The following is a 61,942-nucleotide window of genomic DNA, read 5'->3' as shown; positions in this document are numbered from 1 at the left end:
CACGTAAATAGTAATAGAGCATTTAATCAACTAATTGTACAATAAAAATAAGCATTAATAAATGTGTTTACAAATTAATCCATCAAAAAATAGTTCAAATTAAAAGCATAAAACAGTCAATAAGTACATCATTTAAGAAAGAAGGTGGCGCCCTAGGAGACCGCCTATATGACCTCTGCCTTAAACCGGTCCTGCTGTGAAAATACTCCACTACAAGTAAAAGTCCTGCATTCGAAACCTGACTGAAGTAAAAGTGTGTATCATCTCGTAAGTATTGTTGTGTAATCTAAAGCATCTTATTGTATGAGATCATCATAGATAGTGGAGTAGAAGTATAATTAGCATAAAATGGAGTTAGCCTACTAAGTAAAGTACAAGTACCTTGAACTTGTGCTTTACAGCACAGTATTTGAGTAAATGTATACTCCACCAGTGCTTGTAGTTTTCCTGTTGATCGACTAATTGATTATCGTTTCAGCTCCTAACAGTTGTTTATTTTCAACAGTGGAGTGCTACATCGTCTCAAACATAGAACATCTTTGACACCTGCCTGGAGGTGTGGGGGCGGGGCCAACGGCTCAAACACACCTGGCCATTAACTGTAATAGTAGATAGTTATACTACAGTAATAGTAGATAGTTATACTACAGTAATAGTAGATAATAATACTACAGTAATAGTAGTTAGTAATACTACAGTAATAATAGTTAGTAATACTACAGTAATAGTAGATAGTAATACTACAGCAATAGTAGATAGTAATACTACAGTAATATTAGTTAGTAATACTACAGTAATATTAGATAGTAATACTACAGTAATAGTAGATAGTAATACTACAGTAATATTAGATAGTAATACTACAGTAATATTAGTTAGTAATACTACAGTAATAGTAGATAGTAATACTACAGTAATATTAGATAGTAATACTACAGTAATAGTAGATAGTTATACTACAGTAATATTAGATAGTAATACTACAGTAATAGTAGATAGTAATACTACAGTAATAGTAGATAGTTATACTACAGTAATAGTAGATAGTAATACTACAGTAATATTAGATAGTAATACTACAGTAATAGTAGATAGTAATACTACAGTAATAGTAGATAGTTATACTACAGTAATAGTAGATAGTAATACTACAGTAATAGTAGATAGTAATACTACAGTAATAGTAGATAGTTATACTACAGTAATAGTAGATAGTAATACTACAGTAATAGTAGATAGTAATACTACAGTAATATTAGATAGTAATACTACAGTAATAGTAGATAGTAATACTACAGTAATAATAGATAGTAATACTACAGTAATAGTAGTTAGTAATACTACAGTAATAATAGTTAGTAATACTACAGTAATAGTAGAGCATCTTTTAATAATCATCTTAGTAATATTGTTTAAAATATGCTTTTAATAACTTTAACTACGTGAAGCTGGTAATACTTGTGTACTTTAACTGTAATACTTATCTGTACATTATCCCGCTTATTACACGGCTACTTACTTAAGAAATCAATAATTTGACACAAAAACGGTCCACCAAAGTCCAACATCAGAACTGTGCCCATAGCAACGGTCTGTTAAACATAGCAACGGTCTGTTATACATACTAACGGTCTGTTATACATAGCTTTGGTCTGTTCTACATAGCAACTGTCTGTTCTACATAGCAACAGTCTGTTATACGTAGCAGCGGTCTGTGATACATAGCAACGGTCTGTTATACATAGCAACGGTCTGCTATACATAGCAACGGTCTGTTATACATACTAACGGTCTGTTATACATAGCTTTGGTCTGTTCTACATAGCAACTGTCTGTTCTACATAGCAACAGTCTGTTATACGTAGCAGCGGTCTGTGATACATAGCAACGGTCTGTTAAACATAGCAACGGTCTGTTATACATAGCAACGGTCTGCTATACATAGCAACGGTCTGTTATACATACTAACGGTCTGTTATACATAGCTTTGGTCTGTTCTACATAGCAACTGTCTGTTCTACATAGCAACAGTCTGTTATACGTAGCAGCGGTCTGTGATACATAGCAACGGTCTGTTATACATAGCAACGGTCTGTTATACGTAGCAACGGTCTGTTATACATAGCAAACAGTAAATACACCATTTAAAAACAGTCACCAGAGTCAGACAAGGTCCATGAACCATTTTTTATTTCAATGTTCAAGAATACTCTTAACCACCCGCAGGGATAGGCATTGGGGTCAGGTGCAATGTGAGCCAAGCGGCAGGCAAAGGCGGGGACTTCGGCGTGCTGACCCCCAGCATCGCAGACTGGCTCTTGGTACGTGGAACTTCTCCTCCACCACCATACAGATCAGTAACATTTAAAAAATAACTTGCAGTACGTTTATTTTAGATGTACAAATAATGGTAGGCTCATGTTAAATTTGTTTACTATATCAATATTTACAATGATGCACAAAGCTTGATGAAAATGAATTTAAATGTATTAAAAATATAGAAATTTAAAAAAAGCAAAATGTATAAAATGAACATTATTGTAATGTTGCAGTAAGGACATTTAGTGATGAAAACCATAAAGAATAAACATGTTACAGATTAAAATCCTGACGACTAGATGCAACTTTGTGTACCTGTTCATGTATTACATACAAAATTCATATTTTTTTGTAAAGTTGCAGAAACACCCAGATATAGTAATATTATCAATTTAAGTTGTTTGTGTGTGATAGTGCACATGATGAAACCGCAGCGAGCCAAAACGTCAAAGTAGAAAACGGCGGAGCGTCGGCGTGGATACGACCTGCACCCTCACATGTTAAATCCAAAGTGGTAAACACTACACATCCAGTAAAGTACGGAAACACTTTTGGTTTCACACATTGCAGGAAAAGCAGAGCTAGACATCACGGCTAAAGCTGCATGCTCACTCTGTCACGGACAGGAAACGTTATCGTATGAATCTGTTATTGTGTGGTGGCTGTTTTGGTCAAATCGTTGCTCTCCACACACTACAGGAACAAAACTGTTAAATTTAACAGAACATGTCGTTATGTGTGGGTTCTCTCACATTTTCAAAATCTGTTAAGATTTGAAAAATCTTTTAGTGTGGGCCAGTCTTAACAGAAGTATACTACTAGCACTCTTGAATAAACTTCTTTTTCATCAGGGCTCCTACAGAGAACACAGAGACACTGAAGAATGTGTTATGTATCCAGAAAAAAGAGCTACTGCAAACGCAGGATAAAGAGGTTTAGTGAACGTGGTGTTGAAGGTGTGGAGGTGGATCAGTGTGTCAGAGGAGACTCTGTAGAAGGACAGAGTGCCAGCAGGATAGTCCACATACACTGCTACTCTACCAGAGGAGAAAGAGGAAGAGGAGGAAGAGGAGGGGATGTCTGTTTCTATATCATTGTGCCAAACAGAGTAATCATCCTCAAAACAGTCCAGACTCCAGGACTGATCATTACTTCCATACGAGAGGTCATCATCTTCTCCGTAGTGGCCTCCTCTGTAAGTCACTGCTACATCAACCTTTCCTCTCCACTCCACCTCCCAGTAACAGCGACCAGTCAGACCATCTCTACACAGCATCTGAGCACCGTAGTGATATTCCTTAGAATCACTGGGCAGCATCTTTCTGTCCAGTGTCAACGTCTAGTTGTCGTCAGACAGTAAGAGCTTTGTGAGCTGGTCCACTTTGCCTTTACGTAAACCTGAAAGACAAAAAGACACAATAAGGCAGCAGTTTATCAGCTAATACAACTGTTGGGTTTTGTTTATTTATTAATATGTTAATAATTTCTATGAAGTTATAGATTGCTATTTAAACACTATAAAAATATTGGTAACACTTCATTTTACAGGTCCGCAAATTTCATAGTAATTAGGTGATAATTAGCAAGTAACCTGTTTGAAATTTCTTTGGAATTACTGCCAAATTACCCCAATATTTACCTCAACATGTATCTAAAATTACTTTATTATAAACATTATTTAATAATATATGCTATAATAGCATATAATGGTTAAAATAGGGCCTTTAGGCTTGAGAAGCGGCTGTGCGCTGCTCTTCATCGGAGGTGGAAAACTAATAGAAGACACTTCTGATCAGACACAAATCTCACCATTGTGACTTATTGTCTACACAGATGTAACCTGGTAGCTGATGTCATGATTCAGGGAGGTTTTTAAGACATTTCAATTAAGTTATTTGCTAATTATTATCTATTTATCAGCAGACATGGAAATAAAGCACATCAATTAACTTTGTATGCTTTTCATGGAAATGTATTAAATAAGTTACCAGCTATTGGGAATATAATAATTAAATAATGTTTATAATAAAGTAATTTTTTGATACATTTTGAGGTAAATATTGGGGTAATTTGGCAGTAATTCCAAAGAAATTTTAAATAGGTTACTTGCTAATTATCACCTAATTATCATGAATTTAGCGGACCTGTAAAATGAAGTGTTACCAAAATATTGTATAGCCTATGAAGATTATAAACATTTTGTTTTTAAAGTTTAAAGCACTTTGTGCTTACCAAGTGCAATATACGTAAATACAATTATATTAATATGCTCAAATCAAATCATAACACTAGCTCTAAAAGTGAGCCCGCTACAACCTCCTGCGTTAAAGAAATTAGTGGCATTAAAACAAATTTGGAACAAAATGTTGCAGAAAACTGATTTTATGAGTCTTGATGATTTCCAAGGAGTGTTCAAGCTGATTAGATCAGATGTTTTTAAAGGTCATTTTTAAAGAAAAAATTTAAAACCAAATAAAAGGAGCATGGTCACTTCAGGGTCAAACTTCACCCCCTTGACTTCGTGATAGAATGACAACCGGCATATAAAAAGTCTGCCACGGCCCTCAGGGGCCAAATTTGCAGCGCCCCGTTATCTATATCTTTTCATAACATATAAACCTACGTCTGTGACAAATTTGTTGCTTTTATCTCAAAACGCACAATTGTTATGCTTAACTGCCCCGCTACTTAGCCAAATGTACGTATACTTTTCTGTATACTTTTCAGTATAAGCCAAGTATACTTGGACTTTTCTGTATACTTGTCGGTATAAGCTGAGGATACTTAAGTATAATTTTGTTAAGTGTATCTCTGATAAGTACATAAAAAGTAAACTGAAAGCATAATTTCTTATTTTACGTTTAACAAGTATACTACTAGCACACTTGAATAAACTTCTTTTTTGTCAGGACTCCTACAGAGAACACAGAGACACTGAAGGATATGTTATGTCTCCAGGAAGAAGAGCTAAAGCAAACGCAGGATAAAGAGGTTCAGTGAACGTGGTGTTGAAGGTGTGGAGGTGAATCAGTGTGTGAGAGGAGACTATGTAGAAGGACAGAGTGCCAGCAGGATAGTCGACATACACTGCTACTCTATCAGAGGAAGAGGAGGAGCAGGAGGAAGAGGAGGAAGAGGAGGGGAAGTGTGTTTCTCTATCATTGTGACAAACAGAGTAATGAAGCTCTGAACAAATCAGACTCCAGGACTCATCATTCCTTCCATACCAGCTGTAAACACCTCCTCTGAAGTGGCCTCCTCTGTAAGTCACTGCTACATTAACCTTTCCTTTCCACTCCACCTCCCAGTAACAGCGACCAGTCAGACCATCTCTACACAGCATCTGAGGCCCAGTAGTCATATTTCTTACTATGACTGGGCGTCCTCCTTCTCTTCCGTATCATCGCCTTCCAGTTGTCAGACAGTGAGGAGTATCTCATTGTGTCGCGGTTCAGTGTGAGTTCAATGAAATCTAAAAGACAAAAAGACACAATAAGGCAGCAGTTTATCAGCTAATACAACTGTTGGGTTTTGTTTGTTTATTAATATGTTAATAATTTCTATGAAGTTATAGATTGTTATTTAAACACTTTAAAAATATTTGGTAACACTTCATTTTACAGGTCTGCAAATTTCATAGTAATTAGGTGATAATTAATAAAGTAACCTGTTTGAAATTACCCCAATATTTACCTCAAAGTTTATTGAAAATTACTTTATTATAAACATTATTTAATAATTAAATGCTAAAATAGCATATAATGGTTAAAATAGGGCCTTTAGGCTTGAGAAGCGGCTGTGCGCTGCTCTTCATCGGAGGTGGAAAACTAATAGAAGACCCTTCTGATCAGACACAAATCTCACCATTGTGACTTATTGTCTACACAGATGTAACCTGGTAGCTGATGTCATGATTCAGGGAGGTTTTTAAGACATTTCAATTAAGTTATTTGCTAATTATTATCTATTCATCAGCAGACATGGAAATAAAGCACATCAATTAACTTTGTATTCTTTTCCTGGAAATGTATTAAATAAATTACCAGCTATTGGGAATATAATAATTAAATAATGTTTATAATAAAGTAATTTTTTGATAACTTTTGAGGTAAATATTGGGGTAATTTGGCAGTAATTCCAAAGAAATTTGCGGACCTGTAAAATGAAGTGTTACCTAATATTGTATAGCCTATGAAGATTATAAACATTTTTTTTTTTTTAAAACTTGGTAAGCACTTTGTGCTTAAGCTTGAAGAGTGCAATATAAATACAATTATTATTATTATTATTGTTTAGGACTGTCAGTAGATCAATATAGTTAATCATGTACCTTAAAAAATGTCCCTTAAAGGGAGATTTGTCAAGTATTTAATACTCTTATCAACATGGGAGTGGACAAATATGCTGCTTTATGCAGATGTATGTATATATTTATTATTGGAAATCAATTAACACAAAACAATGATAGATATTGTCCAGAAACCCTCACAGGTACTGCATTTAGCATAAAACAATATGCTCACATCATAACATGGTAAACTGCAGCCCAACAGGCAACAACAGCTGTCAGTGTGTCAGTGTGCTGACTTGACTATGACTTGCCCCAAACTGCATGTGATTATCATAAAGTGGGCATGTCTGTAAAGGGGAGACTCGTGGGTACCCATAGAACCCATTTACATCCACATCTGGAGGTCAGAGGTCAAGGGACCCCTTTGAAAATGGCCATGACAGTTTTTCCTCGTCAAAATTTAGTGTAAGTTTGGAGGGTTATTTGATCTCCTTCACTACAAGCTAGTATGACATGGTTGGTACCGATGGATTCATCAGGTTTATTAGTTTCATATGATACCAGTATCTTCACTCTAGCTTTTAAGAAATTAGTGGCGTTAAAACAAATTTGCCTTAAGGCGTTATTATTGTGTTAACTTTGACAGCCCTATTATTATTATTGTTATTATTATTATTGACTATTGTCTGTAGGGTTTAAATGAAGAAATATCACAAAATGGTATTAACTGACTTACACTTCCTCACACCAGGTTTTAACCTCTGCTGTCCATCATGGTCCACCCTGGAAGAACAAACACAGTCAGACCTGCACATCCAGCCCAGTCACACAGCAGCTCGTGAAATACTCATGAAATTTAATGTATTGATTCGTGTACATAGACACGAATTTAATTTTTTTTTGTGATGGTCAGAATGAAATCAATTCGTATGTAATCCATGTAATTGTGAACCAGGAAGTATAAAGAGCGGCGAATGCCGCGTAGGTAAGAGGTCGGGATGGATGGGTGGGTCAAAAAACACCAGACTTTCACCAGGAGACCGCTGTTCATCATGTCCCGTGTGAAACCAGAAGTCAACGTTGATTTATTTGTCACGTAACTTCCTACTTGTACTTAAGTTACAGCACTTCCTAAAGCTAACGGAGTAGTTTTTGTCATGTAACTTCCGTACATAAGTTACGCCACTTCCGGAGTTATGGGAAATTTTTCTATAATGAATCAAATAGATTAAATTTCATGACTATTTGACGAACTGTCGTGAGACTGTATTGAAATAGTCCAACACGTTCTCATCCCAACTCGTCACATACGGACGCTTTGTCAGACCCCTCAGCATCACTTTCGCTCGCAGTAAACACGTAATTGTAAATAAACACACCCTGGGAATAAGAACAGGCTGCATATTCTCTTTGATATAAAAACAGGAACATTTCGCTCAAGTGATTTTCCATCTAACATGACACAGTTTGTCTAAAGCTGGGCATACACTGTACGATTTTAGCCTGTTTCTGGCCCAAATTTTGAGCCGCACAATTAATTTTATTGTCGGACCAAATTTCAGCTTTGTCGGATGTCGTTTGCCGTGCAGTGTACAGGGGGGACCGAGGACCGATTAACTCCTCCTGACTGGCTGTCGGACAGTCGGATGAATTTCTGACATGTCAGAAATTTTGGTCGGCCGTCCGCAGGCTCTCACACGGTTGAAGCAGAGCCAAGAGCCGATTCCCCAACGTCAGCGCCTTTTTTCTGCTTTTCTTACAGTAATCAGAGCGTAGCTATTAAGATAACAATGTACAATAGATATAGTGAAACGTAGCTTATCTCCAATTCTCTCTGGACAAGCCATACTGTCCACGTCTTCGCAGCTACCTGCGACTTCATATACGCCGGCGCCTTAATTTTTTAGACGTTTCAGCAGACAGGATGGCACAGATGATCAAGGAAGCACGTTTCTGCCTTGTTAGCATCGTGACCCGTACAGACCTCTGCTAGCAAACAAACTTTACCTGCCTCAGAGCTTTCAAACAAATCTTTATTAACTACTGTCAACTGCCAGAACGGCCGTCAGGGGGCGACGGGACAGTACAGTGTGAGCACTCAGGTTGTGGCTGACGATCGGACAGTACAGTGTGAGCACTCAGGTCGTGGCTGACGATCGAACCATACAGTGTGAGCACATAAATCATGAGCTTTGGCTTTACATCGCAAACAATCTACTCGTACAGTGGCAGTAGGAATAGCACAACAACATGTCTAAAATCTTACAGTGCATGCTCAGCTTAACAGAGAAGCAGTGTGTTATCTTTTGTTGTACTTGAGAGTCTCCAGTCTCCAGCGTGGATCCTCCACTCCAGCAGACAGCAGCTTCACTCCTGAGTCTCCTGGATGATTGTAGCTCAGGTCCAGCTCTCTCAGATGGGAGGGGTTGGAGCTCAGCGCTGAGGCCAGAGAAGCACAGCCGTCCTTTGTGATCAGACAGCCTGACAACCTGTCAAAATGGTCAAGCACTAGTCATCAACACAAACAGATTACCCACTTAATGATCTATTTGAAGTTTCCCATCAATCGTTTGCAATACTCGAAGAAGACCCTGGTGTTCAAGGACTGAAGAACAAAGTCAGCAATAAAAAAAACTACTGTACTGTGCATCACAACATTTTGGCATGTGGCCAGAAAGAACCAGGGATGAAACTACCAACCCTACAATTAACAGACAATCTGCTCTAAAGTCATAGCTGCTTTCACATCATCAGTAAAATACTGAAGAAATGGGATACTTCAGAAAACTTCAAACTAAAGCAGTATTGAAATGGTCAGCCTTTTAACCTGTTAAGGCCTAGCCCTATCCCTCAGAGAAAAGCGCCTAAAATAACCACCCATAATTAAGCAGGACTAGTTCCTCAACAATAAGGCTTAGATGAGGCTGACCAGGACTTCCTGCCAGCGCCAACTTGAGTGTTCAAACTGTAAGTTACTAAAATCTGCTGTTTTGGGCCAAAATAACCTATGTCCGTTGGGTTTTAAATTATTGAATCCTGACCTGAGAGTTTCCAGTGTACAGTGTGGATCCTGCAGTCCAACAAAAAGTTGTATCCTGACCTGAGAGTTTCCAGTGCACAGTGTGGACTCTTCAGTCCAACACACAGCGGCTTCACTCCTGAATCCTGCAGGTCATTGTTACTCAGGTCCAGCTCTCTCAGATGGGAGGATTCGGACCGCAGAGCTGAGGCCAGAGAAGCACAGCCTGCCTCTGTGACCCGACAGTCTGACAGCCTGGAGTTAGGAAAAGGTCATGACCACAATGTTGTAGAATATCACATTAACATGATAACTACAACAGATATTACATCATCATTTACCTGACTGTAAAGCAGCATTTAAATGCTTAACTTATAACAAACAGCTGTATCCTGACCTGAGAGTTACCAGTGTACAGTGTGGACTCTCCAGTCCAACGGAAAGCGGCTTCACTCCTGAATCCTGCAGGTCATTGTTACTCAGGTCCAGCTCTCTCAGATGGGAGGATTCGGACCACAGAGCTGAGGCCAGAGAAGCACAGCCTGCCTCTGTGACCCGACAGTCTGACAGCCTGGAGTTAGGAAAAGGTCATGACCACAATGTTGTAGAATATCACATTAACATGATAACTACAACAGATATTACATCATCATTTACCTGACTGTAAAGCAGCATTTAAATGCTTAACTTATAACAAACAGCTGTATCCCGACCTGAGAGTTACCAGTGTACAGTGTGGACTCTGCAGTCCAACAGAAAGCGGCTTCACTCCTGAATCCTGCAGGTCATTGTTACTCAGGTCCAGCTCTCTCAGATGGGAGGATTCGGACCACAGAGCTGAGGCCAGAGAAGCACAGCCTGCCTCTGTGACCCGACAGTCTGACAGCCTGGAGTTAGGAAAAGGTCATGACCACAATGTTGTAGAATATCACATTAACATGATAACTACAACAGATATTACATCATCATTAACCTGACTGTAGAGCAGCATTTAACTAACAATTAAATTAATAACAAACAGCTGTATCCTGACCTGAGAGTTTCCAGTGTACAATTTGGACTCTCCAGTCCAACAGAAAGCGGCTTCACTCCTGAATCCTGCAGGTCGTTGTTACTCAAATCCAGCTCTCTCAGACTCGAGGACTGGGAGTTGAGAACTGAAGACAGAGCTTTACAGCTTTTCTCTGAGAGGTTACAGCCACTCAGCCTGAAGAGGAATACAAAATAAACACAAGGAAATGTTTTACTTGACATCTTTTGCTTTTTACACCTATTTGATATTGATTCTTCCAGTTATTCATCCACCTACAGAGCTTTGTTGGAGGCCTTGACCACTGGCAGCAGCCTCAGAAGAGCATCCTCTGAAGCAGAGTATTTCTTCAGGTCGAATACATCCAGATCTTTATCTGATGACAGTAAGATGAAGACCAGAGCTGACCACTGAGCAGGAGACAGTTCATCCGTAGAGAGACGTCCTGATCTCAGGGACTGTTGAATCTCCTCCACTAGAGAATCATCATTCAGTTCATTCAGACAGTGGAACAGATTGATGCTTTTCTCTGGAGACAGATTCTCAGTGATTTTCTTCTTGATGTACTCTACAGCTTTCTGGTTGATCTGTGAGCTACTTCCTGTCTGTGTCAGCAGACCTTGTAGGAGAGTCTGATTGGTCTCTAGTGAAAGACCCAGGAGGAAGCGGAGGAACAAGTCCAGGTGTCCGTTGCGACTCTGTAAGGCCTTGTCCACAGCACTCTGGTAGAGATGTCTTAGTTTAGGTTGCCGTCTAAATACTTTAGACCACCATGTTGCTTCTGCCATCAGATTGACACCAGAGTTGATGAATGTCAGATGGACGTGAAGAGCAGCCAGGAACTCTTGAACACTCAGATGGACGAAGCAGAACATCTTGTCCTGGTACGGTCCTCCCTCCTCTTTAAAGATCTTTGTGAACACTCCTGAGTACACTGAGGCTGCTTTGATATCGATGCCACACTCTGTCAGGTCAGATTTATAGAAGATCAGTTTGCCTTTCTGCAGCTGCTCAAAAGCCAGTTTCCCCAGAGGCTTAATCATCTTAGTGCTCTCTGGACTCCAGTTTGAATCTTTCTCAGCACCTCCATCATACTTGTCATTCGTCTTTTTAGACTGAACCACCAGGAAGCGGATGTACATCTCAGTCAGGGTCTTGGGCAGCTCTCCTCTCTTTCTGGTCTTCAACATCTTCTCCAGAACTGTAGCAATGATCCAGCAGAAGACCGGGATGTGGCACATGATGTGGAGGCTTCGTGATGTCTTGATGTGGGAGATGATTGTACTGGTCTGCTCCTCATCTTTGAATCTCGTTCTGAAGTACTCCTCCTTCTGTGGGTCGGTGAACCGTCTGACCTCTGTCACCCTGTCAACACACTCAGGAGGGATCTGATTGGCTGCTGCGGGTCGTGTAGTTATCCAGAGGCGAGCAGAGGGAAGCAGTTTCCCCCTGATGAGGTTTGTCAGCAGCACATCCACTTAGTTGGACTCTGTAACATCAGTCAGGATCTCATTGTTGAGGAAGTCCAGAGGAGGTCGACACTCATCCAGACCGTCAAAGATGAACACGGCCGGGAACTCTTCAAACCTGCAGATTCCTGCTGCTTTGGTTTCAGTAAAGAAGAGATTAACAAGTTCCACCAAGCTGTACTTCTTCTCTTTCAGCACATTCAGCTCTCTGAAAGTGAATGGAAATGTGAACTGTATGTCCTGGTTGGCTTTGTCTTCAGCCCAGTCCAGAGTGAACTTCTGTGTTAAGACTGTTTTCCCGATGCCAGCCACTCCCATTGTCATCACTGTTCTGATTGGTTTATCACTTCCAGGTGAGGCTTTAAAGATGTCTTCACATCTGATTGTTGTTTCTGGTCTGTCTGGTTGCCTGGATGCTGTTTCAATCTGTCTGACTTCATGTTCCATGTTGACCTCTCTAGTCTCTCCCATTGAGATGTAGATCTCTGTGTAGATCTGATTCAGACGTTCAGATTTTCCTGCTTTTGCGATCCCCTCAAACACATACTTGAACCTCTTTTGTAAGTTATTTTTCAGTGTTCGCTGGCACTCAGCAAGAATCTCTGAATGAATAAAACAAAGATGAAATCAATGAGGGGTTGTTACGGTGAATGTAAGTCATGAACTCGTTTTCTAACAAGTATACACATTTCTGTATTTATGGCATCTATTCAGCTCATTTGATAACTAGGTCCCCTAAAATTAATTATTATCCTTAACAACAACTGATATCTTTTGCATTCAAGTCATGACCTCCCTGGTCTCCAAAGAAACCAGAGGGTGTATGACTAAATTACAGAGGGAATTAATATTGTTATCAGTGTGTGTACATTTGAACCAGTAGAGGCAGCAGAAACAGGATTGTCTGCCTTTGTTTCACTGCTTTTCGTTCTCTGAGACACTTTCAAATCTTCTTTTTCTCTGGTGGATGTTTGTTTGGTAGCTTGTTCTGTAACCCACGGTGCAACACAAGTCATGTGTCTAACCCTGAGGGAGATACTAGCTACAAAGCTAGTGTTTGTTGACGTCTTCGTAACATGCAAGTTTGATCTTTGTTACATCCTTTTTGTAAATTCATACCATAACTTACCTGCAGGTTCTGAGATGGTTTTTGATAATTTCTCCACAAGATCATTCTGGTTCATCTTCACTAAAACGATTCTTATCACGTTAATAGTGTTAATACTGTGGGTCAGGAACATCAGATCCACTGTGTCCATCCTGTCTGCATTCTCCAGTCGACTCTTTGGGATTGCTGGGAAAGCTTCTGACTGCTGCAGGTACCACTTGAATTTTTTAAAATCTTCGTCTCCTAAATCTTCTAAAGTTCTCAAGAGGGCCTCTTTAGGTGTCTCCATCTTTCCTCTCTGCCAAGACACAACAATTCATATTTTTTTATAACCATTTAATGAAAGCACAGAATAATCAGCATGAAAAACGTCTTCTGTTCGCTGCACATATTTACTGACAATCAGCCACTTGAAGGAAAGTTATAAATTAGACAATGTGCAAGTCCTGCTTGATTGTGTAATATCCATGTGAAGATTAATTACAGGCCTGTTTTCTGAGGGAACAGGAGATTCATACAATGGCTAACATGTTGTGACTCACTTATTTCCAGTCTATTACATTCATTTTAGAGGAAAGTATAGACTAATGACTAAATGGTCGACCAATCGACCCTTTTCTATGTCAACGTCATGATTACGTCACGGTGTTAGCTGGAGGCAAAACAAAGGAAAGACTGGAGGCTAACACTAGCAGTGGGCTAAAGTTACACATCTAAAATGTCATCTTGCTGTGATGTTGGGTGCCAGAATCCAGATATCACAGACATCTGAGATGACAAACTGTGATTCGAGGCTCTAGCGAGTAAATGTTGCTAATATTTAGCCTTCTGCTAACCGCAGCCGTGAGCCGTTGGCTGCGGTTAGCAGAAGGCTAAACTATTAGCAACCTTTTCTCTCCGTCTCTGAAACGCTTCGCCTCCAAAACACCTCACCATGTTTACTAACAGAAAAGGAGTCTATTCACTCTCATGTCTGTACGGTAAGTATGTAAGTACAGCCGGTTAGCTGAGCTTAGCACAAACACTAGAAACATGAAGCAGGCTGACCTCTAGGTTGGGAACCACTGGACTAAACTAACTGTATATTAAACGTGCTCCAGCAGCTACTGATGCATCAGTATGAACTATCTAATGTCACATAGAATCAGACAAACAGCTGCATGATATTATATTTTACATTATTAAAATATCTGTGCACATATCTGGATTAAATGTCTTTAGGTGCTGGTTGTTGTTTACCTCATTATTATGTGTGCATTAGTTAATCAATATATCTGAATGTATTTCTGCTTGTATGTTACAGTGACTCACCTTCCCACCGACCGCCTCACAGGCCAGATCATTAAACTGCAGGAAGCCGGGCTCTGCTGTTTCCTTCACCGCTGCTCTCCTCTCTGCCATGGTGAGATTCTACTGAGGTTTCTACTTGGAGAGATCATCAATATATAAATTAAAAAGTTCTGGGGACAAAATTCCCCCTTGTCTGACTCCATTGCTAACCCCAAATGGGGCTGAGACACTGTTGCCCCGTTTTACCTGCACAGTCTGGTGAGCATACCAGTAAGCCAGGATTCTCACAATGTATTTGGGCACCCCTCTTTGACTCAATTTGATAAACAACTTTCTATGATTAACACGATCAAAAGCTTTAGAAGCATCAATAAAACACATAAGAACTGATGAATTTTGACCTCTATATTTGTTTACACGTTCCTTTAATGCATATTATACACAGGTCAGTGCCGTGTTTAGCTTTAAATCCAAACTGGTTGTCTGTGGAGTTAATAAACTAATTTAATCTATCCAGCAGGATTCTTTCTAAGACTTTTGACAGTATGCTGGCTAAAGCAATGGGCCTGTAGTTATCTAGACTGCCTCCTTTACCAGCCTGGTCCTTAATTACTGGAACTAACAGGACAGACAACATGGAGTCTGGTAAGACACCATGGATCATAAAACCAGTAAAACACAAAGCAAGGAGAGGAGATATCCTCGGACTGGCATATTTAAGGTGCTCAGCCGTAATATGGTCTATGCCACCTGCTTTATTAACAGACAGCGTCTTTATAGCTTGGTATACCTCATGGGACTTAATCACCTTGAATCATCACTCTCACTATTATCTGTCTTAAATAAATCCCTTTTGACACAGATGAATAACAAACTATAATGCTGTCGCCATAACTCAGCAATGTTGTCTGTTCCAGAAGTTCCATTTACAGTTCATGGCAGAGATGTTTTACTGAATAAAAAAAACAGAGATTTCAAGAATAAAGTCATAACATTACGAGAAAAATAGTAATTTCCTCCTCCACAAAGAGTCAGTTTCCCCATCAGGTCTGTGTGATTCTTTCTTCAGAATAAACGCAGTTTCTTGCACAATCTTTTCCAGGTCCTGATACTGATGATAATGTGGTGCTGATGTGCCAAAAGAGGAAGTATTTTGTTATTTGTGAAACCTAAACTAAAGAATAATTTCACAAGATGCTCCACGTTCCTCATTTTCACACAGACGGCACGCTGCTCTATTTCTCCTCTAAAATAACACTTAAATTATTACTTTATAATATTATGACTTTTTTCTCGTAATCTCAGATTTATTTGTTTCCTCATTGTGGCCCTAATACTCCGTCGTACGCTTGAGTTTTAACAGTTAAAAATAAACCTCAGTCAAGTTGATCCAAGCTGTCAGACCAGATCAGACACTTACTGTGAACTCAGATTACAATCAAACTGCTGTTGATTCTACTCCAGAAACACAAACAACATCACATGTAAATCTCTCTAAAATCATTGTGCTTCAACTCAGAGAGAAATTCTACAGAATATTTCAAAGAGATATTTTGAAACAGCCAATCAGCATCGAGAAGCAGTTAAACGGTGATACAGCAGGATGTGATCAGAGTGATCCTGATGATCAAACATTTCCAGATTCCTCTGGTTGGATTCTCACCTGTTGAACTCACCTCAGGTCAGTTTACAGACACTTTCCATCTTCATGTGTCGAGGAAACACTAGAAGAAGAAGAAGCTGCTCATCTCTTCCTCGTTGGCTGTGGTCATGAAGTCAAAGAATGTAGAGAAGGAGAATTCATGAGGACTTAGGAAAAGCCAATCCGACTGCTCTTTAACTCCGCTTGTCTGGAGAGTAGATGAGATCAGGTGGCAGCAGGGCGGTGACTAAAAGCTGCGGTTTGCAGTTTGCAGCAGCCTTCACTGAATTTACAGGAAGTCACATGTTTTAAGAGAAATGAGAAGTTGTTTCGTCTGAAGCGTCACGTGAAGCGATGTCCATTTCTGATCAAATTATTAGGCTGAATGTTTCAGGGAAAATGTAAATGATATAACTCATATCAAACCCGACATTCAGGAATTATCAGCCTCACATGTGACTGAATGGAAATGACGATAAATAATGTAAAACGTGTTTGTTGCTGACAGACAGACTCTCCGTCTCTCTCTGACTTTAATAGTATCATTAATAAAAGTTAAAGGGACTGTTTGTAAAGTGTTACACGTATAAATCATTGCGGGTCGGTCTCTCATGCGCGCTCACGTGTGGCTACGCTGTTCAGACAAGACTTCAACACAAACTACACGGAAGCACCAAAACCACGAAGTTCTATCTAGTGAAGCCCGTCTGTTAAACAGTGTTGGCCACGGTCGGAGACCGTACCTTTGGTCTCCAGGGCCGGAGTCTCTGCTGTACTCTGCTCCTCTGCTCCTCTGCCTGCCTGCCTTCACTCACACACCGCGCTCGTTCTCACTCTTTCGCTCCACTCTCACGTGCATGCGCGCACACTCCACACTGCAGAAGAGTTAGTGTAGCTCTGAGAATATCTAGTGAATGTACATTGGACGTTTGTGCAGAAATAACTGCTGCAGCTCCTCCAGACCAACAGAGGTTTCCCGTGTCTTGTGAAGTGACGGGGCTCCGCAGAGAGAAACTGTATCGTCTCCGACCAAAACTCCGGTGTCTCCCCCGTTCCCTCCGGCCGTGGTCGGGAGGCTGAAGCAGGAAAAGCCAACACTAGGATCAGCATTGATTCATGGAGAGACCTTCGTCTGGTCAGCTAACATTACTGCCAAGCAGCTGAAATATAGAGTAATACTGTAGTTTTAGCTGACGTGTGTCGCCTCACTGTTTTGAGCGATGCTCGTTCATGTCTCTGTAGAGCGAGCACAAGCGTGAGAAACAGGACGCTGACTTTCGTTGACTTAACGGCCACAGGTGTTGCTGTTAACAAGCACTTTCTGATTCTTACAAACAGTCCCTTTAAATCTTAGAATTACACAGAAAGTTGTGACTTTCTACAACACGTGGTGTTTGCTGTCAAAACTAAGAGCCAATCAGCTCTTTGATCAGGAGACAGCCAGGTGTTTTCCATATAAGGCTCGTTGGAGATGAACTGGCCTCGCAGCAGCAGCAGGGGGGCGGTGACGTAAAGCTGCGGTCAAGTCGGACAGTTTGCAGCAGCCTTCACTGAATTTACAGGAAGTTAAACCAAATAATGCAGCAAAGTCAAAAATAGATTTCTGGTTAGTTTCTAACCTTTTTCGCTGACTGCTGTATATCAGCAGCTCCTCTCACAGATCACTCTGTTATTAAGTTGAGAATACAAAAATAAAATTAAATATAATTCAGTTTCCAGATCATGTGATGATTTATTTATATTTGTTTGTAAAGATATGTTGAAATGTGCGTGTATCTGGCATTGAGTTCTATCCTTTATTATTTTTATGCGCGCCTTGTAAAGCACAATATAATGAGCACTCGTTTTAATAAGTGGTATAAGCAGTTTTGTGCTTTTCAAAGCACAAACCCCCACAAGTCAGCCGGCCCAGACGCTGTCTCACCTGCAACCCTGAAACACTGTGCAGACCAGTTGTCTCCAGTGTTTACAGGGATCTTCAACTCATCACTGGAAACCTGCAGGGTGCCAGCCTGCTTCAAAGCCTCCAACATCATCCCGGTCCCCAAAAAGCCAAGGATCACAGGTCTTCAGGATTACAGACCCGTCGCTCTGACCTCTGTGATAATGAAGACTTATGAACGCCTTGTGCTCCACCACCTAAAGACAATCACCAACCCCCTGCTGGACCCACTGCAGTTCACCTACAGAGCCAACAGGTCTGTAGACGACGCAGTAAACATAGCCCCTTCACTACATTCTCCAGCACCTGGACTCCCCTGGCTCCTATGCCAGGATCCTGTTTGTGGACTTCAGCTCCGCATTCAACACCATCAGCCCAGCTCTGCTACAGGACAAGCTTTCCCTGCTGAGACCACAGTCTGTCCTTGTTTTGTGTCAATTGATTTACAATAATAGATATATACATATATTTGTATAAAGCAGCATATTTGTCCACTCCCATGTTGATAAGATTATTAAATACTTGACAAATCTCCCTTTAAGGTTCATTTTGAACAGAAAAAAAAGGTGTGATTAATCGTGATTAAATATTTTAACTGATTGACAGCCGTAATTATAATATAAATAGACAAGTGGTCCCTGATAATGTTGGCTTAAAAGTGTTTAGTCAGTTTCACTACAATTTGCACTTTCATGAAAAGTGTATTTCTTTCTTTCTTCCTTTCTTTCTTTCTTTCTTTCTTTCTTTCTTTCTTTCTTCATTAATTTGTTACCTCAATGCAGAAAATTAATTTTTAAAATTATATTATTACTATTATTATTTTATTTTTTTACCAGCGCCCCCCAGAAGGTGGCGCCCTAGGCGACCGCCTATATGTCCTTTGTCTTAAACCGGCCCTGCTGTAAAAATACTCCACTACAAGTAAAAGTCCTGCATTCAAAACCTCACTGAAGTAAAAGTATGTAAGTATTACCAGCTAAATGTAGTTAAAGTAAAAGTACTCATTCTGCAGTAAAATGGTCCCTGTTTGTGTTTTACTTGTTGGAAAGGCTATTGACTGTTGTAACAGCGCCCTCTTGTGGCAGAATGTGAAGCTGCGCTATTGAGCACATGGAGCTGCCCACTCAGTAATTAAGAGAGAGCGAGAGGCAGAGCCAGAAGCACGTTGAACAGAGAGAGTCAAAAGTGGACTTTACTGCATCTAAGTGGTGTGATTTGTGTGCATCTCTGATGAAAAGTGAGTAAACGCAGCTATTTCCCACTGAACAGGACTATGATTAAGACTTTGGGTTTATATGATTGGGGCTGTTTTACAGATGCTGAGCTAATCTGTCCATGCTGATGCCCTTAGCTGCTCTTTTCTGGTATACTGTTAGATGTAGATAATGTTTGCATTCTGCTATATATGTTTAAATGACTTGGAAGTATGTTTGTACTGCAACTTAAAGCAGCAGTCAGTATAATTTCTTCCTTTATATATCTGTATCTGATTTAATGTAGTAATAATAATAATAAGCCATTTAAGTTGAATATAACTGGTTAATTTAATAATTATAATGTGGCATTTTCTTATGTTCTTGTTATAGACCACACATTCAAGATCACACATTGTTCATCTGTAAACCTGTAAGCCTGTGTGAGGAATACTGTGCTGTTATGTTAAAGACTATTCAGTAAAAGGAGGAATCAACCCTATAAGAGCGTCCTGAGTGTTCTTACCGACACACCAAGGCTACATCGCTACCTGAAACCAACACCTATACAGTCCTGAATGGATACCTATTCAATAGTGGTGGAATGAGTACATCCAAGTACTGTACTGAAGTACAGATTTGAGATACTTTACTTGAGTATTTCCATGTTCTGCTACTTTCTACTTCTACTCCACTACATCTCAGAGGGAAATATTCTACTTTTTACTCCACTACGTTTATCTGACAGCTTTAGTTACTTTACAGATTACAATCTTTCATCCCCTTAATATATAATAGTAAAACACCAGTGGTGGAAAAAGTATTCAGATCATTTAGTGCAGTAAAAGTACTAATACCACGCTGTGAAAATACTTCACTACAAGTAAAAGTCCTGCATTCAAAACCTGACTGAAGTAAAAGTGTGTATCATCTCGTAAGTATTGTTGTGTAATCTACAGCATCTTATTGTATGAGATCATCATAGATAGTGGAGTAGAAGTATAAAGTAGCATAAAATGGAAAAAGCCTACTGAGTAAAGTACAAGTACCTTGAACTTGTACTTTACAGCACAGTACTTGAGTAAATGTATACTCCACCAGTGCTTATAGTTTTCCTGTTGATCGACTAATTGATTATCGTTTCAGCTCCTAACAGTTGTTTATTTTCAACAGTGGAGTGCTACATCGTCTCAAACATAGAACATCTTTGACACCTGCCTGGAGGTGTGGGGGCGGGGCCAACGGCTCAAACACACCTGGCCATTAACTGTAATAGTAGATAGTAATACTACAGTAATAGTAGATAGTAATACTACAGTAATAGTAGTTAGTAATACTACAGTAATAGTAGATAGTAATACTACAGTAATAGTAGATAGTAATACTACAGTAATAGTAGTTAGTAATACTACAGTAATAGTAGATAGTAATACTACAGTAATAGTAGTTAGTAATACTACAGTAATAGTAGTTAGTAATACTACAGTAATAATAGATAGTAATACTACAGTAATAGTAGAGCATCTTTTAATAATCATCTTAGTAATATTGTTTAAAATATGCTTTTAATAACTTTAACTACATGAAGCTGATAATACTTGTGTACTTTTATTGCTGATACTTTAACTACGTGAAGCTGGTAATACTTGTGTACTTTAACTGTAATACTTATCTGTATGTAACCCACGTGCTGGAGCCTCTCTGCACACCCTGGGACTCTGCGTTGTGTTTATAGTTGTGTTATGGGGTGTGGTGCAGATTAAGGGAAACACCGGCACAGTCTTTCTGATTGTGGTTGAGATCGGGAACACTTTATTTGTCCACAACATCGGCTGTCATCTCACTTGTTCGTCCACAACCTTACGAAGTAATAAAGAAAAGTATAAACTCCATAAAAAATATATTCTAGTACAAAAATACACACTAAACACGAACACTGAAAGTAAATTACAACACATAAAATGATATAAGGCACTCTTAACGTAAAATCTAACGTGAAAATAATTTAAATGAAACAACAAGACAGCTAGCAAACAATAAGTGAACAGGCTAATTCTCCCGCCTGTATTAGAGAGGCTGCTCTGCTCTACACGGTAACAAGTCAACATTATGGCCACTATTTACATATAAAACATATCTATAATACTAATAAGTGAAAGGCAACATCTTAATTATAAATTTAGTAGAAAAAGATGAACAGGAAGGGTGTTTTTAAATAATATATTGTACTACGATGACGACCTTACGAAGCAATAAAGACAAGTAAACAAGAAAAAAGATGGCGTCCCCACGTAACTTTTGTACTACGGTGACCTGTAAAGGACAAACATGTCTATTGCGCAATTCTGGATGGGAATCACAGCGCACCAGCGACACCTGGTGGCTGATTTAGGCTACTGCCTTACATGTACATTATCCTGCTTATTACACGGCTACTTACTTAAGAAATCAATAATTTGACACAAAAACGTTCCACCAAAGTCCAACATCAGAACTGTGCCCATAGCAACGGTCTGTTATACATAGCAACGGTCTGTTATACATAGCAACAGTCTGTTATACGTAGCAACATTCAGTTATACGTAGCAATGGTCTGTTATACTGTATTTAGCAACGGTCTGTTATACATAGCAACCGTAGGAACGGTCTGTTATACGTAGCAGCGGTCTGTTATACTGTATTTAGCAACGGTTTATTATACATAGCAACGGTCTGTTATACATAGCAACGGTCTGTTATACATAGCAACGGTCTGTTATAAATAGAAGACAGTAAATACACCATTTAAAAACAGTCACCAGAGTCAGACAAGGTCCATGAACCATTTTTTATTTCAATATTCAAGAATACTCTTAACCACCCGCAGGAATAGGCATTGGGGTCAGGTGCAATGTGAGCCAAGCGGCAGACAAAGGCGGGGACTTCGGCGTGCTGACCCCCGGCATCGCAGACTGGCTCTAGGTACGTGGAACGTCTCCTCCACCACAATACAGATCAGTAACATTTAAAAAATAACTTGCAGTACGTTTATTTTAGATGTACAAATAATGGTAGGCTCATGTTAACGTTTTTTTACTATATCAATATTTACAATGATGCACAAAGCTTGATGAAAATTAATTTAAATGTCTTAAAAATATAGAAATTTTAAAAAAGCAAAATGTATAAAATGAACATTATTGTAATGTTGCAGTAAGGACATTTAGTGACGAAAACCATAAAGAATAAACATGTTACAGATTAAAATCCTAACGACTACATGTAACTTTGTGTACCTGTTCATGTATTACATACAAAATTCATATTGTTTTGTAAAGTTGCAGAAACACCAAGATATAGTATTATCAATTTAAGTTGTTTGTGTGTGATAGTGCACATGAAGAACACAATGAGCAGTGATATCAGCAGTTGTCAACAGTCAATATTAGAGGTGGGGAAAAAATCTATTCATTCATGTATTGCAATTTTATTTTTACAATATTGAAATTGATGTTTTAATGCCAGAATCGATATATATTTGCTCCATTTGAGTCTGTGGAGGTAGAGGGAAGTTACCGCTTTTATTGTTGTAGTCTGAATAACGTGACGTCATATCCGTCCCGTATCCGTCAACCAAAACAAACCGCAGCGAGCCGAAACGACAAAGTAGAAACCGGCGGAGCGTCTGCGTGGATACGACCTGCACCCTCACATGTTAAATCCAAATTGGTAAACACTACACATCCAATAAAGATTGGAAACACTTTGGGTTTCACACATTGCAGGAGAAGCAGAGCTAGACATCACGGCTAAAGCTGCATGCTAACTCTGTCACGGACAGGAAACGTTATCGTATGAATCTGTTATTGTGTGGTGGCTGTTTTGGTCAAATCGTTGCTCTCCACACACTACAGGAACAAAACTGTTTAATTTAACAGAACATGTCGTTATGTGTGGGTTCTCTCACATTTTCAAAATCTGTTAAGATGTGAAAAATCTTTTAGTGTGGGCCAGTCTTAACAGAAGTATACTACTAGCACACTTGAATAAACTTCTTTTTCGTCAGGGCTCCTACAGAGAACACAGAGACACTGAAGAACGTGTTGGGCCTCCAGAAAGAAGATCTACTGCAAACGCAGGATAAAGAGGTTCAGTGAACGTGGTGTTGAAGGTGTGGAGGTGGATCAGTGTGTCAGAGGAGACACTGTAGAAGGACAGAGTGCCAGCAGGATAGTCGACATACACTGCTACTCTACCAGAGGAGGGAGAGGAAGAGGAAGAGGAAGAGGAAGAGTAGGGGATGGGTGTTTCACTATTATTGTGCCAAACAGAGTAACCATCCTCTGAACAGTCCAGACTCCAGGACTCATCATTCATTCCATACCAGCCGTCAGCATCTTCTCCGTAGTGGCCTCCTCTGTAAGTCACTGCTACATCAACCTCTCCTCTCCACTCCACCTCCCAGTAACAGCGACCAGTCAGACCATCTCTACACAGCAACTGAGCACAGTAGCCATATTCCTTAGAATCACTGGGCAGCATCTTTCTGTCCAGTGTCAACGTCTTGTTGTCGTCAGACAGTACGAGCTTTGTGACGCGGTCCAGTGTGAGTTCAGAGATATCTGAAAGACAAACAGACACAATAAGGCAGCAGTTTATCAGCTAATACAACTGTTGGGTTTTGTTTATTTATTAATATGTTAATAATTTGTCGGCTGGGATCGGCTCCTGGGATCGGCTCCAGCCCCCCCGCGACCCCTAACGGGATAAGCGGTTGCAGATGGATGGATGGTTAATAATTTCTATGAAGTTATAGATAGTTATTTAAACACTTTAAAAATATTGGTAACACTTCATTTTACAGGTCCGCAAATTTCATGGTAATTAGGTGATAATTAGCAAGTAACCTGTTTGAAATTTCTTTGGAATTACTGCCAAATTACCCCAATATTTACCTCAAAGTTTATCTAAAATGACTTTATTATAAACATTATTTCATAATTAAATGTTAAAATAGCATATAATGGTTAAAATAAGGCCTTCAGGTTTGAGAAGCGGCTGTGCGCTGCTCTTCATCGGAGGTGGAAAACTAATAGAAGACACTTCTGATCAGACACAAATCTCACCATTGTGACTTATTGTCTACACAGATGTAACCTGGTAGCTGATGTCATGATTCAGGGAGGTTTTTAAGAAATTTCAATTAAGTTATTTGCTAATTATTATCTATTTATCAGCAGACATGGAAATAAAGCACATCAATTAACTTTGTATTCTTTTCCTGGAAATGTATTAAATAAATTACCAGCTATTGGGAATATAATAATTAAATAATGTTTATAATAAAGTAATTTTTTGATACATTTTGAGGTAAATATTGGGGTAATTTGGCAGTAATTCCAAAGAAATTTTAAATAGGTTACTTGCTAATTATCACCTAATTATCATGAATTTAGCGGACCTGTAAAATGAAGTGTTACCAAAATATTGTATAGCCTATGAAGATTATAAACATTTTGTTTTTAAAGTTTAAAGCACTTTGTGCTTACCAAGTGCAATATACGTAAATAGAATTATATTAATATGCTCAAATCAAATCATAACGCTAGCTCTAAAAGTGAGTCCGCTACAACCTCCTGCGTTAAAGAAATTAGTGGCATTAAAACAAATTTGGAACAAAATGTTGCAGAAAACTGATTTTATGAGTCTTGATGATTTCCAAGGAGTGTTCAAGCTGATTAGATCAGATGTTTTTAAAGGTCATTTTTAAAGAAAAAATTTAAAACCAAATAAAAGGATCATGGTCACTTCAGGGTCAAACTTCACCCCCTTGACTTCGTGATAGAATGACAACCGGCAAATAAAAAGTCTGCCACGGCCCTCAGGGGCCAAATTTGCAGCGCCCCGTTATCTATATCTTTTCATAACATATAAACCTACGTCTGTGACAAATTTGTTGCTTTTATCTCAAAACGCACAGTTATTATGCTTAACTGCCCCGCTACTTAGCCAAATGTACGTATACTTTTCTGTATACTTTTCAGTATAAGCCAAGTATACTTGGACTTTTTTCAATACTTGTCGGTATAAGCTGAGGATACTTAAGTATAATTTTGTTAAGTGTATCTCTGATAAGTACATAAAAAGTAAACTGAAAGCATACTTTCTTATTTAACGTTTAACAGAAGTATACTACTAGCACACTTGAAGAAACTTCTTTTTTGTCAGGGCTCCTACAGAGAACACAGAGACACTGAAGGACATGTTATGTCTCCAGAAAGAAGAACTACTGCAGGATAGTCCATATACACTGCTACTCTACCAGAGGAGGAGGAGGAGGGGAAGTGTGTTCCTCTATCATTGTGCCAAACAGAAACGAAGCTCTGAACAGTCCAGACTCCAGGAATTATAATACCTTCCATACCAGCCGTAAACACCTCCTCTGAAGTGGCCTCCTCTGTAAGTCACTGCTACATTAACCGCTCCTCTCCACTCCACCTCCCAGTAACAGCGACCAGTCAGACCATCTCTACACAGCAGCTGAGCCCAGTAGTCTTATTCCTTACCATGAAAGAACGACCTCCTTCTGTCTCCTAGTGTCATCGTCTTCCAGTTGTAAGGCCGTGAGAAGTGTCTCTTTGTGTCGCAGTCCAGTGTGGGTTCAATGAAATCTAAAAGACAAAATGAGACGATAAGGCAGCAGTTTTGTTTATTTATTAATATGCTAATAATTTCTATGAAGTTATAGATTGCTATTTAAACACTATTAAAATATTGGTAACACTTCATTTTACAGGTCTGCAAATTTCATAGTAATTAGGTGATAATTAATAAAGTAACCTGTTTGAAATTACCCCAATATTTACCTCAAAGTTTATCAAAAATTACTTTATTATAAACATTATTTAATAATATATGCTATAATAGCATATGATGGTTAAAATAGGGCCTTTAGGACTTGAGAAGCGGCTGTGCGCTGCTCTTCATCGGAGGTGGAAAACTAATAGAAGACACTTCTGATCAGACACAAATCTCACCATTGTGACTTATTGTCTACACAGATGTAACCTGGTAGCTGATGTCATGATTCAGGGAGGTTTTTAAGACATTTCAATTAAGTTATTTGCTAATTATCATCTATTTATCAGCAGACATGGAAATAAAGCACATCAATTAACTTTGTATTCTTTTCCTGGAAATGTATTAAATAAATTACCAGCTATTGGGAATATAATTATTAAATAATGTTTATAATAAAGTAAAATTCGATACATGTTGAGGTAAATATTGGGGTAATTTGGCAGTAATTCCAAAGAAATTTCAAATAGGTTAACTTCTACTTATCACCTAATTACCATGAAATTTGCGGACCTGTAAAATGAAGTGTTACTTAATATTGTATAGCCTATGAAGATTATAAACATTTTTTTTTTTTTAAAACTTGGTAAGCACTTTGTGCTTAAGCTTGAAGAGTGCAATATAAATACAATTATTATTATTATTATTGTTTAGGACTGTCAGTAGATCAATATAGTTAATCATGTACCTTCAAAAATGTCCCTTAAAGGGAGATTTGTCAAGTATTTAATACTCTTATAAACATGGGAGTGGACAAATATGCTGCTTTATGCAGATGTATGTATATATTTATTATTGGAAATCAATTAACAACACAAAACAATGACAGATATTGATCCAGAAACCCTCAGGTACTGCATTTAGCATAAACAATATGCTCAAATCATAACATGGCAAACTGCAGCCCAACAGGCAACAACAGCTGTCAGTGTGTCAGTGTGCTGACTTGACTATGACTTGCCCCAAACTGCATGTGATTATCATAAAGTGGGCATGTCTGTAAAGGGGAGACTCGTGGGTACCCATAGAACCCATTTACATTCACTGATCTGGAGGTCAGAGGTCAAGGGACCCCTTTGAAAATGGCCATGACAGTTTTTCCTCGTCAAAATTTAGTGTAAGTTTGGAGGGTTATTTGACCTCCTTCACTACAAGCTAGTATGACATGTTTGGTACCGATGGATTCATCAGGTTTATTAGTTTCATATGATACCAGTATCTTCTCTCTAGCTTTTAAGAAATTAGTGGCGTTAAAACAAATTTGCCTTAAGGCGTTATTATTGCGTTAACTTTGACAGCCCTATTATTATTATTGTTATTATTATTATTGACTATTGTCTGTAGGGTTTAAATGAAGAAATATCACAAAATAGTATTAACTGACTTACACTTCCTCACACCAGGTTCTAAGCTCTGCTGTCCATCATGGTCCACCCTGGAAGAACAAACACAGTCAGACCTGCACATCCAGCCCAGTCACACAGCAGCTCGTGAAATACTCATGAAATTTAATGTATTGATTCGTGTACATAGACACGGATTTAAATTTTTTTTTGTGATGGTCAGAATGAAATCAATTCGTATGTAATCCACGTAATTGTGAACCAGGAAGCATAAAGAGTGGCGAATGCCAGTAAGAGGTCGGGATGGATGGGTGGGTCAAAAAACACCAGACTTTCACCAGGAGGCCGCTGTTCATCATGTCCCGTGTGAAACCAGAAGTCAATGTTGATTTATTTGTCACGTAACTTCCTACTTGTACTTAAGTTACAGCACTTCCTAACGCTAACGGAGTAGTTTTTGTCATGTAACTTCCGTACATAAGTTACGCCACTTCCGGAGTTATGGGAAATTTTTCTATAATGAATCAAATAGATTAAATTTCATGACTATTTGACGAACTGTCGTGAGACTGTATTGAAATAGTCCAACACGTTCTCATCCCAACTCGTCACATACTGATGCTTTGTCAGACCCCTCAGCATCACTTTTCGCTCGCAGTAAACACGTACTTGTAATTAAACACACCCTGGGAATAAGGACAGGCTGCATATTCTCTTTGATATAAAAACAGGAACATTTCACTCAAGTGATTTTCCATCTAACATGACACAGTTTGTCTAAAGCTGGGCATACACTGTACGATTTTAGCCTGTTTCTGGCCCAAATTTTGAGCCGCACAATTAATTTTATTGTCGGACCAAATTTCAGCTTTGTCGGATGTCGTTTGCCGTGCAGTGTACAGGGGGGGACCGAGGACCGATTAACTCCTCCTGACTGGCTGTCGGACAGTCGGATGAATTTCTGACATGTCAGAAATTTTGGTCGGCCGTCCACAGGCTCTCACACGGTTGAAGCAGAGTCAAGAGCCGATTCCCCAACGTCAGCGCCTTTTTTCCGCTTTTCTTACAGTAATCAGAGCGAAGCTATCAAGATAACAATGTACAATAGATATAGTGAAACTTAGCTTACCTCCAATTCTCTCTGGACAAACCATACTGTCCACGTCTTCGCAGCTACCTGCGACTCCATATACGCCGGCGCCTTAATTTTTTAGATGTTTCAGCAGACGGGATGGCACAGATGATCAAGGAAGCATATTTCTGCCTTGTTAGCATCGTGACCCGTGCAGACCTCTGCTAGCAAACAAACTTTACCTGCCTCGGAGCTTTCAAACAAATCTTTAATGACAACTGTCAACTGCCAGAACGGCCCTCAGGTGGCGACGGGACAGTACAGTGTGAGCACTCAGGTTGTGGCTGACGATCAGACCATACAGTGTGAGCACATAAATCATGAGTTTTGGCTTTACATCGCAAACAATCTACTCATACAGTAGCAGTAGGAATTATACAACAACATGTCTAAAATCGTAGTGTATGCTCAGCTTAACAGAGAAGCAGTGTGTTATCTTTTGTTGTACTTGAGAGTCTCCAGTCTCCAGCATGGATCCTCCACTCCAGCAGACAGCAGCTTCACTCCTGAGTCTCCTGGATGATTGTAGCTCAGGTCCAGCTCTCTCAGATGGGAGGGGTTGGAGCTCAGCGCTGTGGCCAGAGACGCACAACCGTCCTTTGTGATCAGACAGCCTGACAACCTGTCAAAATGGTCAAGCACTAGTCATCAACACAAACAGAATACCCACTTAATGATCTATTTGAAGTTTCCCATCAATCGTTTGCAATACTCAAAGAAGACCCTGGTGTTCAAGGACTGAAGAACAAAGTCAGCAATAAAAAAAAACTACTGTACTGTGCATCAGAACATTTTGGCATGTGGCCAGAAAGAACCAGGGATGAAACTACCAACCCTACAATTAATAGACAATCTTCTCTAAAGTCATAGCTGCTCTCACATCATCAGTAAAATCCTAAAGAAATGGGATACTTCAGAAAACTTCAAATTAAAGCAGAATTGAAATGGTCAGCATTTTAACCTGTTAAGGCCTAGCCCTATCCCTCAGAAAAAGCGCCTAAATAACTACCAACAATTAAGCAGGACTAGTTCCTCAATGATAAGGCTTAGATGAGGCTGACCAGGACTTCCTGGCAGCGCCAACTTCAGTGTTCAAACTGTAAGTAACTAAAATCTGCTATTTTGGGCCAAAATAACCTATGTCCGTTGGGTTTTAAATTATTGAATCCTGACCTGAGAGTTTCCAGTATACAGTGTGAATCCTGCAGTCCAACAAAAAGTTGTATCCTGACCTGAGAGTTTCCAGTGCACAGTGTGGACTCTTCAGTCCAACACACAGCGGCTTCACTCCTGAATCCTGCAGGTCGTTGTTACTCAGGTCCAGCTCTCTCAGATGGGAGGATTCGGACCACAGAGCTGAGGCCAGAGAAGCACAGCCTGCCTCTGTGACCTGACAGTCTGACAGCCTGGAGTTAGGAAAAGGTCATGACCACAATGTTGTAGAATATCACATTAACATGATAACTACTATAGATATTACATTATCATTAACCTGAATGTAAAGCAGCATTTAAATGCTTAACTTATAACAAACAGCTGTATCCTGACCTGAGAGTTTTCAGTGTACAGTGTGGATCCTGCAGTCCAGCAGAGAGCGGCGTCACTCCTGAATCCTGCAGGTCATTGTTACTCAGGTCCAGCTCTCTCAGATGGGAGGATTCGGACCGCAGAGCTGAGGCCAGAGAAGCACAGCCTGCCTCTGTGATCAGACAGTCTGACAGCCTGGAGTTAGGAAAAGGTCATGACCACAATGTTGTAGAATATCACATTAACATGATAACTACTATAGATATTACATCATCATTAACCTGACTGTAAAGCAGCATTTAAATGCTTAACTTATAACAAACAACTGTATCCTGACCTGAGAGTTACCAGTGTACAGTGTGGGCTCTGCAGTCCAACAGAAAGCAGCTTCACTCCTGAATCCTGCAGGTTGTTGTTACTCAGGTCCAGCTCTCTCAGATGGGAGGATTTGGACCCCAGAGCTGAGGCCAGAGAGGCACATCCTGCCTCTGTGACCCGACAGTCTGACAGCCTGGAATTAGGAAAAGGTCATGACCACAATGTTGTAGAATATCACATTAACATGATAACTACTACAGATATTACATCATCATTAACCTGACTGTAAAGCAGCATTTAACTAACAATTAAATTAATAACAAACAGCTGTATCCTGACCTGAGAGTTTCCAGTGTACAATTTGGACTCTCCAGTCCAACAGAAAGCAGCTTCACTCCTGAATCCTGCAGGTTGTTGTTACTCAGATCCAGCTCTCTCAGACTACAGGACTGGGAGCTGAGAACTGAAATAAGAACTTCACAGCTTCTCTCTGAGAGGTTACAGCCACTCAGCCTGAAGAGGAATAAAAAATAAACACAAGCAAATGTTTTACTTGACATCTTTTGCTTTTTACACCTATTTGATATTGATTCTTCCAGTTATTCATCCACCTACAGAGCTTTGTTGGAGGCCTTGACCACTGGCACCAGCCTCAGAAGAGCATCCTCTGAAGCAGAGTATTTCTTCAGGTCGAACACATCCAGATCTTTATCTGATGACAGTAAGATGAAGACCAGAGCTGACCACTGAGCAGGAGACAGTTCATCCGTAGAGAGACGTCCTGATCTCAGGGACTGTTGAATCTCCTCCACTAGAGAATCATCATTCAGTTCATTCAGACAGTGGAACAGATTGATGTTTTTCTCTGGTGACAGATTCCCATTGATTTTCTTCTTGATGTACTCTACAGCTTTCTGGTTGATCTGTGAGCTACTTCCTGTCTGTGTCAGCAGACCTTGTAGGAGGCTCTGATTGGTCTCTAGTGAAAGACCCAGGAGGAAGCGGAGGAACAAGTCCAGGTGTCCGTTGCGACTCTGTAGGGCCTTGTCCACAGCACTCTGGTAGAGATGTGTTAGTTTAGGTTGCCCTCTAAATACCTTTGACAACCAGGAGGTTGATTGTTCTTCTGCCATCAGATTGACACCAGAGTTGATGAATGTCAGATGGACGTGAAGAGCAGCCAGGAACTCCTGAACACTCAGATGGATGAAGCAGAACACCGTGTTCTGGTACAGTCCACTCTCCTCTTTAAAGATCTGTGTGAACACTCCTGAGTAGACTGATGCTTCTGTGATATCGATGCCACACTCTTTCAGGTCAGATTCATAGAAGATCAGCTTGCCTTTCTGCAGCTGCTCAAAAGCCAGTTTCCCCAGAGACTCGATCATCTTCCTGCTCTCTGGACTCCAGTGTGGATCTCTCTCACATTTTCCATGATACTTGACGTTCTTCTGTTTGGACTGAACCACCAGGAAGTGGATGTACATCTCGGTCAGGGTCTTGGGCAGCTCTCCTCCCTCTCTGGTCTTCAACACCATCTCCAGAACCGTAGCAGTGATCCAGCAGAAGACCGGGATGTGGCACATGATGTGGAGGCTTCGTGATGTCTTGATGTGGGAGATGATTGTTCTGGTCTGCTCCTCATCTTTGAATCTCTTTCTGAAGTACTCCTCCTTCTGTGGGTCGGTGAACCCTCTGACCTCTGTCACCATGTCAACCCACTCAGGAGGGATCTGATTGGCTGCTGCGGGTCGTGTGGTTATCCAGAGGCGAGCCGAGCGTAGCAGATTCCCCTTGATGAGGTTTGTCAGCAGCACATCCACTGAGGTGGACTCTGTAACATCAGTCAGGATCTCATTGTTGTGGAAGTCCAGAGGAAGTCGACACTCATCCAGACCGTCAAAGATGAACACGATCGGGAACTCTTCAAACCTGCAGATTCCTGCTGCTTTGGTTTCAGTAAAGAAGTGATGAACAAGTTCCATCAAGCTGTACTTCTTCTCTTTCAGCACATTCAGCTCTCTGAAAGTGAATGGAAATGTGAACTGTATGTCCTGGTTGGCTTTGTCTTCAGCCCAGTCCAGAGTGAACTTCTGTGTTAAGACTGTTTTCCCGATGCCAGCCACTCCCTTTGTCATCACTGTTCTGATTGGTTCATCACTTCCAGGTGAGCGTTTAAAGATGTCTTCACATCTGATTGTTGTTTCTGGTCTGTCTGGTTTCCTGGATGCTGTTTCAATCTGTCTGACTTCATGTTCCATGTTGACCTCTCCAGTCTCTTCCATTGAGATGTAGATCTCTGTGTAGATCTGATTCAGAAGTTTAGAACTTCCTGCTTTTGTGATTTTCTCATACACATACTGGAACTTCTTTTGTAAGTTATTTTTCAGTGTTCGCTGGCACTCAGCAAGAATCCCTGAATGAATAAAACAAAGATGAAATCAATGAGGGGTTGTTACAGTGAATGTAAGTCATGAACTCGTTTTCTAACAACTATACACATTTCTGTATTTATGGCATCTATTCAGCTCATTTGATAACTAGGTGCCCTAAAATTAATTATTATCCTTAACAACAACTGATGTGTTTTGCATTCAAGTCATGCATCCATGACCTCCCTGGTCTCCAAAGAAACCAGAGGGTGTATGACTAAATTACAGAGGGAATTAATATTGTTATCAGTGTGTGTACATTTGTACCAGTAGAGGCAGCAGAAACAGGATTGTCTGCCTTTGTTTCACTGCTTTTCGTTCCCTGAGACACTTTCAAATCTTCTTTTTCTCTGGTGGATGTTTGTTTGGTAGCTTGTTCTGTAACCCACGGTGCAACACAAGACATGTGTTTAACCCTGAGGGAGATACTAGCTACAAAGCTAGTGTTTGTTGAAGTCTTCGTAACATGCAAGTTTGATCTTTGTTACATCCTTTTTGTAAATTCATACCATAACTTACCTGCAGGTTCTGAGATGATTTTTGATAATTTCTCCACAAGATCATTCTGGTTCATCTTCACTAAAACGATTTTTGTCACGTTAATAGTGTTTATACTGTAGGTCAGGAACATCTGATCCACTGTGACCACTCTTTCAGCCGTCTCCAGTTCACTCTTTGGGATTGCTGGGAAGCCTTCTAGGACCTCTGGTTGCTGCAGGTACCACTTGAATTCTCTAAAATCTTCGCCTCCTAAATCTTTCAAAGTTCTCAAGAGGGCCTCTTTAGGTGTCTCCATCTTTCCTCTCTGCCAAGACACAACAATTAATATTTTTTTATAACCATTTAATGAAAGCACAGAATAATCAGTATGAAAAACGTCTTCTGTTCGCTGCACATATTTACTGACAATCAGCTACTTGAAGGAAAGTTATAAATTAGACAATGTGCAAGTCCTGCTTGATTGTGTAATATCCATGTGGAGATTAATTACAGGCCTGTTTTCTGAGGTAACAGGAGAATCATACAATGGCTAACATGTTGTGACTCACTTATTTCCAGTCTATTACATTCATTTTACAGGAAAGGATGCCTATAGACCCTTTTTATGTCAACGTCATGATGACGTCACGGTGTTAGCTGGAGGCAAAACAAAGGAAAGACTGGAGGCTAACACTAGCAGTGGGCTAAAGTTACACATCTAAAATGTCATGTTGTTGTGTTGTTGAGTGCCAGAATCCAGATATCACAGACATTAGAGATGACAAATTGTGATTTGAGGCTCTAGCGAGTAAATGTTGCTAATATCTAGCCTTCTGCTAACCGCAGCCGTGAGCCGTTGGCTGCGGTTAGCAGAAGGTTAAACTATTAGCAACCTTTTCTCTCCATCTCTGAAACGCTTCACCGATATTGTACGACTCTCTCTTTGACTGACTTTACTGAAGGATAGTTAACTATAGACATCCAAAGATTTATACGCCCTCAATTTATCTTTACAGCGCTGCCGTTGGCCACCAACCCGCTGGGCGGACGGCTAGCTACTCAGCTAGCTTAGCATTCGCCACGCTGTCATGCAACACAGAAAAGGAGCCGAACAAAGTTGTCCCTCATCTGGAGATAGCACTGTGCTTTCCTACGCTGTGACCAGAGTGTGAGGATGAAGCATTAAAATGTTAAATTTGACTCATTTAGTGACTGGCTAGTTAGCTAGCTACCATGCTAATTCCACCGTGCTACAGAAAATGAGCCCAACAGCGGACAGCGCCGGGTCACGGCCCTCTGCCTCACTCCTCGCCGCCATGAGACGACTTCACCGGGAGGAGAGCAGACGTTAGCTAACTAGCTTGTCAGTCCCTGGATAAGCAGGTTTCTACTTCTTTAGGTGCTGGTTGTTGTTTACCTCATTATTATGTGTGCATTAGTTAATCAATCTATCTGAATGTATTTCTGCTTGTATGTTACAGTGACTCACCTTCCCACCGACCGCCTCACAGGCCAGATCATTAAACTGCAGGAAGTCGGGCTCTGCTGTTTCCTTCACCGCTGCTCTCCTCTCTGCCATGGTGAGATTCTACTGAGGTTTCTACTTGGAGAGATCATCAATATATAAATTAAAAAGTTCTGTGGACAAAATCCCCCCTTGTCTGACTCCATTGCTAACCCCAAATGGTTTGATAAACTGTTGCCCCGTTTTACCTGCACAGTCTGGTGAGCATACCAGTAAGCCAGGATTCTCACAATGTATTTGGGCACCCCTCTTTGACTCAATTTGATAAACAACTTTCTATGATTAACACGATCAAAAGCTTTAGAAGCATCAATAAAACACATAAGAACTGATGAATTTTTACCTCTATATTTGTTTACAATTTCCTTTAATGCATATTATACACAGGTCAGTGCCGTGTTTAGCTTTAAATCCAAACTGGTTGTCTGTGGAGTTAATAAACTCATTTAATCTATCCAGCAGGATTCTTTCTAAGACTTTTGACAGTATGCTGGCTAAAGCAATGGGCCTGTAGTTATCTAGACTGCCTCCTTTACCAGCCTTGTCCTTCATTACTGGAACTAACAGGACAGACAACATGGAGTCTGGTAAGACACCATGGATCATAAAACCAGTAGAACACATAGCAAGGAGAGGAGCTATCCTCGGACTGGCATATTTAAGGTGCTCAGCCGTAATATGGTCTATGCCACCTGCTTTATTAACAGACAGTGTCTTTATAGCTTGGTATACCTCATGGGACTTAATCACCTTGAATCATCACTCTCACTATTATCTGTCTTAAATAAATCCCTTTTGACACAGATGAATAACAAACTATAATGCTGTCGCCATAACTCAGCAATGTTGTCTGTTCCAGAAGTTCCATTTACAGTGCATGGCAGAGATGTTTTACTGTAAAAAAAAAACCCAAAGAGTTCAAGAATAAAGTCATACTATTTCAAGAAAAAAAAGTTGTAATTGAATGAGATTAAAGTCATAACTTTATAAGAAAAAAAGTAATTTCCTCCTCCACAAAGAGTCAGTTTCCCCATCAGGTCTGTGTGATTCTTTCTTCAGAATAAACGCAGTGTCTTGCACAATCTTTTCCAGGTCCTGATACTGATGATAATGTGGTGCTGATGTGCCAAAAGAGGAAGTATTTTGTTATTTGTGAAACCTAAACTAAAGAATAATTTCACAAGATGCTTCACGTTCTAAAATAACACTTAAATTATTACTTTATAATATTACAACTTTTTTCTCGTAAATAGATGACTTTATTCTCATAATATTACGACTTTTTTCTCGTAAACGTATAACTTTATTCTCATTATATTACGACTTTTTTATCGTAAACTTGGGACTTTAATCTCGTAATATTACGACTTTTTTTCTCGTAAACCTATGACTTTAATCTCATAATATTACGACTTTTTATGGAAAACCTATGACTTTAATCTCGTATTACGACTTTTTATCTTAAATTTATGACTTTATTCTCAAAATATTACGACTTTTTTTCTCGTAAACGTATGACTTTATTCTTGTAATATAATGACTTTATTCTCATAATCTCAGATTTATTTGTTTCCTCATTGAGGCCCTAATACTCCGTCGTACTCTTGAGTCTTAACAGATAAAAATAAACCTCAGTCAAGTTGATCCAAGCTGTCAGACCAGATCAGACAATTCCTGCATGTTTCACTGATGTGAACTCAGATTACAATCAAACTGCTGTTGATTCTACTCCAGAAACACAAACAACATCACATGTTAATCTCTCTAAAATCATTGTGCTTCAACTCAGAGAGAAATTCTACAGAATATTTCAAAGAGATATTTTGAAACAGACAATCAGCATCGAGAAGCAGTTAAACGGTGATACAGCACGATGTGATCAAAGTGATCCTGATGATCAAACATTTCCAGATTCCTCTGGTTGGATTCTCACCTGTTGAACTCACTTCAGGTCAACTTACAGACACTTTCCACCTTCATGTGTCGAGGAAACACTGGAAGAAGAAGAAGTTGCTCATCTCTTCCTGGTCGGCTGCGGTCATGAAGTCAAAGAAAGATGAGAAGGAGAATTCATGAGTGTGATGGAATTTTCCATCAATTCCTCTCTTATTGGTAAAAAGGTCAGAGTTTTTGTCAGAGTGTCCCTCTGTTGACATTATTGGGTTGGAGTCCTGTCTAGAGGAGCCACCGTTATCTGTACAGCTGTGCCTGTAGTGGAGACCGTAGAGCCAGTCGCTAGGGCAACCAGGGTCAGAGATGCCAGAGGAACGGAGTAAGTCAAAACATGATAAGGGGTAAGACACTGAGCACCAGGGAGGAAGGACAGAGTTGTGAGGCCTTCACGCAGAGAGCATCTATTGTGGAGACCTGACAATTCTCCTTGATCAAGCTTCAATAAACCTTCTTTTGTAAGACATCATCAGCTCCGGACCTCTTCCTTCCAAAGTTAACTTGTGTATCAATTATTCCATCACAATTTGGCGTCACGAACAGGATCCCAACATAACAACAGAAGTGGTAAGTGCAAATTATCTGTTTTTGCCTTACCATGTCTGTGTTTGACGAGATCTAAAAGAATCTGAAATTTTAAAAATTTAGCTACAGAGTAACACTCCATCTCAAGGGAGTATAGTAATAATTCGGCTGAGTAATTTCTGAAATTTGAACTAGAAAATGTAATGGATAAACGTGGAAAGAAATTGAAGTTAACCAGTTCATGGTAAAGAGGTAATATTAAAAAGGGTAATATTACACTTCCAGAAGGGTGGGTGGTGTTCAAGATAAAGTCTGTGTGTTTTAGGTCAATTGAGACTACCGCAGCACCACCAACAGGGGTGGTTGGGTTTCCGGGTTAGCTTCGGGCTAGACTCGACCAGGGGGGACTCCCATGAGCTCTGGTCCAGGAGGGAAAGACGTTTCCGGGGTAGTTTGAAAAAGAACTACCTCGGCCAGACCAAGATTGGTGACTATCCCAACTCTGTGTCCAGTGGGAAACTTGAGGTTCTGGGGGAGACCCCAGGGGCCGAGGGATCCGTTTTATTGTTTGTGTACACGAGGCGTTTGAGCGACATAAGGCTCCGTCTTTAAAGAATTGAAGCCTCACCATGCTGGAAGGGGAAGGGAAAAAAAAAAAATGAGGAGAAGCTGTTGATGCAGAGAGGTGTTGTTGATGTGCATGTGCCCGTTTTGTGTGTCCGTTTTGTGTGTCTATGCTGTTGAACTGTGATTGCTGCTTGTTTACTGATGTGCTGGTGCTTTGCGCGCTTACGCTGCTGAATTTTTGCTGAATAACTGTGTGAAATTAAGTGCTGAATAAAATGGGTGCCCAAAATTCCAAAGCAGCAATTCGATGTTCCTTGTTGGAGTTTGTTAGACTGATGTGTTAGAAGTGGTCAGAAAGTTTAAGGATACAAAATGAACTGATGGTAACACCATTGATATGTCACTTATAAAAGAAGATGGCAGGGTTAATTGTGAAATAAAATTTAATCTAAATGCAGTTGAAATTGAAAGAGTATATCAAACAAAATTCCTGGGACTGATTATAGATCAGAAACTTTGTTGGAAGCCACATATAGAAAACATCGAGCAGAAATTATCCAAATCCATTGCTATTCTTTACAAAACAAAGGATCTGTTGAATAAGAAGTGTTTGTATATATTGTATTGCTCACTTATAATGCCATATATGTCATATGGTGTTGAGGTTTGGAGAAAGGTATATAAAACAAATATAGACCCGATAATTAAAATCCAGAAAAGAGCTTTTAGAATAATACATAAAGTTTCTTAGCATGAAACTACATATCTATTATTCATAAAGTCAGGTATCTTAAAATGTTGGGATATTGCGCGTGTAAAGACATTAGAAATACTATTTTGAGTTAGGAATAAAAGCCTTCTGGTTAGTATTCAAAAAACATTTAAATTAAGAGAAAGACATTTTTATTTAAGAGGGTTGTGTGTTGTTTTTTTAAAACAGGTTAAGTGAGAACCGATGTAAAATACAGATGTGTCTCAGTTTTGGGAGTCAAATTATGGAACGGGCTTAGTGACGAGTTGAAATTTTGTAGCTCTCTGTTGAGCTTCAAAAAAGCCTTAAAATGTGAAATAAGTAAGGATTACGATTAGAGTAAATTTTATTTTTTATTTCTTTTGTAATGCTGATATTCTGGGTTATTTTATGGATTGTATAGGATAGGGGGGGAAAATAAGCCTTGGGGCCATTGGTCATTGATTATATGAACGTTGTTGTGTGAAAGGGATACAGTGTTGGTTTATATTCACACAGATTGTAAAGTTTTGTTCTTTTTTGATGTATGACCGAATTAAAACTATTCATTCATTCATAGTGAATGACTGAGAAGTGATTAATAAAAACATATTGATATCTGTAAGAAACATGGTTTCTGAGCCACTTAAACACAAACATTACAATAAACGCCATATCTGTCCTAGTTCTCTCCTACATGGGTTGGCACATGTAGTACATGGGCCTGCACATGTAGGAAAAGGAGGGATGAATGAGGTAATTTGTTCACAATGGTTTGCGCGAGGCATCACACAGGTCTCACAAACACTTGTAGACGGATGCATGACATGTCAACAAACTAGGAGAAAGAACAGTTCGATAAAACATGACCATTTACCGCCACAATCGGGCCCTTTTGTAAATATACAGATTGATTTTGTACATATGCCAAATTCACAAAGTTTCAAATACTTGTTGGTGATCACCGATCAGTTCTCAAAGTGGACTGAGGCGTTCGCAACAAAGAAAGAGAACGAAAAAACAGTTATGAAGTGTCTTCTAAAAGATGTCATCCCAAGATTTGGGGGTGCCAAGGGGAATAAAGAGCAACCGGGGTCCATGTTTTGTGTCAAAGATAACACAGGGTCTCGCAGCAGTCTTAGGGTTCACATGGCAGTTACATGTTCCCTACCATGCACAGAGCTCAGGTCAAGTTGAGAGAATGAATTCCACTATCAAGGAGAGGTTGACCAAAACAAGGTCTGAAGTGGCCTGACGAATTGGGTTGTACTCCATTCGCAGCACACAAAGTGCTACGACAGGGCTAAGCCCACACGAGGTGCTCATAGGAAGAGCAAGGTCAAAGGGTCAAGTCCCCCGTTGACACCACATTAAACGTTGCTTCTTTGGACTGAGGAATCCCTGGTTGATTATGTTAAAGCACTAACCAAAGTTTTAAAAAGGTATCACTTACAGGTGGCAGAACGGCTCCCAAAACCCTCGGTGGAGCCAATTCACCCTTTTCAAAGTTGGTGATCAAAATACTAATTAAGTCCTTGGACAAGGTGTGCTCTCTGTTTGTCTCCCAGGTGAAAGACCCATAATAGGTGCTGTTGGTGACCAAAACAGCGTTGAAGGTCGAGGGCAAAGCAGAATGGGTTCATGCTACAAGGTGCAGAGCAGCATCTCGTGCTACGGGAGAGGGCACGCAGGGACGTGGCAAGTGTCAGGATGGTCACTCCTTCTCCTCGCACTGCTAAGTGGGTTCGGTCAGGGGACCGAACAACCTGATTCAAGGAAATCGGAGCATGAGGGCTCTCATGTTCCAGGTGCCGAGCTGAGCCTTGAGCTCGGTAGAACAACGAGCAACCCAGTGCTTGCAACCATGAAAAGAGCCAGAGTAACAGCTCAAGCTCCACCCAGTTTGTTACGACTGGGACGTGAGCTATCAAGATGTCAAAGGTCACGTAGAGGGCTGTGACAACACGGTCCGGATTGAAGAGATGCAAGAATTTAACTATCTCCTCCCACCAACAACATATTTTGAATCTATTTATACCATACGTGCAAAACTAAATGAAGGAAAAACGCCACTTAAAGACCAGAGACCACTCAAACACGGCCATTCTTCTTCTCCTTCTCCTCTTCACATGTTTAGGGGCAATAATCAGAGCTCTTGTCCAGAAAACTGCTAGCACCGGGTTACAGGCTCCCCAGGTCCGTGTAAGTGTGGGAGGCCTGGCACTCCATCAGGTAGAGACCGGGCCTTTTGGTAATGCAGAGTTTCAAGATTGGGTCCAGAGGTTAGGGTTAGAAGACCTTAGTCTGGAGGAGGAGGAGGAGGAAGAAGAGGAGGGAGAAGAGGAGAGGGAAACATGTGATATGTAATCCCACATTTCTCCAGATGTGATCATTTTTTATTTTTCATGTTTGTGTTTGATTGAGGTTTGATTTTGCCAGCAAGGAAAACATCCATATCACTGTGCATCGTATGTCTTCAGACCTCTTGCCAGTGATGGCTCTGTGGTGCGCAAAGCACCTGAGTTGAAGAAGAAGACTTAATCAGTTATAGATAATCATTTTGAAGATGTGTATTACTCTAATATAATCAACGTTATTCATTATTGATCCCTATGATTCTGTGGGTTAAAATCAAAGCAATATTACATGTAATCACACACACATACTTATATTTCATTACACACACATCACATTAAGCCACATACCTCAGTACACACACTCACATTTTCAATAAAGATACGGCATACACATTACACTCATCACATGGATGACAGAAAACACGGAGAATGAGTTGAATCGGTTACTCTCTCAAGGTTTAATTGTTTAAGGTTTTCAATTTTAGTTGGTGAATTTTATAAGAATCAATGTATCCCGATATTAAAGGCTGTAGGGATTAATAGTAAAAGTGTATTCTCTGTAAAATGAACTGATATTCTGCATGATTGATTTAGGAAAAATTGAGGAAAAGACTGAAGGATTTGGGGAGGAGGTGTCCGAGCTGCATTGATGGTGTCCGAAAGGAGGGTGAAATTGCATCCTGCTTCCGGGTACCTCTGTGGGTAAGGATACCTCTATCTCAAAAGAAAAAAAAAAAAGAGAAACAGTGATTTATGATTTGTGAATTACTTCTTTACTTAAATTTTGTGCCATGTATTTCTAATTCTATTATCTATCCTGTTTCCTTGTATAAGAAGGAAGATTGATTTTATATTAAGTTTAAAATGTAACGTGTGATGTCATTTAATCAAGTGTGTTTGGTTATATTTGAAACATAATCAGGTAAATCACCCTAGCTCACCCTGAAGATGATCGGTTTGTACGGATGTGACAATATGGATTTTCCCTCTTTTGTGATCTGAGGTTTTACCTTTGTCCTTTCCAGATAGAGTAGATAGCGCATCTGGTCTTTTTGCTCCATCTCCTGTGAAACCGAGGCGGAGTTTTTGGCCAGTTGTCAGTAGATGCATGTGACCTGCGACCTCTGTCAAAAGAGTGTAGTCTCTTTCCTGCGACAGTGCTGTTGAAGTGATGATGAAGGATGCTTCGCGGACACTGTTCTTTTTGGTATAATAGAGTTTATTACAAACAAGCAACAAATGTCATAACGAACGTCTAGAGCGTCCGGAGGTCTCAAGTCAAATCTGAGAGTCCCCCCTTCGGAGCTCTCTCGCCTCCTTATATCGGGTCCATGGCATGTAACAGCTGAGCTGAGCGTATAACCATGCATGGCTCCTTTGTCCTACATAACCATGCATGGCTCCTTTGTCCTACATATTTATCTTTCAGCCCCATGTCATATCTTGTGACCATATTCTCCACTTATGATTCTTACCCATGTGTTTACCCTTATGGCCTCTCGGTCATGTGCAAGACTTGAAAATATACCACATATTCCCCCCTTCGAGACTTACACAAAGTCTCGAAAAAATAAAAGAAGATACATACAGGTGTATTTAACATGACAAATTTAACAACCCGCCCTTTTTACCATTGAAACAACTGTATGGAGTCTAAAAGTGAGAGTGAAAAACCTGTCAGGCAGCTAATCTTTCTTGAAATATCCATTGAACAATGTAGACAGGAAAATTCTCTCACGGTCCCTCTGCCAAGGCGACCATACGTAGAACTTCATACCACTGAAATGAGGAAATTTAGCAATTTGTGTATGGAAATGATTTAAGCAAATACATATGGAACTCTCAGCAAATTAAAACAAGACAATGTCCAAAGTCAGGCTGGTCGACCCATCGCACCTTTCTATGGACCTTTTCCTGCCTACCCCACTGTCCCTAAACATCGAGAAAAAGAAAACATCTGAGGTCCCATTATATTTAGAAACCATCACTTGCCAAGCATGTAATACACAAAAAAGACAATTCATTTTTACGAATACTAATGTAACATCTAAGAGAAGACATAAGACTATATAACGCTGCAGTTTCTCAGCAGCCTTGACTCCGGTATAGTATCGATGACGTCTTGACTCTGGATGTTGTATCGCCAGTCCACGTTCAGAGTTCTTCAGGCCATTCGTATTTTCATGTTTGAAGTGTCTGAATCCATTCAGCCCATCGGAGTCCCTGACAATCTACCACCCTCACAGTGGTCTTCCCCCAATATGTTCTAGAATGAAAGAAAAGAAAACCAGTATCTTTTGCATACATAACAGATACAAATTAAAACATCAAACACAGAATAAGAACACTTCTATAAGTAAAAATGTGAAATTAGAAATCATATAAGTCAAAATGTGAAATTAGAAATCATATAAGTCAAAATGTGAAATTAGAAATCATATAAGTCAAAATGTGAAATTAGAAATCATATAAGTCAAAATGTGAAATTAGAAATCATATTGTTCCTTTGTTGCCATATCCCCCCTTCGAGACTAAACAAAGTCTCGAAAGAGCAAAACAAAATCAACACTACAAACTACGCAAGCAAAAACAGAGGTAAATAATAGGATTATAATCATATGAGATATTTAAAATGGATATTCCTCCACCAATTCGATCTTTATTGCGTCATCCTCATCCACGTCCGTGTCAGCTTCGTGTAATAATGGCATCAGCGTTTGCTCGCCAGGCAGCACAACTCCAACCCATCTAATTATCATAGCCTTTGCAAAGGTCAACAACAGCGTGCAAAAACAAAACATCACACACAACGCCAGAACGAGCGCTACCAAAACCTGAACTAACACTGCCCCTAGTGGCCCCAATTTATCCTGCAACCAAGCATTTGCAGACCATCCCGCGTCTTCTGATGGGCCAAACGCATCTCTTATGAGCTTCAATGCCCCTATGACACTAGTCATATTATCAGAACTATCAGGAATCAAAGTGTAGCAGGCATCTCCTGTTAAATTTAAAGCAACACATAAGCCCCCTTGTTTGGCCAAAATATAATCAAGAGCCATGTCATGTTTCAGCAACGTCAGTCTGTGACTTCTCTGGGTGTTTGACAACAATTCGAAACCTCTTATGGTTTCGTTCGCAAAGCCTTGCAAGGTGTAGGTAATGTTGTCGATGTGATCTGCCAAGAATGTCACACCATACCACGGAAAAAATCCTATACCCCACTTCTCTCCTAAACTTATTCTCCAATGGAAGGATTCCAACTTGTGAAACTGTGCCAACTCACGTTTTCTCCTACTACTTGAAGCGACATCAGATTGGACCCCCTCTGGCCCTACTCCCTTCTGGATAGTAAGAACCTCATATGGAAGTTTCAACAGTGACATATAACAGCATCCTGTCCACCCATATGGTAGAAATATGTATGCCTTATTACCACAGACCCACCAAATATCCTTGAAATTCCCTATAGTCACATTCCCCGGCAATATCTGATTATGTACCCTTAAAATTGTCTTCTCTTTGTGTTGTGGTACCTGAAAAGATGCTTCATACGAATCATTACTATTCCCACGTTCCATTTTACCCAAGTCCATCATATATTTATCACACTCTGATAACCCCATAAACGTTCCCGGCCCTTCATGAGTTGTATTTGAACAAAAACAGCTGGTAGCTCCTACTGCTGTCACCTCCATTATATCAGGGACCGCTGTTCTGATATCTTCATGCTGATCAAGTACATTTACATATGGTAATTCTGCCAACCAAGAACAAGTCAATCTAGGCTTAAAAAGGTTCATTGCTAAAGCCATCACTTTATCCACTGATGATTGCTGTTGATACAAGAGCCATGATAATGCATAACTTTGACACATAGTGGTTAGTGGTTCTGGTATAGTCTCTAAAATCGAAGGCCATGAGCTTGGCGATCGGATTTTCACCAGACACGGACCATCCGTTTTCACAACCGATCTTACGGAGTGGGTTACTTGCTGAAACCATAAGTTCCTACCTGCCCAAGGGTCTGCGATTTGTAACACTGAAGGATCAAACCCAAATGCCTTCCATTTAGTGTCTCTCTTTTGTATTGTATGGTAATGATCCATCATGTACTCTGGTGTCTGATCAGAGTCAACAAAGGTTTCATCTATGTTTAAACTAGTCCTCTGGGCTGTCATAGATGACTCTACATACTTCTCTTCTATCCTCTGTTCTCTAACTTCAACAATGTCATTACTGCTGTTCACGCTAGGCTCTATTTTTGACATTTGCTTCTGGAGTACATTAGTCACATCCTTAAAGGTCCAAGATGTCATATTAGATATCTGCGTTGTATTTACAAATGTCGTAGATGCCACGGATGTCGTCGCTGTTGTAGCATTCATCCCCTTTGAAGTCATAACTAGAGTAGTAGCCAGAGTAGGTGTATGAACATTCTTAGTTGTTTTTGGAACTAATGTAACAAGCTTTATCTGTGTACTAATCACCTTTGGAGTGGTTACTGTAGTAAATTGTTTCTGAACTTCTTTAGTACCCATAGCAACTTCAATAGGCCCCAAATCTTTTATCAGGAGTGACACTCTACGAGTCACACGACCTTTGATCCAATAATTTTGATATGGAACAAATTTAAACTCCGGTTCTTCATAAGAACACATGTATTCTCCTTCGTCTTCCCGAGTAACGTTACGCAGGACCAGGGAACAATCATCATTAATTTTCATCCACCTAACCTCATTAAACAAAATATACTTCCTCTGATCACGAGGCACAACGTCATCTTCAGGTCTTGTCAACAACAAATCTTCACCACGACTATTTTCCCATTTGGGAAACAAGTTCCCTCCATTATTCCATCTCCCACATTGACAAGGAAGGTAAACTGTTCCTCCTAACCTAGCTCTGATCACAGTACTCAAAGGAGGTGACGTTATAGATATCACCTGAGGCGCCTTTGTAGTTACATGTGATGCATTTATACTTCCAATAGCTTTTGCCATTGAAGGAGTAGATTTCTCTTCCATCTGTCCAGCTTTCATCTGGAGAGTTGATGTCATAGTTGTTAATTCTCTTGTTTCCCCAACTTCTTGGGGGTCTATGCTTTTATTCCCCCCTAGTATCACTAGATACACCACGCGAACTACAAATCCTAACTTGGACCGCTCACTTCCAATACGTCGATCGTAAAAAGAACACCTGTAATCACCTTGATCTTCCTGTTGAGGCTTATATACATAGAGACTACAGTCTCCCTCAACCTTCACTCTCCTTTTGTCATTAACTAATGTATATTTCCCTAATGGTGCTGTCTCTGACAGATCTAGGATCTTACCATGGCTATCTTCCCACTGAACTCTGAGTTTCCCTTTACCACTATTTTCTTCTGTACACTGACATGGAAGCCGAACTGACTTTCCCAAGGTTGCTTCAACCCTGGTTCTAATAACGGTCTGGTTTGACTCTTCTCCTAACTGGTCTCGGGCTCCTTGGTCTAACTGGATCCCTGGGTTGTCCTGCAGCGGAGTCACCGCCCTTTGATATCTCTGACGCTTTGCAGGCAACTGAAATAGGTCCTGCTGGGTCTGGGACATGTTGAAAGACAATGTCTCTAAATCTTCTGTCCTGTCCATCAACTGCCGAGTCATCTCTGGCATCATCAGGAATGTGTACAGAAACATCAACATTGTCCACAACCTGGGTGATCTCTCCTTCTGAGTTCTGACTCTGGGGATTTTCATGCATCCCCCTCTCTGGTGTGTGTTCTTCCACATTGTCTTCGGGCTCTCTTGAGCCTTCAACATCTTGAATCAGTGAATGTGGCGCCCCTTCACTTGGTGCTTTAACACAATGTGATAAATGATACCATGTAGGAGACCCCTTAACCTGGACCGCGGTTCCAGTACTGCGAACCACTTCAAACGGTCCCTCACGGCGTTCGTTATACCACTTCCGTCTAAACACCTTCACGAACACCTTGTCTCCAGGTTGCACTGTGATCCTTTTTTGCTCATCGAGCTTCTCCTGCACCTCCTCCTTAGTTTGCCTGTCAGACACATATGTGGATATTCTTTTATGTAGATTAACCATGTATGTAACATACGTTTGCATTTCATCTTCTAAAAGGGCCAAACTTGGACCTTTCCCACTTGTCCGCAGACAAGGCGTTGGCATCAGTCTTCCTGTAACCAACTCATGAGGTGTCATATGTAAATCGCGGAGCTCACTAGAGCGACATACCATTAACGCCAATGGAAGTGCTGCTATCCAATTTAACCCCGTGTGCTGGCATATTTTGACAATACGATTTTTCAGAACACCATTCATTCTCTCGCAGATTCCTTGACTACGTGGGCTATAGATTGCCCCAAGACGCTGTTTGATTCCTAATTTTTGCAAAATCAATTTCACCGTCTTATCCACAAACTCTTTCCCATTGTCTGAGGATATTCGATCTGGAAGTCCCCACCTGCTTATGACCTCTCTGCATAAGAACTTGGCAACCGATTGAGCATCCTTTCGTTTTGTTGGACAGGCCTCAGGCCATCGTGAAAATCTGTCCACCACGACTAGCATGTACCTTTTCCCTTCAATCGGTTTTATCATGTCAACATAGTCTATAACTAGTTCCCGCATCGGACCTCTTGGAGTTGGGATGTGGCCAGGAGGAACCGGCACTCCCCTCCGAACATTGTTTTTCAGACAAATAGTACACCTGCCTATGACATAATCAATCTGTTCAAGCAAACATGGTGCCCAAAACCCATACTCTTTCGTGATCTTTCTCTTCACTTCCCCCCTTGCAACGTGAGCTAAGCCATGCGCCTCCTGAATCATCAGACCCAACAGGTCTGGAGGTGATAGTACCAGCCCCTCATGATTTCTCCAAAGTCCAGTAGCATCTCGGGTGGCACCTCGGTCTAGCCACAACTGTTTGTCCATTTCAGGAGCAGCTTCCTGCATTAAAATCACATCTTTGAGCGTAATTTTGTCTTCCAAGTTCACTTCATGCGTGACGAGAAGAACTTTGCCCAATTTATCTGCTCCAGTGACTGCTTTTGCAGCTTCATCAGCCGCTCTGTTCCCTTGTGAAACCCTTGACGCATCCTTCTTATGTGCCGCACATTTAGCTATTGCTATTTCTTTAGGCTTCATCATAGCATGCAACAATTTCATGATCTGGGCATGATGCTGTATCGGCGAACCATCTGTTTTCTTAAACCCTCGGTTCTTCCACACTGCTCCAAACAAGTGGCACACATTATGTGCATATGCAGAGTCAGTATATATCGTCACTCGCTTCCCTTCTGCCAACAAACACGCTTCAGTTAACCCCACCAGCTCAGCAAGTTGTGCAGATGCAGGCTGTGGTATCTCTTCAGCCTTCTCCACTGTAAATCCAGTTCCTTGGGCTTTTACTATCGCATAGCCGGCCCTTAATTTATCGCCCACACGATAACAAGACCCATCAGTCCAATACTCCAAGTCCACCACATGCAATGGGAGGGCTTGTAAATCCGATCTAAGTCTAGAGTATTTCTCTGCTTCATGAACACAATCGTGTGGCTCACCGTCTTCTGGGGTTGGCAAATTCTCCGCTGGATTTACCGTAACACATCTTGCTAGGGTAACATCTTCCTGCTCTAAGAGCCTATGATAGTCTCTGAGCCTAGACATGGTCAAGTTGTTCTTACCATAATTCAAAAGATTTCTGAGACTATGATGTGTAAGAATTGTCACTGGATAACCCATTGTTACAGAGGATGCTTTATTGTACATTAGAGAAACTCCCACCATAGCTCTGTAACACAGTGGTAACCCTAGCTCTACATCTGATTACATCTGGGTTAAGAGTCCCCTCCATTGGCCATGGTTGGTCAATTTCAGGCCAGCGTTTGTGCCATTTTTCCGATATTTTTTTGCAATGTTTGCGATGCCCCTAATTAAAGGATTATTCTTCTGTACTATCTCAACAGGAGTGATTACTTTTGGATTTTTAGTGTTCTTTTTTCCCATTATAACGGCTTCCTTATGTTCCGTTATTGTACTTTAATGAGTAATTGCTAAAATTAAAACTACTCAAGGCTTTTTAGATTACTCCCCCCTTTTTTTTTTTTTTTTTTTAACCCAATTACCCAATTAATCAATTAACCAATTAATCAATTAACCAATTATCCAATCAACCAATCAATCAATCAACAATTATCCAATTAATCCAATTAATCAATTAACCAATCAATCAACTAACCAATCAATCAATTAACCAATTTATCCAATTATCCAATTAATCCAATTAATCAATTAACCAATCAATCAACTAACCAATCAATCAATTAACCAATTTATCCAATTAAATTAATCAACAAATCAACCAATCATAAATTATCCAATTAATCAATATTCAGCTCAAATCGTCAAACAGTCACCACATTGAATATCCACCACAGCACAGATCAGACAACCCACGCACAATAACATAAATGAACATCTGCAATTGTCAGCAGAGGTTAGACTAAACAATCATATGCCATTAATTAATCAAATGCATTAACTGATCAATCCGTTGCCAAGTTGTCTATTTATTCATTTATTTATTTCTCCAAACTGCCTAGAGCATGTACTCTTTCATGTGTATAGGAGCAGGTCAGTCTCCTCTTAGGTTTATAAATGCAAGCAGGTTTATATGTGTACCATCAATGTTGCTTACGACTGAGAACACATACAAATATGGAAATGCAGGTTTTGTTTTTGTTAAAGAGTCTGTGGATAAATTTGTACCGGCCTTTAGTAGATTGAAGCGGAAGCCTCCTCATGGACGTCAGCAAGCCACACTCCGTGGTGGGCCGTCTCGCTGCCTTGCCTCCCGTTTCAATTCTCATTCACCATAAATGACATAACAGACAAAAAACATGCAATGATTTAGTCTCTTGTGAACCCATTAGGTCCCTTTAACAGCATCATCAATTTTATTCCTCCCCTTTAAGAAGAGCTCATGTTTTATTTACTGACTCATTTAATTCATATATTTCTATTCTTTTCCAAGGGCCATACGGGTACTGCAGTTACACAACTCCACTTTATTTGTCCTGGCTTATAGTTATTTATCTTATGTGTATGCGTTTATCGTAACCAGGCTCATTTCAGTGGCTCATCGTTTTATTCTTTTTACTGTATCTCCCGGAAATCCCTCTTTTGCAGAGAAAACAAGCATCCACTCCTACCGGCCGTGCCATCACGCCCAACGGCGTGAGTGACAACAGTGATCCAGAGAGAGCGCGCTTCGATCTCTGATCCAGAGAAATTCCCACAATCAACAGCTTATGTTTTACATTATTTAATTCATTTAGTCTTCTGGAAACAGAAGCTCATGGTTTTATACAATACCTCGGGCCACGTATCTATTCTTACAAATTATTAAATGACACATATACTCTCTGGAGCCAAATGTCACACACACACACACATTTTCCCTCCTCCCAAAGTCCATACACACACATTCTCTTCACTCCAACTTTAGATATCTTCATTCGTACAGCATGCTTTCTGCCGCTATTTTCCTTACTTTTTCTCATAAAATTTGTGCTACCGTTGAGGTGTAAAAATCTTCGACGAGAGGCTGCTTCAGACACCGTTCGTCAACAAACGTCAGAGTGGTAACGGTCATTCGAATTGTGATTCTACACTCTCCAGTTATTAAACTGACCATAAGATGTCGTTTTCAGGTTTTAATTGCGGCCCATACTACATGCTCCTCCACTTGAGGGCTTTCTATTCTATCCGATTTGCGGCTTGTCATATGATCATTTCCTTTATTTCCTTTATTTCCTTTATTTCTCTGTCTCTTAACACTCTTTACATTTATTTATTCAAATTACCTGGATCCAGGTTTCCCACTTTTGTCTTTCTAACTTAATTCCGGACTATGTCAGAGCCATCGTTACGCAGTGGCTAATATGCATGTGTCTTACCGTTAATAAGTTGAGGGCCCCTCTTTATTAATCTCGCACGATACTATTTAACACACCTTACCGTTACCATGAAGCTATTCTAAACTATTCCTTGTATTTCTCATACTTCTTTTCTTCACTTTATATATATATATATATTTTTTTTTTTTTTTTTTTTCTCTATTCATTCCCCCTTTTTTTTCATTAAATTTAGCACGGAGCCTCACTTTAAACATCAAATCAACAGGACATGTCCATAACAAGAAGGTTCTTAATTTACGGTGTGGCCAAACAACTCCACATAACAGCCCCAATTTATGACCAGCATTCAATGAGTGCGCTCACCGTTTTGTGAAGTTGTAGCAGTACTGCTGTTGCGGCCACCTCCGATCCTTTTCGTGACGCCAAATTTGTAGTCTCTTTCCTGCGACAGTGCTGTTGAAGTGATGATGAAGGATGCTTCGCGGACACTGTTCTTTTTGGTATAATAGAGTTTATTACAAACAAGCAACAAATGTCATAACGAACGTCTAGAGCGTCCGGAGGTCTCAAGTCAAATCTGAGAGTCCCCCCTTCGGAGCTCTCTCGCCTCCTTATATCGGGTCCATGGCATGTAACAGCTGAGCTGAGCGTATAACCATGCATGGCTCCTTTGTCCTACATAACCATGCATGGCTCCTTTGTCCTACATATTTATCTTTCAGCCCCATGTCATATCTTGTGACCATATTCTCCACTTATGATTCTTACCCATGTGTTTACCCTTATGGCCTCTCGGTCATGTGCAAGACTTGAAAATATACCACAAGAGCTCTCTAGACCTTTATGGGGTTTGGGAGGTCTGCAGGTAATTTTCCTTAGGAGGTCTTAATTGGCTTGAAGACGGAACTCGTAGGTCATTGCTAGAGGTTAAGGGTGAGTTTTTAATAATCATGATATGTAACTGTTTTTGGATTTTGACTGTTTAAATTAGTCATTACTGCGTGAAGTGGATCAACCCTGACAGTGCTCTGGTGCTCAATTGTTAAATTGATATGTCACACTGGGAGGGGTAATTAGTGTTGATCTGTCGATCAAAAAGGAGGGGTTGTGATGGAATTTTCCATCAATTCCTCTCTTATTGGTAGAAAGGTCAGAGTGTTTGTCAGAGTGTCCCTCTGTTGACATTCTTGGGTTGGAGTCCTGTCTAGAGGAGCCACCGTTATCTGTACAGCTGTGCCTGTAGTGGAGACCGTAGAGCCAGTCGCTAGGGCAACCAGGGTCAGAGATGCCAGAGGAGCGAAGTAAGTAAAAACATGATAAGGGGTAAGACACTGAGCACCAGGGAGGAAGGACAGAGTTGTGAGGCCTTCACGCAGAGAGCATCTATTGTGGAGACCTGACAATTCTCCTTGATCAAGCTTCAATAAACCTTCTTTTGTAAGACATCATCAGCTCCGGACCTCTTCCTTCCAAAGTTAACTTGTGTATCAATTATTCCATCACAATGAGGACTTAGGAAAAGACAACCTCAGTGTTCAGAGAATCCGACTGCTCTTTAACTGCTCGTCTGGAGAGTAGATGAGATCAGGCAGCAGCAGCAGGGCGGTGACTAAAAGCTGTGGTTTGCAGTTTGCAGCAGCCTTCACTGAATTTACAGGAAGTCACAGAAAAAGTTACACTGTTAGATCTGATCTGCAGACTACTTGTAGTTTGCAGACCACATTCAGTTTTATTTATATTTGTTTGTAAATCTCTGTGGAAATGTGCGTGTATCTGTCATTGGATTCTATCCTTTATTATTTTTATGTCCTCCTTATAAAGCACATAATGAGCACTTATTTAGATAAGTGCTATATAAATAACCTTCATTATTATAATTATTATTATTATCAACCACACAAGATGTGTTTGTTAACAGATGAAACCTCCATTGATCAACATGAGACTAATATCTACAACCTAGTGTTAAATCTTAGAATTACACAGAAAGTTGTGACTTTCTACAACACGTGGTGTTTGCTGTCAAAACTAAGAGCCAATCAGCTCTTTGATCAGGCGACAGCCAGGTGTTTTCCATATAAGGCTCGTTGGAGATGAACTGGCCTCGCAGCAGCAGCAGGGGGGCGGTGACGTAAAGCTGCGGTCAAGTCAGACAGTTTGCGGGCGCCTGGGTTAGCTCATGTATTAAGGCTTGGTCCTGACCGCGGCGGCCCGGGTTCGAATCCGGCCTGTGGCCCTTTCCGCATCCACTCTCTCTCTCCCCCCTTTCAAGACTCTATCCACTGTCCTGTCAATAAAAATGGAAAATGCCCCCAAAAATATAAATTTAAAAAAAAAAACAGTCAGACAGTTTGCAGCAGCCTTCACTGAATTTACAGGAAGTTAAACCAAATAATGCAGCAAAGTCAAAAATAGATTTCTGGTTAGTTTCTAACCTTTTTCGCTGACTGCTGTATATCAGCAGCTCCTCCACGCTCCTTGTTTACAATTTCCTTCAATGCATATTAAACACAGGTCAGTGCCGTGTTTAGCTTTAAATCCAAACTGGTTGTCTGTGGAGTTAATAAACTCATTTAATCTATCCAGCAGGATTCTTTCTAAGACTTTTGACAGTATGCTGGCTAAAGCAATGGGCCTGTAGTTATCTAGACTGCCTCCTTTACCAGCCTGGTCCTTAATTACTGGAACTAACAGGACAGACAACATGGAGTCTGGTAAGACACCATGGATCATAAAACCAGTAAAACACATAGCAAGGAGAGGAGCTATCCTCGGACTGGCATATTTAAGGTGCTCAGCCGTAATATGGTCTATGCCACCTGCTTTATTAACAGACAGCGTCTTTATAGCTTGGTATACCTCATGTGACTTAATCACCTTGAATCATCACTCTCAGTAAAATCTGTTTTAAATAAATCCCTTTTGACACAGATGAATAACAAACTATAATGCTGTCGCCATAACTCAGCAATGTTGTCTGTTCCAGAAGTTCCATTTACAGTTCATGGCAGAGATGTTTTACTGTAAAAAACCCAGAGATTTCAAGAATAAAGTCATAATATTACGAGAAAAAAGTCGTAATTTAATGAGAATAAAGTCGTAACTTTATCAGAAAAATAGTAATTTCCTCTTCCACAAAAGAGTCAGTTTCTCCATCAGGTCTGTGTGATTCTTTCTTCAGAATAAACGCAGTTTCTTGCACAATCTTTTCCAGGTCCTGATACTGATGATAATGTGGTGCTGATGTGCCAAAAGACAAAGTATTTTGTTATTTGTGAAACCTAAACTAAAGTATTATTTCACAAGATGCTCCACGTTCCTTATTTTCACACAGACGGCACGCTGCTCTATTTCTCTTCTAAAATAACACTTAAATTATTACTTTATAATATTATGAGTTTATTCTCATTATATTACGACCTTTTTCTCGTAATATTATGATTTTAATCTCATAATATTACAACTTTTTTATCGTAAATTTATGACTTTAATCTCATAATATTACAACTTTAATCCCATAATATTCTGACTTTTTTCTCGTAAACGTATGACTTTATTCTTGTAATATAATGACTTTATTCTCGTAATCTCAGATTTATTTGTTTCCTCATTGTGGTCCTAATACTCCGTCGTACGCTTGAGTTTTAACAGTTAAAAATAAACTTCAGTCAAGTTAATCCAAGCTGTCAGACCAGATCAGACAATTCCTGCATGTTTCACTGATGTGAACTCAGATTACATCAAACTGCTGTTGATTCTACTCCAGAAACACAAACAACATCACATGTAAATCTCTCTAAAATCATTGTGCTTCAACTCAGAGAGAAATTCTACAGAATATTTCAAAGAGATATTTTGAAACAGCCAATCAGCATCGAGAAGCAGTTAAAGGGTGATACAGCAGGATGTGATCAAAGAGATCCTGATGATCAAACATTTCCAGATTCCTCTGGTTGGATTCTCACCTGTTGAATTCACTTCAGGTCAACTTACAGGCACTTTCCACCTTCATGTGTCGAGGAAACACTAGAAGAAGAAGAAGTTGCTCATCTCTTCCTCGTCGGCTGCAGTCATGAAGTCGAAGAAAGATGAGAAGGAGAATTCATGAGGACTTAGGAAAAGACAACCTCGGTGTTCAGAGGATCCGACTGCTCTTTAACTTCGCCTCGTCTGGAGAGTAGATGAGATCAGGCAGCAGCAGCAGGGCAGTGACTAAAAGCTGTGGTTTGCAGTTTGCAGCCACCTTCACTGAATTTACAGGAAGTCACAGAAAAGGTTACATCCTGTTAGATCTGATCTGCAGACCACATTCAGTTATATTTATATTTGTTTGTAAATCTTAGAATTACACAGAAAGTTGTGACTTTCTACAACACGTGGTGTTTGCTGTCAAAACTAAGAGCCAATCAGCTCTTTGATCAGGCGACAGCCAGGTGTTTTCCATATAAGGCTCGTTGGAGATGAACTGGCCTCGCAGCAGCAGCAGGGGGGCGGTGACGTAAAGCTGCGGTCAAGTCGGACAGTTTGCAGCAGCCTTCACTGAATTTACAGGAAGTTAAACCAAATAATGCAGCAAAGTCAAAAATAGATTTCTGGTTAGTTTCTAACCTTTTTCGCTGACTGCTGTATATCAGCAGCTCCTCTCACAGATCACTCTGTTATTAAGTTGAGAATAAAAAAATAAAATGAAATATAATTCAGTTTCCAGATCATGTGATGATTTATTTATATTTGTTTGTAAATCTATGTGGAAATGTGCGTGTATCTGGCATTGGATTCTATCCTTTATTATTTTTATGTCCTCCTTATAAAGCACATAATGAGCACTTATTTAGATAAGTGCTATATAAATAACCTTCATTATTATAATTATTATTATTATCAACCACACAAGATGTGTTTGTTAACAGATGAAACCTCCATTGATCAACATGAGACTAATATCTACAACCTAGTGTTAAATCTTAGAATTACACAGAAAGTTGTGACTTTCTACAACACGTGGTGTTTGCTGTCAAAACTAAGAGCCAATCAGCTCTTTGATCAGGCGACAGCCAGGTGTTTTCCATATAAGGCTCGCTGGAGATGAACTGGCCTCGCAGCAGCAGCAGGGGGGCGGTGACGTAAAGCTGCGGTCAAGTCAGACAGTTTGCGGGCGCCTGGGTTAGCTCATGTATTAAGGCTTGGTCCTGACCGCGGCGGCCCGGGTTCGAATCCGGCCTGTGGCCCTTTCCGCATCCACTCTCTCTCTCCCCCCTTTCAAAACTCTATCCACTGTCCTGTCAATAAAAATGGAAAATGCCCCCAAAAATATAAATTTAAAAAAAAAAACAGTCAGACAGTTTGCAGCAGCCTTCACTGAATTTACAGGAAGTTAAACCAAATAATGCAGCAAAGTCAAAAATAGATTTCTGGTTAGTTTCTAACCTTTTTCGCTGACTGCTGTATATCAGCAGCTCCTCCACGCTCCTTGTTTACAATTTCCTTCAATGCATATTAAACACAGGTCAGTGCCGTGTTTAGCTTTAAATCCAAACTGGTTGTCTGTGGAGTTAATAAACTAATTTAATCTATCCAGCAGGATTCTTTCTAAGACTTTTGACAGTATGCTGGCTAAAGCAATGGGCCTGTAGTTATCTAGACTGCCTCCTTTACCAGCCTGGTCCTTAATTACTGGAACTAACAGGACAGACAACATGGAGTCTGGTAAGACACCATGGATCATAAAACCAGTAAAACACATAGCAAGGAGAGGAGCTATCCTCGGACTGGCATATTTAAGGTGTTCAGCCGTAATACGGTCTATGCCACCTGCTTTATTAACAGACAGCGTCTTTATAGCTTGGTATACCTCATGTGACTTAATCACCTTGAATCATCACTCTCAGTAAAATCTGTTTTAAATAAATCCCTTTTGACACAGATGAATAACAAACTATAATGCTGTCGCCATAACTCAGCAATGTTGTCTGTTCCAGAAGTTCCATTTACAGTGCATGGCAGAGATGTTTTACTGTAAAAAACCCAGAGATTTCAAGAATAAAGTCATAATATTACGAGAAAAAAGTCGTAATTTAATGAGAATAAAGTCGTAACTTTATCAGAAAAATAGTAATTTCCTCCTCCACAAAAGAGTCAGTTTCTCCATCAGGTCTGTGTGATTCTTTCTTCAGAATAAACGCAGTTTCTTGCACAATCTTTTCCAGGTCCTGATACTGATGATAATGTGGTGCTGATGTGCCAAAAGACAAAGTATTTTGTTATTTGTGAAACCTAAACTAAAGTATTATTTCACAAGATGCTCCACGTTCCTTATTTTCACACAGACGGCACGCTGCTCTATTTCTCCTCTAAAATAACATTTAAATTATTACTTTATAATATTATGAGTTTATTCTCATTATATTACGACCTTTTTCTCGTAATATTATGATTTTAATCTCATAATATTACAACTTTTTTATCGTAAATTTAGGACTTTATTCTAATAATATTACGACTTTTTTTCTCGTAAATTTATGACTTTAATCTCATAATATTACAACTTTTTTCTCATAATATTACGACTTTTTTCTTGTAAACGTATGACTTTATTCTTGTAATATAATGACTTTATTCTCGTAATCTCAGATTTATTTGTTTCCTCATTGTGGCCCTAATACTCCGTCGTACGCTTGAGTTTTAACAGTTAAAAATAAACCTCAGTCAAGTTGATCCAAGCTGTCAGACCAGATCAGACAATTCCTGCATGTTTCACTGATGTGAACTCAGATTACATCAAACTGCTGTTGATTCTACTCCAGAAACACAAACAACATCACATGTAAATCTCTCTAAAATCATTGTGCTTCAACTCAGAGAGAAATTCTATAGAATATTTCAAAGAGATATTTTGAAACAGCCAATCAGCATCGAGAAGCAGTTAAAGGGTGATACAGCAGGATGTGATCAGAGTGATCCTGATGATCAAACATTTACAGATTCCTCTGGTTGGATTCTCACCTGTTGAATTCACTTCAGGTCAGTTTACAGACACTTTCCACCTTCATGTGTCGAGGAAACACTAGAAGAAGAAGAAGTTGCTCATCTCTTCCTCGTCGGCTGCGGTCATGAAGTCGAAGAAAGATGAGAAGGAGAATTCATGAGGACTTAGGAAAAGACAACCTCGGTGTTCAGAGGATCCGACTGCTCTTTAACTCTGCTCGTCTGGAGAGTAGCTGAGATCAGGCAGCAGCAGCAGGGCAGTGACTAAAAGCTGTGGTTTGCAGTTTGCAGCCACCTTCACTGAATTTACAGGAAGTCACAGAAAAGGTTACATCCTGTTAGATCCGATCTGCAGACCACATTCAGTTATATTTATATTTGTTTGTAAATCTTAGAATTACACAGAAAGTTGTGACTTTCTACAACACGTGGTGTTTGCTGTCAAAACTAAGAGCCAATCAGCTCTTTGATCAGGCGACAGCCAGGTGTTTTCCATATAAGGCTCGTTGGAGATGAACTGGCCTCGCAGCAGCAGCAGGGGGGCGGTGACGTAAAGCTGCGGTCAAGTCAGACAGTTTGCGGGCGCCTGGGTTAGCTCATGTATTAAGGCTTGGTCCTGACCGCGGCGGCCCGGGTTCGAATCCGGCCTGTGGCCCTTTCCGCATCCACTCTCTCTCTCCCCCCTTTCAAGACTCTATCCACTGTCCTGTCAATAAAAATGGAAAATGCCCCCAAAAAGTTAAACCAAATAATGCAGCAAAGTCAAAAATAGATTTCTGGTTAGTTTCTAACCTTTTTCGCTGACTGCTGTATATCAGCAGCTCCTCTCACAGATCACTCTGTTATTAAGTTGAGAATAAAAAAATAAAATGAAATATAATTCAGTTTCCAGATCATGTGATGATTTATTTATATTTGTTTGTAAATATATGTTGAAATGTGCGTGTATCTGGCGTTGAAATGTATCCTTTATTATTTTTATACGCGCCTTGTAAAGCACAATATAATGAGCACTCGTTTTAATAAGTGGTATAAGTGGTTTTGTGCTTTTCAAAGCACAAACCCCCGCAAGGCAGCCGGCCCAGACGCTGTCTCACCTGCAACCCTGAAACACTGTGCAGACCAGTTGTCTCCAGTGTTTACAGGGATCTTCAATTCATCACTGGAAACCTGCAGGGTGCCAGCCTGCTTCAAAGCCTCCAACATCATCCCGGTCCCCAAAAAGCCAAGGATCACAGGTCTTCAGGATTACAGACCCGTCGCTCTGACCTCTGTGATAATGAAGACTTATGAACGCCTTGTGCTCCACCACCTAAAGACAATCACCAACCCCCTGCTGGACCCACTGCAGTTCGCCTACAGACCCAACAGGTCTGTAGACGACGCAGTAAACATAGCCCCTTCACTACATTCTCCAGCACCTGGACTCCCCTGGCTCCTATGCCAGGATCCTGTTTGTGGACTTCAGCTCCGCATTCAACACCATCAGCCCAGCTCTGCTACAGGACAAGCTTTCCCTGCTGAGCGTGCCTGACTCCACCTGCAGGTGGATCACAGACTTTCTAACTGACAGGAGTCAGCATGTAAGGCTGGGGAAGCAAGTCTCCGACAACCAGACCACCAGTACCGTTGCCCCCCAAGGCTGCGTTCTCTCCCCACTGCTCTTCTCCCTGTACACCAACGGCTGCACCTCCAGACACCAATCTGTCAAGCTCCTTAAGTTCTCCTTAAGACGACACCACAGTACCTGTGAGGGTTTCTGGACAATATCTGTCATTGTTTTGTGTTAATTGATTTACAATAATAGATATATACATATATTTGCATAAAGCAGCATATTTGTCCACTCCCATGTTGATAAGAGTATTAAATACTTAACAAATCTCCCTTTAAGGTTCATTTTGAACAGAAAAAAAGGTGTGATTAATCGTGATTAAATATTTTAACTGATTGACAGCCGTAATTATAATATAAATAGACAAGTGGTCCCTGATATTGTTGGCTTTAAAGTGTTTAGTCAGTTTCACTACAATTTACACTTTTATGAAAAGTGTATTTCTTTCTGTCTTTCTTTCTTTCTTTCTTTCTTTCTTTCTTTCTTTCTTTTTAATTTGTTACCTTAATGCAGAAAATTAGGAAGGGCGCCCACCAGCATTTTTAAAAATTATATTATTACTATTATTATTTTATTTTTTTACCAGCGCCCCCCAGAAGGTGGCGCCCTAGGCGACTGCCTATATGTCCTTTGCCTTAAACCGGCCCTGCTGTGAAAATACTCCACTACAAGTAAAAGTTCTGCATTCAAAACCTCACTGAAGTAAAAGTATGTAAGTATTATCAGCTAAACGTAGTTAAAGTAAAAGTACTCATTCTGCAGTAAAATGGTCCCTGTTTGTGTTTTACTTGTTGGAAAGGCTATTGACTGTTGTAACAGCGCCCTCTTGTGGCAGAATGTGAAGCTGCGCTATTGAGCACATGGAGCTGCGCACTCAGTAATTAAGAGAGAGCGAGAGGCAGAGCCAGAAGCACGTTGAACAGAGAGAGTCAAAAGTGGACTTTACTGCATCTAAGTGGTGTGATTTGTGTGCATCTCTGATGAAAAGTGAGTAAACGCAGCTATTTCCCACTGAACAGGACTATGATTAAGACTTTGGGTTTATATGATTAAGACTTTGGGTTTATATGATTGGGGCTGTTTTACAGATGCTGAGCTAATCTGTCCATGCTGATGCCCTTAGCTGCTCTTTTCTGGTATACTGTTAGATGTAGATAATGTTGGCATTCTGCTATATATGTTTAAACGACTTGGAAGTATGTTTGTACTGCAACTTAAAGCAGCAGTCAGTATAATTTCTTCCTTTATATATCTGTATCTGATTTAATGTAGTAATAATAATAATAAGCCATTTAAGTTGAATATAACTGGTTAATTTAATAATTATAATGTGGCATTTTCTTATGTTCTTGTTATAGACCACACATTCAAGATCACACATTGTTCATCTGTAAACCTGTAAGCCTGTGTGAGGAATACTGTGCTGTTATGTTAAAGACTATTCAGTAAAAGGAGGAATCAACCCTATAAGAGCGTCCTGAGTGTTCTTACCGACACACCAAGGCTACATTGCTACCTGCAACCAACACCTATACAGTCCTGAATGGATACCTATTCAATAGTGGTGGAATGAGTACATCCAAGTACTGTACTGAAGTACAGATTTGAGATACTTTACTTGAGTATTTCCATGTTCTGCTACTTTCTACTTCTACTCCACTACATCTCAGAGGGAAACATTGTACTTTTTACTCCACTACGTTTATCTGACAGCTTTAGTTACTTTACAGATTACAATCTTTCATCCCCTTAATATATAATAGTAAAACACCAGTGGTGGAAAAAGTATTTAGATCATTTAGTGCAGTAAAAGTACTAATACCACGCTGTGAAAATACTCCACTACAAGTAAAAGTCCTGCATTCAAAACCTGACTGAAGTAAAAGTGTGTATCATCTCGTAAGTATTGTTGTGTAATCTACAGCATCTTATTGTATGAGATCATCATAGATAGTGGAGTAGAAGTATAAAGTAGCATAAAATGGAAATAGCCTACTAAGTAAAGTACAAGTACGTTGAACTTGTACTTTACAGCACAGTATTTGAGTAAATGTATGCTCCACCAGTGCTTGTAGTTTTCCTGTTGATCGACTAATTGATTATCGTTTCAGCTCCTAACAGTTGTTTATTTTCAACAGTGGAGTGCTACATCGTCTCAAACATAGAACATCTTTGACACCTGCCTGGAGGTGTGGGGGCGGGGCCAACGGCTCAAACACACCTGGCCATTAACTGTAATAGTAGATAGTAATACTACAGTAATAGTAGTTAGTAATACTACAGTAATAGTAGATAGTTATACTACAGTAATAGTAGTTAGTAATACTACAGTAATAGTAGAGCATCTTTTAATAATCATCTTAGTAATATTGTTTAAAATATGCTTTT

General features: G+C 40.0%; 1 protein-coding gene and 1 pseudogene across 1 annotated transcript; both read right to left on the bottom strand.

Annotated features, from left to right (window-relative positions):
• Positions 1-3,524: 3,524 nt before the first annotated feature.
• LOC141756524 (NLR family CARD domain-containing protein 3-like) lies at positions 3,525-16,297 on the bottom strand (annotated as a pseudogene).
• Positions 16,298-22,123: 5,826 nt separating this feature from the next.
• Positions 22,124-58,146, bottom strand: LOC141756544 (NACHT, LRR and PYD domains-containing protein 3-like). Its single transcript, XM_074616381.1, has 11 exons — positions 57,958-58,146; positions 34,862-34,972; positions 33,412-33,697; positions 31,076-32,876; positions 30,800-30,973; positions 30,480-30,653; positions 30,164-30,337; positions 29,848-30,021; positions 29,064-29,237; positions 27,529-27,575; positions 22,124-23,904 (listed from the first exon to the last, which is right to left on the bottom strand). The coding sequence occupies exons 2-11, from the start codon at positions 34,949-34,951 to the stop codon at positions 23,354-23,356; spliced, it is 3,645 nt and encodes a 1,214-aa protein (XP_074472482.1). The 5' UTR covers positions 34,952-34,972; positions 57,958-58,146; the 3' UTR covers positions 22,124-23,353.
• Positions 58,147-61,942: the final 3,796 nt, after the last annotated feature.

Source organism: Sebastes fasciatus, chromosome 18 (genome assembly GCF_043250625.1).
Source record: "Sebastes fasciatus isolate fSebFas1 chromosome 18, fSebFas1.pri, whole genome shotgun sequence".
Taxonomy (NCBI): domain Eukaryota; kingdom Metazoa; phylum Chordata; class Actinopteri; order Perciformes; family Sebastidae; genus Sebastes; species Sebastes fasciatus.
This window is presented reverse-complemented; position numbering and strand designations above follow the sequence as displayed.

Bases quoted from the DNA above. Each gene is read 5' to 3' on its own strand.
- LOC141756544 (XM_074616381.1), bottom strand. From the start codon at position 34,951: ATGGCAGAGAGGAGAGCAGCGGTGAAGGAAACAGCAGAGCCCGACTTC. The intron at 30,338-30,479 runs GTCAGGATACAG...TCCTAACTCCAG, and splicing joins TGTACACTGGTAACTCTCAG to GCTGTCAGACTGTCTGATCA. The intron at 23,905-27,528 runs GTAAGTCAGTTA...TTTGTCTTTCAG, and splicing joins AGAACCTGGTGTGAGGAAGT to ATATCTCTGAACTCACACTG.